At 42.8% G+C, this 72,089-nt stretch overlaps 1 pseudogene; it reads right to left on the bottom strand.

The window, feature by feature from the left end:
* Positions 1 to 13,328: 13,328 nt before the first annotated feature.
* On the bottom strand, positions 13,329 to 15,153 carry LOC122118068 (annotated as a pseudogene).
* Positions 15,154 to 72,089: the final 56,936 nt, after the last annotated feature.

The following is a 72,089-nucleotide window of genomic DNA, read 5'->3' on the forward strand; positions in this document are numbered from 1 at the left end:
TCTCTCCACTTCTCTTCAATCTAGTATTAGAATGCCTAGCTACAGCAATAAGACAAGATGCAGACATAAAGGGGATCCAAATAGGGAAAGAAGAAATAAAACTCTCCCTCTTTGCAGATGACATGATCTTGTATTTAAAGAATCCCATAGACTCCACTCCCAAATTACTCAAGCTGATTCAAAACTTTGGCAAAGTAGCAGGTTATAAAATTAACCCCCAAAAATCAATGGCTTTTCTATATGCCAACAATGAGAAAAGTGTGGCTGAAATTAGGAAAGCAACTCCATTTGTAATAGCCCCACAAAAAATAAAATACCTAGGAATTAACTTAACTAAAGAAGTGAAGGACCTCTATTTAGTCCATTTAATATAGTGGCTGTGGAAGTTGGTAGCAGATGTCTTGAATCCTATTGAAGGAACTATAAATATGAGCTTGTGGCACCTTGATCTTATACATGGGCCCAATTTGATTTCAGTTTATTTAATTAAAACTTGACAATGCTGCTAGCTACACTGCAGTAAGTATAGGAAACTTCTGACTTCAGCTTACAAAACTGCGACGGACCAGCTCTGCCGGAGCACTGGGACCAATGGAACAGGGATCTGGGGATAGGTGGGCAAGGAGTAGGCGAAGTGACAGACACAGACTCAAAAGAGTTGCATCTGAGTGTATCTTTATTGAGGAGAATTAACATTTTCATACAGTGTGTGATTGTGACATAGATTCTTTTTTATTTAAGCAAGTAATCAATTTTTAGGAAAAGAAAAACATTGATGGATTACATAAAAATTGATTACTATCCCACCAACTGTTTAAGCTAAATGGTGTGAAACAATGCATCATCTAGTCAGCCTTTTTATGTTTAATAATGAACAAACATAAGACAGGGCTGTACATATATTGCACTCTTTTTATTTTTTTCATATATTTTCAAGCCCTTTTGAAACCATCCTAAAAACCACTTTCAGGTTGAATCAGGCATTCTCCGTTTTCTATAATTTTAATCCCAATATTTGTTCACATAAATTTCTAATTATTATTTTAAACTATCTTGTTGTTTTGATAATAAACACCATAATGGTCCAGATCTACTTAATCTTTGCATAAAATCTAATGAGTTCCAAAATACCCTTTTTCCTTTTACATTAATCCATCTATTTTCATCTTTGTAAACTCCTGTATAAGGCAATGGTTCATGGGTCAGCTCAAGAAATGTGATGTCACTAACTTTATATTTTGTGGGAAATCACCATCTATTCCCTATAATGTAAGCTGGACTAAAAGTAGTCATAACTGTTGGGGAATTTTTCTTTTCCTTTAATTATCAGGGGTCCCTTTTTCTAGAACTCTCTGTGCTTTTGGGATAACTCCTTCTGGCTTAGTTTAATTCATTAATTCTGCCTGTTGTAACATATCTAGAGATTTTAAATTTCTATATTTACTATGAATGAGCCACAAAACTGCTTGTGAAATTGTAGGAGTTCCTGGAGGCAGTGTCACATCAAATGATAGATTGATTGTGGCATTGCCCACATTTAATCTTTTGTCTTTATTATTCAGAGAAGCCGTCTCCACTGGATTGGAAAGAAACAACATGCTCTATTCGTGGATCAATAGAAAAATAGCCAAAACAAGAATAAAGGCAATGAATGTACAGCCAAGAAGAATATAGTAAGAATAAAGGTAGAGGCTATAAAGGTGCAGCCAAGTGTATGGGAAACCTTGAACTAACACCCCCTTCCTGCAGGCATGCTTCCTTGAAGCTTATGCTTTATCTGGCATGATATCTCATGCAGACTCTGAAGGAGGTGGCATGGCACAAAACCTAGACCTTTCTACCTACACCTTCCTATTTCCTGCAGCTCAGATAGCACTGTCTCTTCCTAGTGGAGTTTTTGCTCATGAATATGGGTGCTTACTGATGTGTCCTGTGTAAAGAACTTGAGAAGATTGCAGTTAATAAAGCAGGGTACAGTACCTTGGAAGACCCAGAAACATTGAAGTGTGTTCAGAGTTAATTGGAAAAGAAGAGAACTGGAATGAACGCTGGAGTCAAGGTGGCTTCTACATGTGAGCTTTTAGTTGGACTGCAGCCCCAGTGTGAAATGGAAGACTTCTTTGCCTCCAGTGGACCAAGAGACCCTTGTGGTCAGGTCAGCAGGAGGATCCTGGAATGATTTGTTAATCCTGCCCTACAGGGGGAAGGGGGATTCTGCATATCCCCCGTGGGAATGGGCAATTGGCACCACAGTCATGGGAGATCGATTGTAAAATGAGCCCATTTTATTTTATTCACATAAAATATTATAGGCTTGTTTAAAACTTAATTCTCATCCTGAGTATGCAAAATACAAATTCCAAAAAAATGTTCAATTTTTTTACTTTGTACTTTGCAAATATACAAAATAGAAGTTTGGGTTAAATTTATATTACATATTTATTAAGGTGAAGAACTCTGTAACATGTTAGCTCTGCTTAAGGCATACTTAGGAATAAACGATTGTACAAATTATTGTGCCTTTGAAACCACATTGCATAACAGACTGTCTCCGTAAAAAATGTTAAAGAAGTAAACCAAGTATAACTTAGTCATACATATAGATCAGAAGACAAATATATAGTCCTTGTCAGGGCTGGGAAGGTGGCTCAGTGGTAGAGCGCTTGCCTTGCATTCCTGAGGCCCTGGGTTCGATTCCTCAGCACCACATAAGCAAAAAGAAAAAAGCTGGAAGTGGCACTGTGACTCAAGTGGTAGAATGCAAGCCTTGAGCTGAAGAGCTGAGGGTCAGTGCCCCGACCCAGAGTTCAGGCCCCATGACCAGACCCCCCCCAAACATATATATATATATATATATATATATATATATATATAGTCCTTGTCAAAGCATACAGCAGTTTGAGAACTTTGGCTTCCTCTTTTGTACCTTTAGAACCAAGACTCATCAAGCACCATCATTTAGGCTATTAGAACACATATTCTGTACTGAAATCTCTTCCTCTTCTTCTAACTAAATAATGGCTTTTAGAAGGCAAAGGGAATACAAAGTGTTCTTTATATTTATATTGCATCTGAGACAATCTGTGAGAAGCAGAGTGGGGGAGGGGTGTAGAGTGAGACTAACACCACCACAAGGCCACAAGAGGCAGGCCTCCTGGAGCGGAGCAGAGGCCAGGCCTGTGGAGAGGAAAGCCCTGTGGTATAGAGAGGTCTGCTGGAAAGAGAGAGAAACCTGCCACCTGGAGGCTGCAGCTGCTCTTAGTTCTGAGGTAGCCCAGGACAAGGCAGTTATAGACCAGCTAGTAAAACTCCTTTGTCACCTTTGGCCATGGATTTTCCCTCCTCTGAGATCATTACAAATTCAAGGGAATTCTGGTCTTCCCTCTCCCTCACCCCACCCCAACTGATGGATCTAATTTGCACCCCATTATCCACAGCTTCCAGTAATCCCCATGGTGGTGTCTTGTAAATCCAGGAATACTCAAGTTGATTTAGAATTGCAATGATAGCCGATACAATCTCAGACCCATCTGTTCAATTTTGTTCTTTTAATTTTGCCTTTGGATTCCTCCTTTCTCTTGATTATCCATTCACAAGAGATATTGGAAACTTTCCCATGGTTGTAGTGCTTTGCCAACATGAGCTCTCTCACATGGGAAGACAGTATGAAGGATTTTCTACTGGCAGTATGTGACTCTGTATCCACAGTCAGGGATTTAACAGTGTCTCTGTGCATCAGGCCAGGGGACACACCTGGACAAGGCTGTCTCTATGTATCAGGACAGGAGACTCATCTAGACAAGGCAATCTGTATGCATCAGGTGAGGAGACCCACCTGGACAAGGCCGTCTCTGTGTGTCAGGCCAGGAGACCCACCTGGACAAGGCAGTCTCTATGTGTCTGTCCAGGTGAGCCCACCTGGACAAGGCCGTCTCTGTGAGTCAAGCCAGGAGACTCACCTGGACAAGGCAGTCTCTATGTTTCAGGCCAGGGGACCTATCTGGATAAGACCCTCTCTATGGGTCAAGCCAGGAGACCAACCTGGACAAGGCTGTTGAACTTGTGGCACAGGAATGGCAGCACGACTAGTGTTGCCTGGTCAGTTCATCAGAATGGGCAAACTTCTACCCAAAGCCATCCCAGTCACAGTGGTAAGGTAAGGTGTCTCACCTGTATGGGTTCAGAAATGCACCTTGAGATGAGAGCTCCTTGGATAGGTTTGGCTGCAGCCCATGTGCTCACACGCATGGGTGGCCTTTGTGTGGCCATGACCTTCTTACTTCCTTCGGCTTTGGCTCCTCTGGCAGGTAGGAACCAGGTCACCTGCGCAGGCAGGCAGGGTGGGTAGTTGGGCCCTCGATGGGCATGGGATATAGGGGCTAGCAGTAGAGTTGGGTGACAGTCCCTATTGACCAGCAATTCCTCATGACAGGCTAAGATAGTCCTAATGGGGAGCTGTTGCCCCAAGGAGAATTCTTTTTTTTTTCACTTTTCCGCAAACTTTGTTACAAACATACAATTCTTTAAATATAGACTGTAAAACTCCATTTGCAAAAGTCTGCTATTGTAAGGAGTGCACACCAGCAGGAAGGATTCTTAACTTTTTCTATGAGTTTTCTGTCAGTTTTGCTAGTTAGTGGTAAATACGGGACCCGCTGTTTTACAGGCCTGTCCGAAGCTTGTGGCTGTATTCACATTGCTCTTTTGAAGCAGCCCTGCAAGTATCAAAATTGTTCAGAATCTGAGCTTCAACTAACAGGCAGTGAGATCAACAGCCCGTCTGGACTCTGCTTTTTGAACGGTTTTCAGGAAGTGTGATTTCTGGACTGGTACTGCACTTCACAGATTTGTTTGAATTGCCCATGCAGCTCTATGTTAAAGTGCATTCTTCTTTTCAAAAATAAGCAAGAGAAATAATCTTTTTACTTTTTAATTAACCAAGGTACTTAAAAAAATGAACTTTTTGGTCTCTCAGCAGATATTCTCAAATTGATCCTACTACTACAATTTCCATGTTCTATTTACAGCATTTATAGGATTCTGGATGGAGGGAACTTTATAAAATGAAAGGTGCAGCTTCACTTGAAGCAGAAATCAGCTCTACAAATTCATACATAGGCATACGCACTTGGCTTACAATGTATAAGCTTGTTGGTATTTACAGAGATCAAAGACAACCCTCTCCAAAAAAAAAAAGAACAAAAAACAACCTTTTAAAGTAATTGCCAACCTAAACTCTAATTGTACATTTAGATCAGGAAGTTGTCTCCTGCTATCAAGTTTTGGTTTTAATTGAAATAACTTTGTAGATTCTCTACTGGAAGGACATGAGTCCCCCGCTTTGGAGTGAAGAGCCAAGTCTAACAAAGCTACCAGTAGATAGAACTGTCTCTGAAGATTCCCACAGAACAAAAACATGCTATGTAGCACAGGTGATCTTAACAAATGATTTTAGAAAGACATCTGTATGAAAGTCCAAGAGGAAAACAAAATGCTTAATAATATAGATGTTCTAGGACTTCAGAAAAAAGTTCAGATACACTGATATAGTCTTGATACTGATGCCACTGAAAAATAATTCAAATACTACTTGCCTCCTATTGGAATGTGCGAAACGATAGACTGTAAAAAATGTGTCTACACTAACTGAAAGTCAGTTTCTAGACTTTTTCTCCAATCTATAGGGTTTTAAGAATCCAAGTTTTTTTTCCCCTAGGTAGAACTTTGGGTTTTGAACTCAAGGCCTTGTGTTTGCTTGGCAAATGCTCTACCACTTAAGCCACACGCCCAGTCCTATTATTGGTATTATTTTTTGCTTTATTTTTCAGATAGGGTCTTTTGTTTATAGCCCAGGGCTGGCCTTGGGCCACGATCTCCTATCTCTGTCTCCAAAATACCTGGAATTACAGGCATGTTCCAAAATGCCCAGCTCCAGAGAGCTTTTTTACACAGAAGAGTGACATTGTAGAAGAAAAGGATTTATGCTTATTATCAATTTAAAACAAAACCTCCAAATGTGATTAGGGATAAAATCCTGTTCTTTCATTTTCTTTGAGTCTCTTGTACTTTTTTCTCCCAAGAAGAAATGTTAAAAGGGAAGAAACAATCCACTTGCCCTTCTATTTTCAAGCACATATTTTTCTGACCAGCCTGATCCAGCAACACAAGACAAAACATTTTGCCTTTAAGAGATGGCCTCAGTGAGTCTTGAAAGAGTTAGCCATTGAAGAGATGCTGGAGGTAGGAAAAAAGAACAAACTCATGCCTTCTGCAAAATGCTAGTGGCCACTTAATGTATCTATCACTTTCTCTTCACAACTCTGGACCTTCATTTCACTGTGTGCCCTCTCTTTTTTTTTTTTGGGGGGGGGGTCCGGTCGTGGGGCCTGAACTCTGGGCCTGGGCGCTGTCCCTCTGCTCTTCAGCTCAAGGTTAGAGCTCTACCACTTGAGCTACAGTGCCACTTCCGGCGTTTTTCTTTTTGCTTATGTGGTGCTGAGGAATCGAACCCAGGGCCTCGAGCATGCAAGGCAAGCGCTCTGCCGCTGAGCCACCTTCCCAGCCCGACTGTGTGCCCTCTCTTATCTGTCAGTGGATAGCAGAAATAGCATGGGGAAAATAAAAATTGCTCCCGGATTCAAAAATCTATTAGAAAAGTTGAGTTAAAACTTTCACTATCATGCTAGCTTAGCTTCTAATAAAGTTGTGCTCTCCCTTTTACTAGTTTACTGTGGTAAAGCTAACAATATGGCATCTTCTCGTTTTAACATGGTTCTATCTGTCCCAATTGGAATGTCTAATTCCAAGAAGGCATGAGTTAGATTCTCAAATGAGAGTAAGACTGTGAACAGAAGTGGACAGCATATTCCATACTGCATTAGGAAATACAAAAGGCATTCACAAAGGCCTTGCTTGATTCAGGGGGACACATCGCAATTGGAAATCCCCAAGACAAGAAATCTTTACAATGCTGATGCAATTTTATTTTTCCATTTTCTGAATTTAACTTTCAGTACTGAAAAGTGGATTGCACATGTTCCAGTAATGAAACAAGGTTTTAAGAATAAGGTCTGAGGATGATTTACACAAGTCAGATATGGCAATGGAAATTGCTACTCAAGAGTCCAGTTATCTCAAGAAACTTCTGAAGCTAATATTAAAAATTAATATTAAAAATTAAATTAAATTTAATATTAAAAATTAAATTAAAGCAGAAGAAATGAGGCTGTAATTTGTCATTTCCACCTTGCATATGGAATTTCAAATGGGACATATGGACTTTTTTCTTGTCTGTATTTTAAGGTAAACATGGTTCTTATTTTCTTTTTTCTTTTCTACAAACTATCTCCCCCCACCCTGCCCTACCCCCACCCTTACACCCATTATCCAGTATACTGAATGGGAATTGTAACTCTTTCAGAAGACAGCTAATTGATTTACAGTACTCTAAAAACAACCCTGAAAACTGATCATCTCATTCATTTACTGTAACTTCAGTGCTGTTATTGACAGAAAAGAAAAAGTTACCTTAAGGCTTAAGGGAAAGTAACTTATTAAATTGTGAATGCAGCATTTTTTACTCTCCCATCCATTGGAAACTAGCAAAATTTATTCTGAATCAACAATACAAACTTTCTAACGTTAGCAAAGATTTCTACTCTCCTGACATAAAGTTAGAATAATATTCATAAACAGAATATCTAGGGGAGCCTGAGAAACCATGATCCACATCACACAAAGATCCTATGCATTTCATGATCAAAAAGTGCTTTATCTTTGAGAAATATGTCAGGGATAAAATGGAAATATACAATGCAAAAAACACTTGACACTTTTTCACAATTGTGGAAAAGGATCAAAAAGGTCTGCTCTCTGAACAGGCATTACTTATGCACAAGATTTTTAAGGTGTCCTAAATTAATATTGATTTAAAGAATTCATAATAGTGGGGATTTCACCCCACTATTAAAAAATAAACAGAGATTGGACATCAAAGCTGTCAACTTTGTTATTCATCAGAGCAATTCTGATACTTAGAAAACTCAATTGAATTAGCTCCAGGATCAAAACATTAACTTTCCCCAATCAAAAAGGATACAATCAAAAACATACCTAGAGTGTTATAGAACAACTCTCAGCAAACAAGTCATTTTCATATAAGCAAAAAGTCACTTCTTTCCTCTCCCTTCTCACTGATCAAGGCCACACGATTTTCAAATGAATATCTACTGAGAGATCAGTTGTGCATTGGACAAAAGAAAGAAGGATGGCCAATAGACACATGAAGAAATGTTCAACATCCCTAGCCATAAAAGTAATGCAAATCAAAACAACATTGAGATATCACCTCACTCCAGTTAGAACAGCAAAAATCAAGAACTCTAACAACAACAGATGCTGGAGGGGATGTGGACAGAAAGGAACCTTACTTCATTGTTGGTGGGAATGTAAACTTGTTCAACCACTTTGGAAAGCAGTATGGAGGTTCCTCAAAAGACTCCACATAGAGCTCCCCAATGACCCAGCAATCCCACTTTTGGGCATTTACCCAAATGATCACAAACAAGGCCACACTAAAGCTACCAGCACAACTATGTTTATTGCAGCATTATTTACCATAGCTAAGATATGGAACCAACCCAGATGCCCCTCAGTAGATGAATGGATCAAGAAGATGTGGTATATATACACAATGGAATTCTATGCCTCCATCAAAAAGAATGACATTTCCCCATTTGTTAGGAAATGGAAAAGCTTGGAAAAAATTATATTAAGTGAAGTAAGCCAGGCCCAAAGAAACATAGGTCCCATGGTTTCCCTTATTTGCAATATCTAGTATAGGTATGAGTCAAGCAGAAAAAGTCAGAGAATGTGATGTTAGGAAAACGAACCCTCAAATATGTATTTTAATGTTTTTGTTTCTTTCATGCATGTGTTTCTAACGCATTTATAAGATTATCTCTTTGTTGCTTTGTATGTCCCTCTCCCACAGTGTAACCCCCGCTTTCACTATATTTGATGTCAGTATAACATGTGGAGGAGACGGGGACAAACAAGTCGTTTAAGGATTCAGGTGGACCTGTTGCAACAATGAGAAGTACAAAATGTCATGTCAAAACCAGCTTTACAATGTCGGTGGGGGGGGGGAGGGGGGGTATGATTGGGAGGGGGGGAGGGGGGAGGTTGGGAAGGGAGGTGAAGGGTAAACAAAGGAGGAGGCTGCAATGCTTGGTAAGAAATGTATGCATTATCCTGCCCATGTAATTGTAACCCCTCTGTACAGTATGTTCTCAAATAAAATAAAATAAAATTTAAAAAAAATAAATAAAAATGAAAACAAAATTTTCATTGAAGAATACTTATGTGCATGGCTTACACACTCCAGCTTCTTAATTTTATCCACCTCAAGAGCAAGGTAGATGCACAGTCACCTTGTGTAGATTACATTCTACTCCCCTGTAAAGCCAGTCAAGGTCATATTTAAGCATCTTCAGCAACAACAGTGCCTGAAGTGTGCAGCCATTTACAGACCACTCAATATGAGGGCATTATTATAACCAGCCTCTTTTGCCCACAACCCTGCATTTTCAGATAAGACAAGATAATTGTTTTGTTTTGAGAAAACCGAAGCTTGAATCTCTTAAAAGACCTGCAATTTACTGCAAAGTGACCCAGAGGTAACAAAGGAAGCAGGAGGTTAATGGCTGCCTGCACCAAAAGTCTCTCAATCATTCTGCAGTAAATAATTATGGAAAGTGACATGACAAGTAGCCATATGTGTACCACAGCTACAGCCAGTTGTACCACCTATATGCCTCCAACAGTTCCATAGGGTATTTGGGGGTTTTTGGTTTACTTTTCAGTTTGATTTTTGGTGCTATACAGACTGACATTTTGTTTGGTGCAGCATATGCACTGAAAAATCTGCTCACCAGATTTACCATTTCACTTGCTGAAATGATGAGAAGGGACAATAGAAATCTAAAGAGTTACATCTCTTCACAGAGACCGACTCTTTTGACTGTTTGAAAAAAAAGGCTTATCTCTGTAGCTAGTTTGAAATAAAACTCAATTTTTTGAAAAGGAGTCTTAGTTCCCTATTTCTAAGGAATGTAACTATTTTCATTAGCTGGGATGTTTGCCTAATTTTAAAAACAACTTCTAAAGCGTTTGTAGTAAGCAGCTAAAAACAAAACAAAAAAGTTAGTTGCTTCCCAGAGTTTGTATAATGCCATTATCTATTTCCTTTAATAAGCTAGTATTAATGAATGAATCTCCATGCTCTGCAGATTTCTATTGTGCCTAGTCACAGGAATGAGGATCAGTGAAATGCTACAATTAATCTACATTCTTCTGCAATCTTCCTACAGTGGAAGAGAGGCGATGAAACACCCCTGCAGGAAAAATAAACCTCAGAGATTGGTTTAAGACTTAAAAACCCACCACTAGGACATTCACACTTAATCTTACACAGGCAGATCAAAATTTTAATATAAATTACTTTTGCCAACACATAGCTTACGCATTCTTTGCTCCTTTTTTTGGAGGATTCTCAAATTGATATCTAAAGACTTACATATGATATATAACTGTTATATGTTCTAATGACTAAGAAAATTTCTCTGGTAACCAAAGCTGATGCCATATATGGTAGTGTTCTTGGCATATACTCTATATGCCTCAGACCACTTCCACATTCTTTCTATTCAGCTAATTATAGCTTAGTAGCCACTGGTAAAGGATTGTGAAGACCCTGTCATTTCTACAGAATAGAAAGGCAAGGCTAGTTACTGCAATTCAGCCAAATAAAAAGAAAAGAAAAAAATTAATAAACCACTCCCTTGAAAAGGAGAGGTACTGCACCTTTGCAAAATTGAACTGGCTCACTGCAGCTGAGCAACAGAATCACCACCGAAGCAAGAAAATAAGTTGGTCTATACAGGAATTGTACATGATTTGAAAATGCAAAAGTTACAGCGATCAACTAATAGCTGCAACCTTAATTTCCATTGCTGCCTCAATGGAAACTTAAACAGTTTTTTCAAGCCTAATGCTAGCTTCTCATCTCCTTTACTAAAACTAGGAATTTGTTCTCCGCAGCAAAGAAACAAAACACTCAAAACACATAGGTAAATACAGCAGGACATTATTGAAAACAGCTGCCTTGTGGTACAAAATACAGTACAAGCATACGGATGTCATTAAAACATCAAAAATACTATTGCTCCCATACAATTTAGGAAACATTCTTGGCAACGGAGAAAAATTGAAAAGAAAAGCTTTAAAAAATGTTTAAAAATTCTACTATGAATGATGTGAGTAGAGAAATAGTCTGAAAAGGGCACCAATGTTTGTGGCTCTTCTATTTCTTTGAACCTAAGATCAACATTATTTTGAGTCATAGTCTAGTTTTTTAAAAAAGCCTAATTTTATATACACAAGTATCTCCCTCTCAGCCACAAATACATGAAAATGACCTTTTTGTATATTACTTATTTCCCAATAAATACAAAAAGATTGTATAGATTGAATACCAAAATAAGATAATAAAAAGGATACGCAATAAATTAAAAAGGCAGCTCAAATAAAGGACAGGCATGCAGTTAATAAAAATACTAAGATTGTGGAGATGGGGTTACTTGCCTCCTGGTTGAGAAGGTGTCACACAAAGAATACCTGAAAACTTTGGAAAGAACATTAGCTCCCATTCAATTCAAAGTTTCCTAGGCCTGTGACATTTCTAGAAATACCTTTTGATGGGGTGGGATTAACTTGATTAACAAAAATCATTTCTACTGAAAATCCATTTAAAATATAGAAGAGGTGATCCATGAAAACCCCAACTTTTATTCTTGAAAGACAGCTGGATAAACTGGCCAATGCCAGTATGTTGCAATTTCAAGATGGTATAAAAATGCTTCCAGGATATAGTCAGCATATTCACGTTCACATCAGTTCCATTCACAGATGGATTTCAGCTTCCACTGGGTGCACTGCTTGAATCATTCATCCATCATTTGCTAACTTTGATTGTGAGGTACTAATAAGATGGATCAAGTTCTTAAAAATTTGTTTTAAAGAATAATTGATGCTGGAATTCTGAACCTGAAGATCTTTAGTATTTGAACAAATCCACAGATTAAACTGAAGGTGAATTAAGACTTCAGTTTTAGTTATTTCCAACTTCTCTGTGAGGATGCATATTCCATTAAAGCTCAGGCTTGTAGCCATATTGTTCCTTTTGCAGAAAATCATCAAGTTTTACAGTTAAAAATGCAGCCAACCAGTGGCTGTAACAGCCAAATTAGCCACAATTCACTGGCTCATATAGTAGAGCCATGGGATCTGGCTCTCATTCACACCAATGCCACTTCTTGGTAATGACCTCTACCTTTAGAGATCAAGGGAAGAACTTTAGTGAGCAGCAACCCATCCACTCAACGAGTTTGCCTTGTGCTTTATGCCTGACTTATTGTGCCTACCTCAGCAACCCCCAATGTAAAACTGCTTTTATTTTTTGAAAAAAAAATTCCTTTTGCCCAACTTTTAAACTATTTTAGTAATGAATTCTCTAGTTCAAGCATTGGCTTTTGAATTTTCGCATCCCGGAAAACAATTCTGCAAAGAAAAGACATGGGGCCAGGTTCCATGCAAAACCATTAAAAAAAATCCAATTTGTTTTGATTCACTGATGGCTTCTTGAATTCTTTTTTGCCTTGTCCATGATTGTGTAAAGTTGCATTCCTTTTCATAAACCTGGACTCTCAGGACTGGGTAACTGCAAAGGTCTCTCTGTCTCAAGAATTTCTGTGAAGATCTCGATCCAAAAGGCTAATTACAATGAAGGTGAAGGATAGACACTGCAACGGCGGCTAGGCCTGGAGAGATACTTTAGATTTACCCAGGTACAACACAAATTCAACTGTTATACACAGATGGATCTGGGTAAGTCAGATGTGTTTAGGGGCCCAGACTCGAAATCTATCCCCTTCAGGATTATCTAGATGAGCTTAGGAACCTCGGGTGGGAAATAGAAGCTAAGACTCTTGCAGGTGAGGAGATGCTGTTGTCCTCTCTTTGCAAGTTGCTGTCAATTTCTGGAACTTTACTGCTTTACTCACTGTTCAAGACTGTTGTCTTATGGTTATTTCTCTTAACTATATTATTTTTTTTTAATTTTGTTGGGTTTTTTTTCTCCCTTGGTGGCCTCCCGGGCTCCCTCTCCACTAGCTCACAGGGGAATGAGCAAGAATGGGAACTAGCCACGGGGATGGGGGATGGGGGTGAGGGTAACAGGGTGGGGGAGGCCAGGGGGGAAAGCTGCCATTTCAATCCTCATCCACCTCCTCGCCTTAGGACTCCTCACCCTCCCCCCCAGCACGACGCTCATAAAGCTTATTCCTCTGCTGCTCCTGGATTTCTTTCATCTCATCCGCATACCGGCAGAAGACGCCACCAAACTTGCCCCAGGCCTTGAAGGGCACGGTGATGGCATTGCAGTAGGACGGCTTCACCTCACTCACACGTAGAAAAACTCCGTACTTGTTGCAGCCCACATCGAAGAAGAAACGTTTGGAGACCACAGTAATAGAGGTGCCCTCCGGGAGTTCCCCGCACAACCCCCCCCCCCCACACCCCGCCCCCGGGGCTGCCGGCACCCCCTCTTGGGCCTCCGGCCAGCTCGTCTTCCTCGCCTCCCTAGTCGTTGATGAGCTTGGTGAGCATGTCGGAATTCGATGAGACCTTGCGCAGGCAGCACTGGAGACCTTGCGCAGCTCTGGAGGCCGCCAGGCCCGGGGCCTGCGCCAAAGCCGCGGCTGCCGCGGTTGAGGGTCTGGCGGATGCGCAGGAAGCGGCAGCGCTGGTTCTCCTTGAGATCCAGGTAGTATTTGCAGTTCTCGCGCACCAGGAACTCGCTCTTTTTTTTTAATTTAATTTTATTTTATTTGAGAACATACTGTACAGAGGGGTTACAATTACATGGGCAGGATAATGCATACATTTCTTACCAAGCATTGCAGCCTCCTCCTTTGTTTACCCTTCACCTCCCTTCCCAACCTCCCCCCTCCCCCCCACCCAATGCTTCCCCCCCACCCCCCCACACCGACATTGTAAAGCTCGTTTTTGACATGACATTTTGTACTTTTCATGGTTGCAACAGGTCCACCTGAATCCTTAAACGACTTGTTTGTCCCCATCTCCTCCACGACTTATACTGACATCAAATATAGTGAAAGCGGGGGTTACACTGTGGGGGAGGGACATACAAAGCAACAAAGAAATAATCTTATAAATGCGTTAGAAACACATGCATGAAAGAAAAAAATACATTAAAATACATATTTAAGGGTTCGTTTTCCTAACAACACATTATCTGACCTTTTCCGCTTGACTCATACATATACTAGATATTGCAAATAAGGGAAAACATGGGACCTATGTTTCTTTGGGCCTGGCTTACTTCACTTAATGTAATTTTTTCCAAGCCTTTCCATTTCCTAACAAATGGGGAAATGTCATTCTTTTTGATGGAGGCATAGAATTCCATTGTGTATATATACCACATTTTCTTGATCCATTCATCTACTGAGGGGCATCTGGGTTGGTTCCATATCTTAGCTATGGTAAATAATGCTGCAATAAACATAGTTGTGCTGGTAGCTTTAGTGTGGTCTTGTTTATAAACATTTGGGTAAATGCCCAAAAGTGAGATTGCTGGGTCATAGGGGAGTTCTATGTGAAGTCTTTTGAGGAACCTCCATACTGCTTTCCAAAGTGGTTGAACTGAGGAGCGCCGGGCCCGCCGCCCTCCTCTGTGCCCACTGCCAGCTGCTGGAGACTGCTGGGGCCCAGCTGTCCGTAGTGCTCGATGAAGTCGCCCAGCCAGTCGGAAGTTGGCCGCCACCAAAATGGACAGCTTGTGAGGCGGCTCTTGGAGCCGCCCGCGCCCACCTCGGCGATCTTCAGGAAGCGGCCCTTGGCGTTCTGCTTCACGTCCAGGTCGAAGCGCTTGTTCTGGATGTCCAGCCGCTTCGAGGGCAGCTCCTGTGTCTCCTGCTCGCCGCCACCACGGGGTGCGGGCTAGAAGCCTCCCTGCCAGCTGCCGCCGCCGCCACTGCCGCCGCGCTCGCTGCCGCTGTCGTTGTCCACCATCTTCTCTGCTGCCGCCTCGCTGCCGCCCGCTGTGCTCCAGCCCCCACCCTCCGCCCTGCGGCTCGCACTCCTGGGCCCCCCAGCCTTGTCGGCCTGCTCCTCACGCGCTCCCGCCGCTCATCGCCAGCCGCCGCCGCCGTCCCCCATCCCCCAAGGAGAATTCTTGTGTGCTGGGCCAGTGGCTGTTGCTGAGCTGGGGTACTATACCCAAGTGGGCTTCCAGGTGCTGGCCAATGGTGGCAAGACTGTGGCCTGTCATCATAGGGCACCACCACCATTGGGTGGCCACCTTCCAGGCTGCCTTTGCTGACCGTGATGACCGAAAGGCCGCCATACTTGCTGCCAGTGGTGAATAAGCCCATTTTATAGAGAGGAATTACTATTCTTAAGTGCAAAGCCTGGCATTGGTTGAAGGTCACTCGGCTGGAATGTATGGATTTGTACTCTGCTCATGCGACTTTAAATTGAGTCTCAGACTTGAGCACCATCCACTGCAGGGCTGGTTGGAGCAACAGCTGGTCGGGTTTCTCCCTCAGGATCTCTGACTCAGTGTGTGTCTGTAAAACCCACTCTTACCTTTCACCTTCTACCTTGGGTAGCTTACATCAGGGTCTTTGGTTGAGTGCCAGGCTGTGCCTGCTGCCTGCTGCCTGTTTGCAGGTTGGCCTGCTCTGCAGCCAGCAAAAGCTGAAAGTGTTTCATGTACCATGCACACCAGAGACTCTAATGCATCTATGCCAACATCCTGAGGGCCACTGCCCAGCAGAGAGCACAGCTGAGCCTCAGAGACCTAGAAAACCTCTCTTGGAATGCTGGCTCTGTTCCCTCTTCCTTTTTGTCACACTGTCAAAAAACCTATGTGTGCTAGACCAAGGAGTGGGTGGCTAGGCCAGTCCCTAATGGGACTTTGTTGCTGTACCCTCATGCACTTCTACCTGCCACATCCTGGGCTCGCAACCCACTGGTATAAGTGCTAGATAATCAGGCCACCACTTCACACTTCAGGACAAAAGAAGCTCACCTGAGGTCTTGGTGCAAAGTCTACATGTCCAGGGCTTGTGTTACTAACCACATCCTCACTAGGGGATCAATAGTGTACTCTCTGGGACTTCTTCCTCTCTGGGAATGACCAGGCCTTGCTTTATTCACAGGAGTGGCATCTTAGGCAGATCCAGGAGATGCGCAGCATGGATGTGTGCCTGACTTTCATGTAGAGACTTAGATGACTGAGCCAGGCATGGATGGACAGGGAAATGCTTCTGCATCCAAGTTGCCTTGATGAATTCTTACTTAGAAGATGACCTGGCTCTAAGCAGATCTCAAGGGGAAAACAAGAGTAGATGGGCTGGGCCACATCTGTAATTCTAGCACTTAGGTGGAAGAGATAGGTAGAGAGCAGCTGGAGGCCAGACTTTAACTTCATAGTGAGATTGTCTCAAAAGAAAGCCAACGACTGAGGAGGTAGATCAGTGGTTAAAGCAGTTTTCTACTGTGTGAAAGTGTCTGAGTTCAATTCCCAGCATTCTGAGGACAGCATAGACACAAGCTCTGTTTCCTGACCTCCTTTCAGAGGTAAAGGACCTAGCCACTTGATCAAGGTGCTTTACAATGAGAAAGACGCCAATAGTACCTCAGTCCTGCACTGCCATTGAGCCTTCCCAATCTGTCTGTCCACTGATATGGACCAAGTCATCACTTCTGCTTCCCCACCACTAGGCCAGGGGACCCTTCCCTGTCTGTTCCTTCTCAGAAGGAACACAAGCCATGCTTCTCAGGTAGAACCAGAGTATTTTTGGCAGTTCCTTGGACCTGTTAGTCAGTCCATGGACCTCAAGGAATCTGCTGTTCAGATGTGGATGTGTAGGGACTGACAAAGCCACAGCTGAGGACAGAGATGGGGCCAGGGTCGCAAGGCTCCTTCCCCATTTGCACTTATCTCTGGATTACACCCAGCCATGTCCTCTGCTGCTCCGATACTGGAGATCGCTAGCACTAGGGGATCACACTGTGCATCTGTGGATTCTGATCTATGCCAAAGCATAGCCATTGGGAGTTGGTAAGGATTGCTGAAGAATGTCCTCTGGGGTTGTGGGGGGGCTTTCATGATGTGGTGTGTGTTGGCACAGGCATGGGCAGTTCATAGGGAGTGCTGCCAAATCCCTCTTGAGGACCTCCTGCTTACCTGTGATCCTGGCCATGGTTACAGCTGGACTTGAGGTGGTTAGGTTGTGAGCTGACAGATCAGAGACCTTCTCTAAACAGAGCCCTGACTTATCTGGAGGGACGAATTGGCCCTGTCTGATGGCCTGGTAGCTGCTACCCAGCTCTGGCTCTTTTGGCTTAGTGGGTGTGGAGGCCATGGTGCAGGTGAGGAAGGTCCTTTCCTTCTGGCAGCCCAAGGAGGAGATTTGGTTTGTCCCTACCTCTGGGCTTTGCATTTTTGTCTTATAAGCTTAAATGTCTTTGGTCCTGGAGGAGCTCGGAGTCTAGAAGCAGAGAAATGACACAGTAAGTCCTGACAAACTTGCTTGTCACTAGTGGCAAAAGGTAGCCCAAGGTGTAGGCTGTCAGGCATTCTGGACCTCAGACATGCAATTATTCTAGTCCAATGCCATCAAGACCTGCCCTGCAGGCAGAACACTTATGTCATGGGATGATATGGTGTAGTAAACGCCAGGTGGCTTTGCCATGGAGATGCTCTCCAGGGTCAGACTCTTGAGTGGGGGTGGGCAACTTCACCTACCCCTACCAAAGGCTGAAGGGCATTCTTTCCACTAGGAAATAGCATTTTGTCATTAGTGGGGAGGGAGTTTGGGGGACAGATTGCGTAAGCAGGGTACAAGCAAGATAGCTGGTAGCGAGTGGTGAAAGCTGCACTGCAGAATGATTAACAGGAGGCTGTAAACAGTTTACAAGGAGCCTTGAGTAGGTTGAGGTTTAAGGGAGCTCAGTGGGTGAGACCACAGGCAGAGAGATTAGTGTTCAAGGCTAGGACTGAAAGGGTTTTGGAGAATCGTGAGGGAACTGAGTTTGAGGTAGCAGAGGTAGGATTGGGCTTGGCTGTATGGGCTTGTGGATGCAGGAGCATTAGGGTTGGGACGTGAGGGAGTGGTGGCATTCTGGCCTATGCACATGGCATAAGTGAAGAGGGAAGGTACAGGGAAAGGACGTCTGAGGGCTCACTGGAGTCTGGGGCTAGGCCCTTGTATTGGGCCACTGAACCAGATGTGCTCGTAGTCTCTGAGTGATGCCTCCACCCTTGGGAAGCAGACACACAGATGAGCCTTTTCCAGGTTGCACCTACATACATTCAAGCATTTGATCTGTGTAGAGATCTGTGGTCCCATTGTGTGTGGTCAGGTTGAATTGGCCCAGGTCACTGGACAGGAATATAGACATCCTTTGCCCATAGGTCAGCTCTGAGGACCAGCAGAGTGGCAGAAGCACAACTGGAAGCTCGGTCCATGGAAAATCTGCACTATCCTTATCCTCCTTTTCCAAAGCCTGAGGTATCAGACCCAGCAGGACAAGGCACTGCTGTCAAGGTACATGGGATATGATCCCTCAGTGGTTGCTTTTGAGGGTGTGAAATTGAGGTAAGCTGGGCAGTAATCCTTATCGACCAGACTCAAGTTTTCATTTTAGACACAGTACAGGAGGCATTAGCTGGTGAGTTACTGCTCCCATCGCTCAGCTCCTTGGAAATTTGTACTGACCAGCCCAGTACTGTGAGGCCCATACAGGCCCATCATCCTTCCCCCTCTGGGACAGGTGGGAGGCCTCACAGGGACAGACAGCAAAGGACAGGGTCCTTGCTGTCCCAGAGCCTTCATTTGGATTAGCTTGTCACTTGACACTGGGAGGCAATTCTGGCCTCACTGTCATCTCTCATCCCACATGCCCACAAGCATGCCATGCCAACCTACCATCAACAATACAAGTCTTTGGGCTCTGTTCCTGTCAGGGAAGGTGCCAGGCCCATTTGCATCCACGGGGCCACAAACAGCCCCAACAGCAGCCACCCCATTCCCCTCCCTCCCACCCTCATTCTTCTTACTGCCCACATGCCACCCCGGTCTTTTCAGACTTGTGCACAGGAGATGATCCCAGCTGGCAAACATCAGCTGACCCTCCACCTGCCTCAGTGTGACCACTAGGCACCTGCGTTGGTCACTCACTTGGGTGAGTGTGTGTGCACACTTGTTCCCACACAACACACTAAAACTGGGTCAGGCTTAGACACAGTCACACAGAGCTTTCTCTGCAATTACCACAATGCCCTAAGCTCCTTCCTTCCCCAGACATCCTTGAAAATGAGATCACTGAAAAGGGCCCTGTGCCAATGTAATCCTGGCCCTGTCTCCATGCCCACTATCCAACACTCCCCCAGTTTAGACACTCATCACAGGTGAAAGAAGCTCGCTACCGACATGTGAAATGAGGTATCACAAGAGCTGCATCTACTCAACTGCATTTCACTTGGCATGCTTTGGCTGAATTCTGACATGTCCCCTCCTAGCCAGTCCCGGGCCCAATACTGCCTCTCAGCTCTGCTGCCAGGGGCCTAACACCTTCCTCACCTTTTGTAGGCTTTCACACGTGTGTATGTGTGTGTGTGTGTGTGTGTGTGTGTGTGTGTGTGTGTGTGTGTGTTAATCCCATGATCCTCCTCAGTTCCCCTTTCTAAAAGTGGTAGAGTTTTTCTGAGCTCCTGCCAGAAAGCCTCCAGGGGAATGGGTCTTACTTTGCCAAGAGATTCTGCCCATACCTGGAGAGAAAATGGGATGATGGTTCTCATGATTGTGGAGGACATGTACACCATATGGACAGTAACAAAGGGTACTTGTTGCAGATGCCCAGGGGGTATCCACAACCCTTTTGGCCCCATGGAGGCACGGTGCTCCAGCAAACAGGCCCTGTGAGTGACTAGGTGATCCTTGTCCTGCAAGGCTCTCACTGATGTGGCCAGCTGGAGCACACCCAGGTCTCACCCAAGTGGACATGTAGGTCTTTGCAGAACCAGCTTTCACTCCTCTTCATCCCTTCACTGGCCTCTTTGTCATCTCTCCTCTTACAAGCCCCCAGGTGCACCCACTCACTCAACTTCCAGCCATCAACCCTGCAAGTCTGTGGGACTTGAAGCTGCCTGGGAAGGTGCCAGGCCCACAAACTACCATATAACCACAAATAGCCTCAACAGTTACCACACAGCATTCTCCATCCCCTCCCAACCAATGCTTCTTTCTGGCCTTATGCCACTCCCTGTCTTTTCAGACCTAGCAGTTATATAAACACATGCTAGAAAGGGCTGGCTGCATCTGCCTGTATGAGGCTCTCCCATGGAGTTCCTAGTCTCTGTCCTCCCATTTCAGTGGAAACATCTGGAGGTGAGGCTGCAGGTGAAGGCGACTGGCTTGGTGCTGTTCCTTCCAAAGAAGGGATATCCAGCCTTAGGTACAAACACACACACACACACACACACACACACACACAGGTGAAAGCCATTCAGGGGCAGAATACTGTGTGTTGTGTATGGCGGAGACACCAGAAGGAGAATGTGTGTGTGTGTGTGGAGGGAGGCAGCATCGTGGAAGGCCTGATGTGGATCCTTTGGGGACTGATCTCCTGAGCTCTGCCGGCACTGCTCTTAGCACTGGCTTGCGCCATCTTCCAGCTCCACTGACATCAGAGCAACAGCCATCACCACAAATGCACTGACCACAAGCTTCTGCATGCAGGGAATCTTGCCTAAGGGCTCTTCAGACAGCTCCAGAACTAAGCCCCACGTTGCACCAGCCCCTGCCACACACCTGCCTGCCCTCTTACTCATTAATCCTCTGCCTTCTTTCCCTACTGTTTCCTTTGTTTCTACTGTTCTTATTGTTAATTTCAAGAAAAAAAAAACTGGCACACAATGACATCTCTCTGGTGGAAAAAAGTTCCAATCCGTGGCCCCAAATCATTTTCGAGTTGGTGCAGCCCCTGGCACTGTCTACTAGGGAACACAATCCTTGAACAGTTACCCTTCAGAGGACCTCCCCACTCGTTGCCTCCTTGTTTTTGGCAGTCAAGAAGCTATCCAACCTTCCTTATTCTGGATTCCTTACCTTTTTGCTGGTAGCCTGTTATCTGCCCATATTAGTAGGAGTAGTACCTCTGATTTAGGTCACAGGCCTCTGTGTCCCAACAGTAAATGGAACTCAGAACCAAACTCACAGGGCATCTTCCTAAGGTGGCAGGGAATTTTGGAGGACAGGAGTGCAAAGGAAAACACGGAGGGAATGGCATACTCCAGTTGTTGCCCAGTCCAATGCAAGGAGAACTACTCTGGAGGGTACATGTTGGGGAGACATTCCTGGAGCCCAAAGTTCACATAAAGTCCTATCAGCAGTTCTGTCACACAGGGATTCATGAGGGGGAAAGAGGAAGGGAGAGCCTGTTTGTCTAAAGACATGACCAGCCCATGTCTTATCTTCTGCTGATGACCTCACATGAACAGTTGGAACTAACACACACAAGCCCTTACAAAACAACTAGCATGTGTGCAAACCAATGCACACAGTCTTCAGATAGCATTTCTGGCCAGCATCCTGGCAGGTAGGTTGGAAGGAGCTGCTGGCTAGCACTGAAGAGAATGTAGAATGGCATAGGCGGACGACTGGGAGAACTCTCCCTAGATGAATCTGTGCTAGCTTGGAGAACCCATCCAAGCTCTGAAGAAATAGGTCACTTGAATTAATAACAGCACCAATGCTGGGGTTTCCTGCCACAGGGACTTTTGCACAATTCATCAGGATATCTTGGCAAGACTACTTACTCCTAACAGCACTGGGAAGACCAAGGGGTTAGAAGGCTCTAGAATGTCCTCGCAGACAGCACCAATGGATATTTCCAGTCCAGGGCTAGCAGGAAATAGTGTGTGAGGGAGAGGGACAGTAGATTTAGGAAGGGAGGTGAGGGGGAAGCGGTTGGACAGTCCCAATCTCTGTCAGAGAGACTGCAAGAACCCTAGCAAAATCTTTCCTTTTCCTCAACAAAACAGGTATGGATATCTCATTGTGGAAAGCACTGCATCTGGCTTAGACATTCACCTGTGAGCAGAAACAGAGAAAGGAACCTCTGGCACCACCAGACATAGACCTCCTGACCTCCCTGACTGAACCTGACTAACCTGACTGGTTCTCCTGTGGCATGAATTCTGCCAGCCATTGTTTTGCTCACCAATGGATGCCATCCTGCAATGTGCTCCTCATGGGCCTGCTTTCCTAGAGGAAGGTTCATCACATGCCATGTTTACCCTCTGCATTCTCAGTGAAAGATAGGTGGCTTCCTTCAGGGCACTGAAGCAAAGACAAGGTCTTTAATTAGAAAAAAGAAAGAATTTCACAGGAATAAGAGCAGGGGGATATTCAGAGCGACTTTAGTAAGGAGCCATAAATGTCTGTTCCACACCTATATATGCTCCACTCCCATACTGAGTTTTATCACAACACCTAATTCTATCACATGCAATGTGACAGAGGCGTCCCAGGAAGGAAAGTCCTTCAGAGTATTACCACCAATTAAACATAAAAAACCCAGAAGAAATGACATGGCTCAAGAGCTAGTCAGTGTCACCCTTCAGGACAAAACCTCCGTGACAGTTTCCTGGCCTTGAGTTTAAGCTCTACAACTGGCACTGAAATAATAATAGTAATAATTCTACAGAGATACAACAGATTTGTGGCATTGGATAAGATGTCCACTCAAATCAGGTGATTGAGATAGTTAATATCTCTGAAAATATTTTTTTGTGGAGTCCTACTTTTCTTATCTTTGGGGCCAGGTGATCCTTGCTCTAAGTTTAGCAGTTGCATTACTACGTTGGTTTCCATTCTGTGGTTGCTGGTGGCAACTTCAGTCTGAAAGAATTACAGCCCTGCATGCCCCTGTGGAAAGCATTGGAGACCACACGAAGCCTTTACCAGCTTGTTACCATCAGACAAAGTGTTGGCACAATCATCATCTCATGCTGAACCAGACAGTCATGACGCAGAGAAGCCATGCTGCTGAAAGGAAAACCTCCCACTCCTACTGCTTTAACTCATGCCAACGTGCACTTACTTTTCATAATGTCACCCATTCAGTACTGCCATACACATGCAATCACACTGTGCATGACTGTGAGGGACAGCACTGCAGGAACTGCTGATTTCACTGTATCTTGTTCCTTCGTTTTTCCTAGTACTACCCCAGCAAGGGGTAGTAAAACAACCACTGGGCCAAAGAGAAGCTGCACTTATAGGCTATTTTTCTAGAGTGGGTGTACCATTTGCACTCTGCTGCCATTGGATGAATGTCTGAATCTCTCTGATCTTAACTAATATCACTATAACAAACATTGCTAGTGCAAATTTTTGTGAGGTCTGAGGTTACACCTCCAGTGTGCTTCAAATAGGTAATGGCATCCAAAACCCTGCCATGTGTTTGTCATCTATATTTGATGGTGGTCAAAGCTGACCGTACAAGTCTTTTGCTCACATTGCAGTTAGGTTGTATTTCTGTGTTCTGACCATGGAGTTGTGAGCCATGTTCCAGAACATTTTATTGGACTGTGCGAGGTGACAAAATCAGAAAAAGCTGAAGGTTGCTCAAAGTCTAAATTTTTCAAGGACAAAGCTGAGATTCAAACATGGGCAGTGCGTGCTTAGACACCATCGTGAGCAGTTGCTCACCACAATCATCACTGTGGGCACAGATGGACAGCCATTCAGAGGCACAGGTACCTCCTAGCATTATTAATTATGCGTACCTGTGACTAGTCTAGCTGATCTGAGGACAGCTAAGGATTGCTTTAACTCACACACTAATGGGCTAATAAAAGTGACAAGGTTTCATTATACTACAAGGTATTTTATACTCTGGATTCAATACTTTGGACAAGGAGCACTAAATTGTGACTGTATCACTTTTTGGGAGGCAGCAGGGGAAGCAAGTGAACAGTCTCTGAAATGTGAAAGGTCATGAGCTACCACCTCCTATCCACATCCTAAGGCCCCTTTGCTAGACAAGAATGCATCTCCTCCCTAAAAGCATCCCCAGAAGAATGGCCCAGTATGGACCTAAGGAGGTTCTGTAAGCATCCAAAGAAAACCAGGTTTCAAGTGACTCAGTGGCAACAATAGATTTGCCAACCAACTGCCACCATTAGGAGGTCAGAGTGAGTTTACTTTGTGGCTTGGGTAGTAGCAATTGGAGGCTGACTTGATGGGTCTTCTGAAGAACCCAGCAGGGTTAAATAAAGTGGCCAAGCAGATTGACACGCCACAGTACCTGTGCCCACATCACTCAGTACCTTATCACTAGGTGGTTCTACAGACTACCTGACAGTGCACAGAGGAAGGCTGCATAGCCAAGTGCTCAGGATACACTGACCAAAGGTCCTTGCTGAGGAACAGAAATGAGCAGAAAAAGCTCAGCTCCTCAGTAACCTGGACTCTCCCATTGGGTGAAGCACAAAAACTCTGAAGACATACAGGCCTGTGTTCAAGTCCTATTTCTAATACATTGGAGCAGATTAAGCCAGAGCTCAAGTTCTGGTACAAAGCTGTGATAATATCCATGTCTGTTAGGGAGAATTCACATGTTGCTTGTTATACTCCAAGCTCAGTGCTAAAGGAAGCACATGTCCACAGACACAGATAGCTCTCATTCACTCATTGCCAATCTGGACACAGGTGACAATGCTGAACCCCAGAACCCAGACTGTTCATAAGAGGCCCTAATCCTTTCACCAACTTGGCAAAGTGAGACCTGTATTTCCAGCAAAGCAGAGGAACCGCAAATTGCAGAGTCTCTGGAATTCCAGCACAAGCTTCTTAATCCTGATTCTTCACAATCTCTATAAGCTTAGTGCCCATCCCTCATGGTCACTATGTTGACTGACTGTGGCTGAAGGCTCAGCCAATGCCAGAGGTAAAGGCAGCTTTCGGTGGTATGCACAGGGTGCCTAGTGCCTGGGCCTCCAAACATTAGTGAGAACTAAGAGCAGAAAGTCTGTGGTCAGGCCTTCTGAGCCCCATGCAGGACAGCAGCCGAACAACTGCCTTATCTTCAGCCACAGAACCAGGGGGACTGTTATCAGACTCAGCCAAAACACACAGGCTCAGAGTTGCAAAAGAACCAAGTTTCTGAACACTATAATCAAATTCCACTCAGAAGTGAACCGGATGGAGACACATTCATCTACAAATACTGATAGATGGTAACCTGCCTCTATAAAACCTTAAACGAATCAAAAGATGGGGAAGATAAGGAGTAACAGCCTTCCCTGATAATCCTATAATGGAAATGCATGCAAATACATGCTCCTTCTGAATAACTTCCTACTGACACTCTGCAAGCTCTTTGCTTGTCATGGAAAAAGTTACCCTGCTGCCTAACCAGCCAAGACCTTCTTATCCATCCACTAAGGCTCAGTGGTAGAGTGCTCAGAGTGCAGAAGGCACTGGGTCCAAGCCCCAGCATTTTTCACACACAGGAACACCACCACTATATTGTGACACATGATCCTGATCAAGGGCTGTCAAAAACCAGATCCACAATCCTACAAACAGCCCTAAAGAAAACATTCTGTTTGTTCTGAGATAAGGACATTTAGTTGAATATTAATATGGCCCATCCCCTCTCCTGCCATTGAGAATGACTCAGGAAGTTTGCTGTCTCTAGGACACCAGCCCAAGCAGAAGCAGCACAAGCTTCATCAGCAGGTCCAACCTGTAGCTCCACAGAACCAAGAACATTATGCAAGACAGTCAATTCAGTCAACACTACTTCAAGATGTGTTTCATCGGTAACACAGGTCAAGCCATAGAGATCACAATGGCAGAAAACTCAACAACATCCACTTCTGGCTGTTGGTAATGCTCTGGTAAAAGAACTACTCTTCCGAAAGACTTAATGGCCTTTGGATGAGGCTCCATCAATGCTTGATACAGGATGCATGGTGTACTTCCCCTCCCTTGTTCACCCACAGCTCAGTGTGTGTAGTGCAGTGACTACATAAAGACAAGTGGGAGCCCAGATTACACAGGCACCATACAAATTCTAGGGAAGAGACCTTTCAGGACCCACACCCACTGCATCTGGGACAGACACCAAGTCACTGAGTCAGCAAGCCCAGCAAGCAGCAGGCATTCAGCAAACTGGGTCTCAAAGAAGGAAAATGGTAACATCTGAAAGAGTGTGCCCCAAGACCACTGATATTCTATGGGACCAGAGTACAATGGGCAGGAGGCAACATTTGTCTTCCAAACATCAACTTCCTAAAATCTGCAGGATACTGCCTTCACCCCTCCCCTCTATGCTGAGGGATCAGTGTGCTAAGATTGTGCTGCAAATCTTCTTGTAGCCCTGATTAAAACTGAAAAATACTGAAGAGTAAGAAGAGGAACAGCCAGCAGGTGGCATGTGAACTACAGGGTAGCCAAGAAAGAATAGCAGAGGCCAATTTACAATGACATGAGAACAAACAATGAAATGAGAAGGCAAAATCAACAGCTTATCAGGAGCAGGAGAAAAAGACACCCAAGTGGCAGGAGTCAGGCAGCTGGCCCACACTGCCATAGAACCATAATCTGCTCCCACAGGAAAACCCTTTGCAGCTGCCAGCACTGCCTGCCAGCCAGCCTGACACCATGCTCTGCATTCTACCATTCGGCCTCTAATCCATTTCACCCAAATTTCTGCTCAGATGTCCTTATAAGATCCCTAGGCTGGGTGCTGATGGCTCACACCTGTAATCCTAGCTATTTAGGAGGGTAAGATTTGAGGATCACAGTTCAAAGCCAGCCTGGGCAGGAAAGTCCGTGAGACTCCTATCTCCAATTAGCTACTAGAAAACTAGAAGTGGCACAATGGCACAAATGATAGATCACTCGCCTTGAGCTGAAGAGTACAGGGACAGGCATAGTACCAAAGTTCAAGCCCCATGACCGACAATAATAAGCAAATAAATAAATAAGTATATAAATAAATAAATAAGATCCCTAGGAACATAGCTCTTTGGCCTTACCAGGTCTCCTAGCCCCATGAATGGGATACTGACCTGCCACCCAAGACCAGCACAGCCAACCCAGGACACTAGGGCCAAGAGCAATGTAATGACTCCAACTACTAAGAGTAAGGCTCCTCATCCTGGATGCCTGGCTAGTTCCACTTCAGTGTCTGACAGCTGCTGGGTACCCCATGCTCATTGGTCACCCTACCTGTCACAGAGTCCATGTGCACCAGGAGCAACACAGAGCAATGAGCCACAGCCATGTGAAGTTAGAACATAAATGACCAGCACACAGAGTATAAAACAAAACCAACCTTGGAAAAACACACAGAATCAGGCAGGGGAGGTACTGGGGACCTCACTTTAGACACCGGAGATGCCAGTGAATATAGCCCATGGTGACTGCTTGCCCACAGAGAGTAAAACATTGGGTATGTCCACAGGACACACTGAGCTCACGTTTCCTCCCAGGGTGGTTGCATCAAATCTGGGAGCCCAGGAGTCCTGAGACAGGGCAGAGAAAATGAGTGACAGGGACAAGCCTGCTGCTGGAGCCTTTATTCCCCAACTTCTCCCTAAAGAAAAAGCATGAGCTATTGAATCCACACTTGTGACCCCGCAGAGGCTATACAACCATGCATATCATGCAGAGCTCTGGTCCACGGGGATCTCTGGGCAGACAGCGATCTGTTACTTGTCACAGCAGTTAGTACAGAAAGTACCTCACTTTAAGCACACACTTTTCCTTTCTCTTGGTAGTGCATTCTGTTTCATACAGTAAAATGAAGAGCAACGCCAGGTTCTACTACCAAATCACTTCTCATGCCATTCCATCCAACAGTATGTTGAAAGTGAAAAAAGGAATCTTTGTCATTTTTTAAAGCAAACTGATGTAATTATGTCCAACATAACCAGCTAATTCTTTTTTTTTCTGAGGGGTCCAGTCGTAGGGACTGAACTCTGGGCCTGGGCGCTGTCCCTCAGCTCTTCAGCTCAAGGCTAGTGCTCTACCACTTGAGCCACAGCGCCATTTCCAGCTTTTTTTCTTTCTGTTTAAGTGGTGCTGAGAAATAGAACCCAGGGCCTCAGGCATGCAAGGCAAGCGCTCTACCACTGAGCCACCTTCCCAGACCCAAACCAGCTAATCCTTTAGCTTATTTTTTATAATTATCTTTAAGTAGTTGTACAAAGAAGTTCCCATTCTACAAAATAGTATATGAGTACAAAGTGTCTGACAACATTGTCACTCTCTTAACCCATCCCTTCTCTCACTTTTTTTATTTAATTGAGATTAGGTGATTACATAAATTTCACATATTTACAGTATTGTGAAATAGTGATACTTAGAGTCACAATCACATTTTAACTTTCACAAGGCAAATTGTCATTATCATGGTCTATATAGTTTGTGAATTCTATGAGCTTTGTCAATACAAGTTATTTTTTCCACATCTGGTGATGTTTACATTTCTTTCTTTTTGCTTATTGTAGGATGTTTCCACTTATTCTGTTCCTCTTCCTGGCTTCCCTCTGTGTGTGTGTATATCTATCATATATATAGTCAAGAAAATGGAGTCATTTAGCAATGACATAACAAAATGGGTGGCTGTCCTTTGTTTCTTGAGTCCTGTTACTTTGCCATATCTTCTTGCATTTGGCTTTATCATCAACATATCAGGGAGACCATGTACCATTTCTCTCTTTGTTCTTGGCTTACTTTGCTCAAAATAATCTGCTCTAGTTCCATCCATTTCCCTGCAAATGTCATTATTTTGTCCTTTCTAATGACTGCATAATATTCCATTGTATGTAAGTACCACAATTTTTGGGTGCACTTATCAGTATTGGGGAATCTGAGTTGTTTCCAAATCTTGGCTATTGTGAACAGTGCTGCAATAAACATGGAGGTCCATGTGTCTTTGTATACTGGTTCCTGTTGCTCAGGGTAGATGCCTAGGAGTGGTATGGCTGGGTTATAGGGGAGATCTATATTTAGCTTTCTGAGGTATCTCCAGACTACTTTCCAAAGTGGTTGTATTAGTATACATTCCAACCAGCAATGCAGTAGGGTTCCTCTTTCTTCCACATCCCCTCCAGCATTTGTCATTGGCTGACATTAGGATGTGAGCCATTCTGACTGGGGTAAGGTGGTGTCTCAGTGTTGTTTTTATTTGCATTTCCTTTACAGCCAGGGATGATCAATATTTCCTCATAACCAGCTAATTCTAAGAGCCAAGTGATATAAGAGAGCAAAGGAAAGTGTAACACCGTCAAAAAAGAAATGATTCCCTGATTTCTGTAAGTATAAGCCCTCTGAACATCACCTTTATATACTTTTTTTTTAATGTTATTCATGGGGCTTGAAATCAGGGCCTGACCACTGTCCAGGAGCTTTGTTCCTGAATGCAAGTGGCTCTACGACTTTGAACCACTGTGCCACTTCCAGTTTGCTGGTGGTTAGTTGAAGATAAGAGTCTCACAGACTTTCTTGCCTGAGATGGCTTTGAAACATAATTCACTCTCAGCCTGCTGAGCAGCTAGGATGACAGGCATAGCCACTGTCATGCGGCTCAATTTTTAAGTCTTTAATACTTAAAACCAAGAAATGTACTCATTACTTGACTTAAGAAACAGTAACCTCTCTGTGTATCACCTTTGTCATAACAACAACAAATAATAATAAAATAAATTATTAAACCACTATCTTCACATGAGAAAGAGCCCGTGGCCTGACAAGCAATGGCAAGCAGGGTGGGTCTGAGCTCTCTTCACAGACCTGCCTGTCCACAGGTCGGTCTGTGCAGGGCTCCCCTCCTCACCGTGGTCAGGCAGCATTTACCCTATGGCTCTGAAGGAGCCTGATCATACAGAGTGATCCTCCACACCAGGTCCTTCAAGGAGTCAGGAATAAATGTGAGGCACTCCATGAGTGTCAAAGGTTAAAACGTAGTATTGGCAAAGACACCAAGCACTTGCTGTAGAGAAAAAAAAAGAGGCTGAATGCTCAGAGCAAGCAGGGACACAAGAACCAGGAAGCCAACAAGCAGGTATTAGAGATGAAACTCTCCGGAGCCCTCAAGTGCCACTTACCATTTATGATGGAAACATGGGTAATTTCCACCAAACTCCAGCCCCCAACCACTGGCTCAGACGAGAGCCAGTGAAGCACAGCCATCCCCCAAGTCTTGCAAGTGTTATCACTGTACACACGCATAAGGAGGTGAGACTAGACAGGCCCTAAGGTCCAAAAGAGTAATATTTCCAAAGGACTGAGTTGGATCTCAGACCCTTTCACTAGTTCTTGCAAGAGCTAATATGGATGACCGGCCTCTTTCCTCCTCTAGCTTCCTGTGAGGTGGGGTGATATCTCTGCCCACATGAGGTTCTTTCCAATGCCAGGAAGTCCCCAACATAGCTAAGGTGATTTCAGCAACAGGCTCTTTTTATCTCCAGAACTGTTAGCTAAAGCAAGCTCTTCTTTAAGAAGTACCCAGCCTCTAATACCTTATCCTGTTAATGAGATACTAAGAGATCCTGAGGGTTACACACAGTTTCCTCCCAATGGCCCAATGAGTCCCCATGGATGCCCTGAGTGAACATCTACCTGGTAGTGATATCACAGGGCCCGTGTGCTCCCTCAGTGACAGCTCCCATGGCTGAAGCTCCACCACAAATCCACAAAGGTCTTCTGGAGTCCTGAGAGAAGAAGAAGACTGAACACAGTCCCATGTGCCCCTGGAAATGGACTTAATCCTGCACCCAATATACAGGGTAGAAGTCATACCAGCCACTGACTACTCAAGAGACCAGGACAAGTCACACATCGAGCTTTTACACCAGTAGGGTCAAAACACAGCCTCCACAAGCTACAGACTGGTTCCAACCCAGTTCCTCAACTACACAAGGTTACTTTCATGAAGTCAGTTTATCCACCTGGAAAACCAAGAGACAGCACATAGCAAATAGTATCACTTGCCCAAAAACATGCCTTTCATGAGGCAGTACTGGGCAGAACTTAGCTCCTTCCTAGACTCAACAAAACATTCTGTGCAATAGCACAGGGAGGAATAGTGCAAAGAAGCCTGTGAAATGAGCTGCTCCATGAAAACCACTCACATCTTCCTCATTATTTCCATCCGGCTATGAGGAAACTGGGGCTTCAAGATATGTTTGGTGATGTAACATCCCCTCCATCCATGAATGTAAGCACACTCAGTGCCGACCTCACCTTCTGACTACTGCTGCAGGAAGACATGTACCCAGAGCATCGTACATTGAAGAGTGGTGCGAGTGTCCCAGACACACCTGTGGGCTTGTGGCATGGTACTGGTGGGTGGCACACAAGTTTGAGGCTGAGGATGAATTCTGCTTTCATCATCACCTGTCACAGCAGTGAGCACAGGGCACACAAAAGGAATGTGCAGGCAGAGCTATGTAGTGTGAGCTGCCCACAGCCTCAGCCCTGTCCCTGTTAAGGCCCCCATGACCTCACTGACTGGGTGGAAGCAAGCTTTGCACTTGTCACTCTGCAAGGAGAGTCCTACATCACACTATAGGACTGCACTGAGGCCATCCTCCTAATCCTCCTACCTGCCTGTGGACTCTGCTGCTGTCTTCAGGATGACAGCAAGCACCCCAGGATGATCTTAGGTAGGCAGTACTAGCATACGACTGAAAGACCATTCATTTTTCTAAGGAGCTCTAGGTTCCCATGGGCAGGGCCCTTGCCAGTACTGATACAAAGGAGCCACCTCAACCCACTGTCAGATTCATGCTGCTGTGGAGCCACTCTGGCCTCTTCTAATTCCTATGCGGAAGCACTAACTCTGTAGGAGGGTTTTGGAGGTGAGTAGGGTAGGTGTGAGGCCAGGAAGGTAATGTGCCCTTTGGAAAGTTAATGCACTCACCACACACTTCTCAGGCCAGCACAAATCTGGACAGCAGGACACAAGGAACGGGGCATATAGAAAAGGAATAGGGGGTAAAGTTCAAGAAGCCCTGGTAGTCATAAATTAGGTTCAGCTCTGCCAAAGAGAGCACAACACTCAGATTTCAGTGGTCCATCCTAAACACTGAGCTCTGCTAGAGAACAGGGGATTCCTTAGTTGCTGATAATCCTGGAAGATGAATATACAATCATAACCCAAACCACAATGCAAACCAAAGACCTGGGTCCAGCATTCCTTCAAAAGGGAAGAAGAGGGTTTACTTTCTCAAAGCCTACTGACCTGAGTGTGGGTAAAGCTACTCAGAGATGCTTATCCAGGACACTGCAGGGTTTAGACAGAGTAATACCAAGTGCCATTACAGACTACAAATATTAGCAGTGTCCACCTTGAAACTAGCACTTCACAAGTACAAAATAGAAGTAGTTGGGCTTCAAAACCCTTGAGCACAAACACAAATGACAAAAAACAAACACAAACACATATCATTATGGGGAAGGGCAAATGATTGGTATCGCATCTACGTTATACTGAGGACTGCTAAAATTCATCATCACCAAGCTATTCACAATATGAGGAGTTGAAGGAAAGTGAGACTAAGAGAAATGACTCCTACTTCAGAAATTTGTCTTACGGAATGCAGCTTCACACAGACGTCAGGGCACTGCAGCTTCCCAGGGTGGAACCTACCTGAAAATTTATGTTAGGGTCCCCTATCTTATTATGAACACACTATACTTTAAATCCTCCTCTGGGCCAGCTATGAGACACAATGATTAATTCTCACCAATTAATAAGACTTGGTATATCTTAGCAATGGTAAATAATGCTGCAATAAACATAGTTGTGCTGGTAGCTTTACTATGGTCTTGCTTTTGATCATTTTGGTAAATGCCCAAGAGTGGGATTGCTGGGTCATAGGGGAGCTCTATGTGGAGTCTTTTGAGGAACCTCCATACTACTTTCCAAAGTGGTTGAACAAGTTTACACTCTCACCAACAATGGAGTAAGGTTCCCTTTTGTCCCTCCAGCATCTTGCTTCTAGCCATTCTAACTGGGGTGAGATGGTATGTCAATGTTGTGATGATTTGCATTTCTTTTATGGCTAGTGAGGTTGAGCATTTCTTCATGTGTCTATTGGCCATCCTTCTTTGTTGTTGCTTTCTATGTCCCTCCTCCATGGTATAACCCCTGCTTTCACTGTATTTGATGTTGTTATAATTTGTGGAGGGGAAGGAAAAGAACAAAAATTTTTAATAGGAATACAGGGGGATCCATTACAACAATGAGATGTACAAGATGTTATGTCGAAAAACAAACTTTACAACTTTGACTGGGGTTGGTGGTGGTGGTAGTGGTGATGATGGTGTGGAGAGGGGCCGGTGGGAGGAGAGAGAAAGGGATGGGAAGGGAACACAAAGGAGGAAGCAACAATGCTTGATAAGAAATGTACTCATTATCTTGCCCATGTAATTGTAACCCCACTGTATGGTATTCTCACAATAAAAAATAACACTTGGCAGCTGTGACCAAGGAAACACAACCTGCAAAGCCAGCCCATTGAAAATTACGAAGGATTCCTGAAAAAATACTGAAATGATGGTAGAGAGTGCATTGTCAGGAACTGGAAGGTTTATGGTTAAAATGACAATTATCCCCAAACTGACCTATAAATTGAATATAATTCCAGTAAACATCACAAAGCATTTTGTAGATATCAATGACCTATTTCTAAAATATATTTTAAAAAGCAAAGGAATCTTTAACAGCAGGACAATCTTAAAAAAATATTTAGGACACTGCCACTACTACCATTTTTAAAGTCAATGTAGTGTTAGGGGATGTGTCTCAAGTGGTAATATGCCTGCCTATCAGGATGGGGATAAGTTAAAACCCCAGTTACACACACACACACACACACACACACACACACACACACACACAAAATTGCATCTATACCAGTTAGCACCAAAAGAATATGGAAGACTAGCGCAAAGCTAGTTATTTAAAAACAGAAAAAGAAACAGACCAATATGTATACACCAGATTTATTTGACAAAAGCGACAAACATATTTAAGCTATTCAAAGGATTGAACTTTGCAAGAATACTAACACAACAAATTTGGGGGGACAAGATGGTCCTTCATCCTACCCTCATGAAACAGGTATGATGGATCATAAATCTGTACATAAGAAGTAAAATTACGAAGCTTCAGAAAGAAAATACACTTGCAACCTCAAAAATAATTGTTTCTCTTTTTGCCGTAATAAGGTTAGAAATCACACTTTCTAATCAGGTACTCTTCAACTGGTGGCACCCTTCCTGTCCAAACAGACGCTTGTTTTGTGCTCATTCTGACATCATGTCTCTTCTGGTCCAAGATAAAAGCCACCGGGAAAATAGAAAGTCCGCCCTATCCCCAGTTTTCATAAAAATCATATGCCAGGGGCCAGTTAGGTCCCATGAACATCCCTGAAACAGTTGTGATCCATAACCCAGACCTTCTCCACATCCGACTCCAACAGGGTAAATTCCTTCTAAGTCTACAGGGGACCACCATTCTTAATTATACCCAATTCCAATATACCAATCATTGACATAAAATGAACTATTATTTTCATATAGACCACATATATTCTCCTATATGCTTTAAAACATCTGTAGTTTACATATACCAAACATTATTTTGTAAGGGATCATAACAACAACAACAAAAAAGGTCTGTACATATCAGCACAGTTGCAAGCAACTTTTTTGAATAACTCTGAATTGCATTCTTTGGACCCAGAGATACAGAACTTAATAAGACAAAAGAACAATCATATGAAATTAAAAGTTCCATTTATAATTTGATGGTGTTAATTCAGCGCAGTAATAAGCAATAAGTCAGGTCTGGGATTATAGTTAAATAATAGGCCCGAGCTAGCATATGAAGCCCTGGATTCAAGAGGGAGCATAAGAAAAAAGGAAGGCAAGGCCAGACAAGGGCAAGGGCATGGGCAAGGACAAGGGCAAGGCCAATGCCAAGGCAAATACAAGGACAAGGTAAGGGCAAGGACAAGGGCAAGGGCAAGGATAAGGACAAGGGCAAGGGCAAGGGCAAGGACAGGGACAAGGACAAGGAAAAGTACAAGGGCAAGGGCAAGGACGAGGGCAAGAACAAGGCCAAGGCCAAGGGCAAGGGCAAGGGAAAGTGCAAGGGCAAGGACCAGGTAAGGACAAGGGCAAGGAAAAGAGCAAGTACAAGAGCAAGGGCAAGGACAAGGGCAAGGTCAAGGCAAGGGCAAGGACAAGAACAGGGACAGGGACAAGGACAAGGGCCAGGACAAGGACAAGGGCAAGGACAAGGACAACGGCAAGGGCAAGGAGAGTGCAAGGACAAGGATAAGGGCAAGGACAAGGACAAGGACAAAGACAAGAACAAGGACAAGGACAGGGACAAGGAGAAGGACAAGGGCAAGGACAAGGACAAGGGTAAGGGCAAGCATGGGCGAGGACTAAGGCAAGCACAAGGGAAAACAAGGGCAAGGACATGGACAGTGACAAGGACAGGGACAGGAACAAGGACAAGGGCAAAGACAAGGACAGGGACAAGGACCAAGACAAGGGCAAGGGCAAGGACAAGGACAAGGGCAAGGACAAGGACAAGGACAGGGACAAGGAGAAGGACAAGGGCAAGGACAAGGATAGGGACAAGCACAAGTATAAGGGCAAGGACAAGGGCAAGGACAAGGGCAAGGACAAGGACAAGGATAAGGGCAAGCATGGGCGAGGACTAAGGCAAGCACAAGGGAAAACAAGGGCAAGGACATGGACAGTGACAAGGACAGGGACAGGAACAAGGACAAGGGCAAAGACAAGGACAGGGACAAGGACCAAGACAAGGGCAAGGGCAAGGACAAGGACAAGGGCAAGGACAAAGACAATAACAAGGACAAGGACAGAGACAAGGAGAAGGACAAGGGCAAGGACAAGGACAGGGACAAGGACAAAGACAAGGGCAAGGGCAAGGACAAGGACAAGGATAAGGGCAAGCATGGGCGAGGACTAAGGCAAGCACAAGGGAAAACAAGGGCAAGGACATGGACAGTGACAAGGACAGGGACAGGGACATGGACAAGGGCAAAGACAAGGACAGGGACAAGGACAAAGACAAGGGCAAGGGCAAGGACAAGGACAAGGGCAAGGACAAGAACAAGACTCAGAGTTTGGAGTGCCTATATACCAAGAGTAATGCCCTGGGTTCAAACCCCAGTACTGCCAAAAAATAAATTTAAAATAAGTGATCAGGGCACCCCATAATCCAATCCCTAGGGAAAATGAGTGGCTGAAGGCCAGCTGGCCAATTCTCACAGAATCCCTGGCCAAGTGGCTATGATGCAGATCGGGTTTCTGGGCAGCCCAGGGCAAGGGTTCAGTTGGGCTGACCTCAGGCCAGCCCAATGCAATTTGATATCATTGAGTGCTCCTCTCCCCCGCCTGCCCTCTCCCATTTCCCCCACCCCCTACCCTCTCCCTCTGGCCTACTTGTCCCCCTCCAGCCCCCTGCCATCCTCCTCTATCCCCTCATGTCCTCGTCCTCTTCACGCCCTGTCCCCCCATCCCCCACTTGTCCCCTTCCTGTCCCCCTGTTCCCCTCTGCCTCCCTACCTTTCCCCCTACACTCCCCCTCGTCTCCCCTCCTGTCCCCCTCCTGTCCCCCTACAGTCCCCCTAGCGTCCCACCTGCCCCCCTCCCCTTCCTTCATCCCCCTCCCTGGCACCCCCTGACGCTTCTTCCCTTGGCCGTCCCATCCACCCTGCTCCATCAAAGGTCGCCGTGGATCTCTGGCCTTGCTGCCAGCTTGCTGGCCAGCTGAGGTCTGGAGGGAGCAGGACTTGAACAGAAGGAAGCACCCGGTGCTGGCCAGCCTGGCTTGATCCAGAGAACCTGAGGCGCCCCCAGATGGGACTCGAAGCATTAGAGTGTTAGAAGCAGACTGGGTCCAGGAACAAGTCAGAACCAGGGCCAAGGTCAGACTAGGGGCTGAGTCTGTCCGGGGTCTCAGAGCAGCCTAGGACCAAGGGCTGGGATCCAGACTGGGATCAGGCCAGAGACCGCCTGGGGCAGTGCTTGGGCTGGCCCCTGGCACCTCCTGGCAGGGCTCACCATGGCTGCCCCAGGGCTGGCGCCTCCCTCCCTGGCCTCTCTGGGCACTGCCCCTCCCGTCAAAGCTCACCTCTGAGGCCACTCCTGGCTTGGCACCTCTGGAAAGAGCTCACCTCCGTGGCTGCTCCCAGATGGGGGCTCTCAGGCTCATGGCTCCCTGCAGCCCTCACCTCAGAGGCCACTCCCTGGCCGGGCTCCCTGCTCCCGGCTCTGGGCAGTGCTCACCTCAGCAGCCACTCTGGGCTCCAGGATTCTGGCCGGGCTCACCTCAGTACTTGTGGATACATGGGGCCACAACCACGGGTCTCAGGATTCACTCTTGTGCCCGAGACTCAAACAAATGGCCAGAAAAGATGGATTCTCTGTTCCACAGTAGTATGGCAAAGCCTCTCCAGCCACCAGCTGAACGAGGTCTGGCGGGGTGGGCCCACGAACCAAAGACAAACCCTGGGCCCTGAGGCCCTGCCTTGGGTGCTCCCGCCAGCTGCTCTGGAGAGGCAAGGAGAAAGGATGGGCAGAGGGTAGCCAGGGCCCGGGGCTGGTAGGAGGTTGGAGCCACCTGGGGCCCTGGGGACCAGAGCAGGTTGGAGGGTTTGAAGGATGTGAACAGTCACCAGCCAAGGAGCCATTAGGCAGCTTCCGGTTTCTTTGACTGTGGTGGACAATGTTCTACCGACATGGGTGTGTCTACCCCTGCCTTCACCTGTTGGCATACACTGGGATCTAGCAGTGCACACCATCTCCCCACACTGCAACTCTGCAAACTTCAGGGACATGCTAAGCACATCACTTCTTAGAACCTAGCACAATCAGCCCTGTTTGTTTTTGTCACTTTAATAACTAGTGATTTTGATCCACAGTTCCCTAATTTCTGGTATTGGGCATCTTCTCCCTGTACCTCTCATGATACCCACAGGGCCTTTTGTGACCTGTCAGAATGCATTTTGCCCAATTTTTATCATGGTTGTTATTGTTACTTTCAAATAGTTTTAGAGAAGAGTTTTGACTTAACAAGTTCATTTATGTGCACAGCAGATCTTGTACAATCATTTCCCTTCCTCCACCTATCCCAGTTGGGTTAGGTATGAGTATATTGAGATTCCATGGCATAACCCCATCAAAAAGCTAACAGCTGAATAAAAGTTAGTATCTGGAAACTGAAATTTGTCTTGACTAGAGGATGTGGATGCTAATGGGAGGGGAAGTGAATGGAGATAAGAATGGTGGGAAAATGTACACATCAGCCTTGCCTCCATTTTCAGCTTCATAGGGATCCACTGCCCAGTCCTCTGTGTGTCATCTGGGCCTCAGGTGGAAACTAAATGGACCATCATGTATTTCAGAAGAGATGTATGCATAATGGATAGGAAGAGCTAGATAAAACATTTCTTAGTATCTTTTGACCTCCATGCTCCATGTTTTGTACACTTTTCCTTTACCCAGGAAATTTCTGGCACCTGAGTGTGTTTTTCCCTGCTGAGCACCAAAGCATCCCTTCAGGAAAAGATTTGCTAAAATTCTTTGCACTTTAGTGTGACTGGCTTCTGCTACCTCTGAGGACAGTACACCAAGATGAGTTCTAACTTGTACCAAAAGTTTTCTTCTGGAGAGACATTTCTAAACTTGAAACTGAATTGGAAATGATCTTTAAGGGACAGGAAAAACTTTCTTTTTTAATCTTCCTAGTATCCAGATTATCAGTGATGAGTCAAAGCTAAGAAAATGCATTTTCTTAAGAGTATAGGGTTTGATGCATCATAGGCCCAAGTAAATATAGTGAGGACTTTTTCCACACAAAAGTAAGATCCCAAAAGAAAGATAAACCTCATAAGGATATATGTCATTATCTTTAAAATGTGATACCTAGGCAGTACTCAGAGGCAAGTTTATAGCTCTGAGCTCCTACATCAACAAATTGGAGAGATCTGAAACCAACAATTTAATGACACATCTAAACGTCCTTGAAAAAGAGCAGCAACATAAACTCCAATCCAGTAGATGGAAAGATATAATTAAAATTAAATCAGAATTAAATTAATTAGAATCCAAAAAATACTATAGAAAGAATCAACAAAACAAAGAGTTGGTTCTTCAAAAAAATTAACAAAATTGACAGACCCTTAGCAAATCCTATCAGAAAAAGAAGAGAACACACCCAAATTAATAAACTCAGAGATGAGAATGGAAACATCCCCACGGAAACAACCAAGATTCAGAACATTATAAGGGAATACTTCTCAAAACTTTATGAGAATAAGTTTGAGAACTTGACAGAAATGGATCTTTTCCTAGCAAATATTGACATGCCAAAACTAAACCAAGATGAGTTAAACCAGCTTAACAGGCCCATATCAAGCTTTGAAATAGAAATAGCAAGAAGAGACCTCTAAGCTAAGAAAAGTCGAGGACCAGATGGTTTTACAGAGGGATTCTACAAGGCCTTCAAAGCAGAGCTCACACCAATACTCCTCCAACTCTTCAATGAAATCACAAGGGAAAGTTCATTACCGAACACATTCTATGAAGCCATCATAACCCTCATCCCAAAACCAGGCAGGGACTCATCAAAGAAAGAGAACTATAGACCCATTTCTTTGATGAACATTGATGCAAAACTTTCAACAAAATTTTTGCCAATAGACTTCAACAATTCATCCAAAAAATCATACACCACGATCAAACAGGATTCATTTCAGGGATGCAAAGCTGGTTCAATATACGTAAATCAATTAATATTATTCATCACATCAACAGGAGCAAGGATAAGAACCACATGGTTATCTCAATGCACAAAAAGCATTCGACAAGATCCAACACCCCTTCATGATGAAGGTTTTGGAAAAATTAGGAATCCATGGAACATTCCTCAATACAATAAAGGCTGAATATGACAAACCTACAGCCAGCATTATACTTAATTGTGAAAAACTAAAGCCATTTCCTCTTAACTCAGGAACAAGACAAGGGTGTCCACTCTCGCCACTTCTCTTCAATCTAGTATTAGAATGCATAGCTACAGAAATAAGACAAGATGCAAACATAAAGGGGATCCAAATAGGGAAAGAAGAAATAAAACTCTCCCTCTTTGCAGATGACATGATCTTGTATTTAAACAATCCCATAGACTCCACTCCCAAATTACTCAAGCTGATTCAAAACTTTGGCAAAGTAGCAGGTTATAAAATTAACCCCCCAAAATCAATGGCTTTTCTGTATGCCAACAATGAGAAAAGTATGGCTGAAATTGGAAAGTAACTCCATTTGTAATAGCCCCACAAAAAATAAAATACCTCGGAATTAACTTAACTAAAGAAGTGAAGGACCTCTATGATGAAAACTTTAAAATCTTGAAAAAGGAAATCAAAACAGAACTTCGAAAATGGCAAAACTCCCATGCTCATGGATTGGAAAGATTAACATCGTGAAAATGGCAATACTTCCCAAGGCTATCTACAAATGCAATGTTATACTTATCAACATTCCAACCTCATTCTTCAAGGAAATAGAAGAGGCAATCCAAAAATTCATATGGAACAATAAAAGACCCCGAATAGCAAAAACACTCCTCAACGGAAAGAACACTGCTGGAGGAATATCAATACCAAATTTCAAACTCTACTATAAAGCCATAGTAATCAAAACAGCTTGGTATTGGCACAAGAACAGACCTCAGGAACAATGGAATAGAATTGAAAACCCAGAAACGAACCTACAGACCTATAGCCAACTAATCTTCAATAAGGGAGCTAAAAAAATAGAATGGAAGAAAGACAGCCTCTTCAGTAAATGGTGCTGGCAAAATTGGTTAACTACTTTTAGAAAACAAAAACTAGATCCTTATATATCACCCTGCACCAGAATCAACTCCAAATAGATCAAAGACCTCAGAGTCAAAGCAGACACTCTGAACACATTACAGGATGGAATAGGAGAAACCCTAGGCCTCCTTGGCTCAGGCCGAAATTTTCTTAATAGAGACCAGGAAACACAACAAATAAAAGAAAGGTTGGACAAATGGGATTGCATAAGGTTGCAGAGGTTCTGCAGGGTAAATGACATAGCTAGCAAGATCAATAGAAAGCCCACAGAATGGGAGAAGATCTTTACTAGCCATACACTGGACAAGGGTCTCATATCTAAAATGTACATGGAACTCAAAAAATTAAATCCCCCAACAGTAAATCCTCAAAGAAAGAACTGCCCAATAAATAAGTGGACTAAAGTCTTGAAGAGAAACTTCTCTGAAGAAGAAATAAGGATGTCCAATAGACACATGAAGAAATGCTCAACCTCCCTAGCCATAAAAGAAATGCAAATCAAAACAACATTGAGATACCACCTCACCCCTGTTAGAATGGCTATAATTAAGAATTCTAACAGCAACAGATGCTGGAGGGGATGTGGACAGAAGGGAACCTTACTTCACTGTTGGTGGGAATGTAAACTTGTTCAACCACTTTGGAAAGCAGTATGGAGGTTCCTCAAAAGACTTCACATAGAACTCCCCTATGACCCAGCAATCCCACTTTTGGGCATTTACCCAAATGTTTACAAAGAAAACCACACTAAAGCTACCAGCACAACTATTTTTATTGCAGCATTATTTACCATAGCTAAGATCTTGAACCAACCCAGATGCCCCTCAGTAGATGAATGGATCAAGAAAATGTGGTATATATACACAATGGAATTCTATGCCTCCATCAGAAAGAATGACATTTCCCCATTTGTTAGGAAATGGAAAGGCTTGGAAAAAATTATATTAAGTGAAGTAAGCCAAGCCCAAAGAAACAAAGGTCCCATGGTTTCCCTTATTTGCAATATCTAGTATATGTATGAGTCAAGCAGGAAAGGTCAGATAATTTAATGTTAGGAAAATGAACCCTTAGATATGTATTTAAATGTTTTTTTTCTTTCATGCATTTGTGTCTAACTCATTTATAAGATTATTTCTTTGTAGCTTTGCATATCCCTCCCCCACAGTATAACCCTGCTTTCACTATATTTGATGTCGGTATAATTTGTGAAGGATATGGGGTGGACCTGATGTAACTATCAGAAGTACAAGTTGTCATGTCAAAAACAAACTTTACAATTTTGGTGTGTGTGTGTGGGGGGAGGGATTGGGTGGGGGGGCGGGGGGAGGCTCGGAAGGGATGTGAAGGGTAAACAAAGGAGGAGGCTGCAATGCTTGATAAGAAATGTACTCATTATCTTGCCCATGTAATTGTAACCCCTCTGTACAGTATGTTCACAAAAAATAACAATTAAAATTAAAAAAAATAAAATAAAGTATGATACCTGATGTAGTGGCATATATCTGTATTACCCAGCAATATAGCAATTAAGGTAGGAGAAATGAAAGTTTAAGGCTAGCCTGAGATGTATAGTAAGAACTCAAAGGCAAACAAACAGCCCTCTTAGAAAATTAAGAGGGTTTTAGTTAAAGGGCACACTGTGTATTTGTGATAGAATCACAGGAAAATACCTATGAAAAAGCAAAGAGGCTGAGTAAACATGGAGGCCAAAAAAGGAGTGAGCAATGTAGAGACACTGATGTGCTTGTGTGATCATATTTTGAATCGATTGCCTTCCATTAGGACTTCCTGCAATGATGGAAGTGTTTTCAGGTTCAGATTCCAGTATGGCCATCCTCAGCCACACTTGGCCTACTGGGCACAGAAAATCTGGCTAGTGTGACTAAGCAAGTGGATTTTAATCTTGAGGGATGTCAACTTATTTTAAATAGCTGGGAGGCTGGGAAGGGAGGTGAAGGGTAAACAAAGGAGGAGGCTGCAATGCTTGGTAAGAAATGTATGCATTATCCTGCCCATGTAATTGTAACCCCTCTGTACACTATGTTCTCAAATAAAATAAAATTAAATTAAAAAAAAAATAGCTACCCAGAACTAGTAGTTTACACATTGTAAACTGTAGTTATAACACCATTGCTTTTGCCAACTGCAATTCTAAAAATATTTTGTTAATAAACACTCTTGATAGAGAAATGATAGAACTACCAATATATCACAGCTTTCAAGATGCAAACAGCTTATTTATTGAAAAGATGATTTCTTTTTTTTCTTCTTTTGTGAAAATATTGTACAGAGGGGTTACAATTACATGGACAAGATAATGACTACATTTCTTATCAAGCATTGTAGCCTCCTCCTTTGTTTCCCCTTCCCATCCCATCCTCTCCCCACAACCAACCCTCATGCCCCAGCAAAGTTGTAAAGTTCGTTTTCGACAAAACGACTTGTATGTCTCATTGTTGCAATAAGTCCACCTGTATCCCCATTTAAACGATTTGTTTTATCCATTCCCCTCCACAAATTATAACATCATCAAGTACAGTGAAAGCATGGGTTATACCGTTTGAGAGGAACATACAAAGCAACAAAGAAATAATCTTATAAATGTGTTAGAAACAATCGCATGAAAGTAAAAACATTTGAATACATATCTTAGGGTTCATTTCCCTAACATCAACTTATCTGAACTTTTCTATTTGACTCAGACATATACTAGTTCCTGCAAATAAGGGAAACCATGGGACCTATGTTTCTTTGGTCCTGGCTTACTTCACTTAATATAATTTTTCCAAGTCTTTCCATTTCCTAACAAATGGGGCAATGTCATTCTTTCTGATGGAGGCATAGAATTCCATTGTGTATATATACCATATTTTCTTGATCCATTCATCTACTGAGGGGCATCTGGGTTGGTTTCATATCTTAGCTATATGGTAAATAAGGCTGCAATAAACCAAGTCGTGCTGGTAGCTTTAGTGTGGTCATGTTTGTGAACATTTGGGTAAATGCCCAAAAGTGGGATTGCTGGGTCATAGGGGAGCTACATGTGAAGTCTTTTGAGGAACCTCCTTACTGCTTTCCAAAGTGGTTGAACAAGTTCACACTCCCACCAACCACTTCTGTCCACATCCCCTCCAGCATCTGTTGTTATTAGAGTTCTTGATTATAGCCGTTCTAACTAGGTTGAGGTGGTATCTCAATGTTGTTTTGATTTGCGTGACTTTTATGGCTAGAGAGATTGAGCATTTCTTCGTGTGTCTATTGGCCATCCTTCTTTCCTCTTCAGAGAAGTTTCTCTTTAAGTCTTTAGCCCACTTATTTATTGGGCAGTTGTTTCTTTGAAGATTTGTTGTTGGCGGATTTAATTTTTTGAGTTCCACGTATATTTTAGATATGAGACCCTTGTCTGTTGTATGGCTAGTGAAGATCTTCTCCCAATCCTTGGGCTTTCTATTGATCTTGCTAGCTATGTCCTTTGCCATGCTGAAAACATGATTTCTGACTGACTCATCTCCTGCTCCAACCCATTAACCAGCTTTCATAGCCTTGGTGCCTTTCACTGGTTTCTGGAATGAGCCTTCAATACTGGATTTTTGAAAGAAGTGGCTGGACTTACCTCTCCAGGATATCATTTTCTGCCTGCTCAATGAGAGGACAAACAGTGGCGTCAAGGCACCCATGCTATTAATGAGCTGCTTTTCCAGGGGTGACAACTGTGTCTCTGAGTGGTGTTGACTCTTAGGAGCATTATTTGATCTTGCATGAAGATCTATTTCCAAACATGCAAGAGATGTGGTTTTCTTCAGTATGCTTGGACTCATACCATTGCTTAGAGAAAAAGAAAATACAAGCTGTTAGGTGTCAGAATGCCACACAGGGTAAAATAAAGGGTGAGTGTATGAAAGGTGTCTTAGAGTGACAAAATCCTGAAGAGGAGAAAAAAGTGTAACAAAAGTTCTTATCTTATCACCCCATTGTTTCCTAGACCAGTGTGATCCTGTCAATCCTTCTTCGAAGTTGGTGAGGGCACAAGAGGGCTTACTGATCTCATAGTGGCTAAACTGGACTATATGACACACTTGTAATACTGAATATCAACAGGGAAGTCATCAGGCATAAAATTCTGTCTTTAGGGAAGGTGACATTGATGGATTCCACCCACACTTGAAGACAATCTATCAGAATGAAGTTGCCATCCTTGATCTGCATGGGTTTGTTGGAACTAGGGGAGATCTCTTTCAGGTCATCTGTAACTGATGACCTAGGATCACAGATTGGGGGGGCAGCTCACTATGGACTTATACAGAATGATGTCATTGTTCAAATCTGTGTACATACTCATCCTGAAAGAATTTGGCTGCATGGAATGTAACTCTTACACAGAGACTCACAACTAGAAAGAAGTGATTCCTACTCGGAGCTTGTGGTCCTTTCTGTAGAAAAATTTGTACCTTCTCAATATCAAAATAAAACCTGAACAGACAACTCTTGGGCTCTCTCATTCCGTGTTTCAGCTCTTTGTCAAGAGCCGTGCCTTTGGCTGTGTAGTGCTTCAGTCTTAGGGCTGCAGACAGAAGGGTCACTGTGGGAAGGTCCTGGGGAGAGCGGTGGACATTCGGTGCACTTTCTGATTATGCATGAGAATGGACGAAAAATGCTTTGAAGTTCTTTATACTGTATCCAGACCCTTTTCCTGTTTTGTTGTTGCCATACACTACAAATGATCAGGAAAATGCCTGCCAAATGAGATGACACAGATGAGTGTATCATACTCCATCCTGGCACGTGCCTTCAAGTGTCCATTTTTATGTTTTACAATAGTCACACTGCCTGTTTTTACCACTCACCCCCCACCTGCTTTGTTTCCTGCTGGCTGTGGAGCTTAAACCCAGGGCCTGGGAACTGTCCCTGAGCTTTTCTGCTCCAGGTGAGCACTCTACCTTTTGATCCACAGCGCCACTGGAGATTTTCTGGAGCTTCATGAGAGGCGGGAGATGTCATGGCTACTGCGTGGCAGCAGCAGAGGTTGGAGGGGAGCGGTCTGAGCCTGGTCCCACCCCCCAACAGCCGGGCCAATGGGCTGGAGCCCTGGAGCATCTTGGGATCCCTGGAGCACCCCTGGAGCATCCTGGGGACCCCTGGAGTATTTCGGGGAGGACTGGGACTGCCCTGCAGGGATGGGCACCGTTGCTGCTGCCTCTTTTGGCCTCCACACCCTCAGAACTTGGAAGCCCGCTGGCCTCTGTGCCCCTGAATCCTGGATGTAGCCTGGCCTCAGCACAGAGCTAGTCTGTCCTGGATGCCTTCACCCTGGGCCCCAAGGCCATTCAGAAAGGGGTCAGGTCCCGAGGCCTCATCTAAGGCTTGTCTAGGTCGTTACACTGGCCATTCAGGCCACAGACCCTGGTCCTGCGCTGCCCTGGGACCCGGCCCCAGTTGGCCCGGCCCCTCTGCCTGGTGGACCCCGAGACTGTTATAACCCATGGGCCCTGATAGTCAGCAGGGGCCTGATAGTCAGCGCAACCCCTGGTCAAGCCTGCTGGAGGGGGCAGGCATCAAGAGGCAAGCATCAGTGCTCTACAGACTGGGGCCTCACAGACTGATCTTTGCACACCCGCGCTTGGCACACCTGGCCACTGGACAGAGCTGGACATGGAGACTCTGACGTCACTGCCCCACCTGGTGCTGCAGGAGGGACATGCATCTGAAAGGCGCATGTCAGGCCACCTAAAGAGGGTGTGGAAGCTCACATGGCGAGCTGCCTATTGGGATTGGACAGGAGGCAGCTTGGGGGACCAGCATGAATGGTGGCTTGAAACCATTAGTGGGGGAAGGCAGCAGCCTATTTGGGTATATATAGGCTGAGTGCTCTGAGGTCATGGGAACTTAGGGGGTAAACAGTCCACAGGGAGGAGACCAGGAGTTCTGGGGGAGGGGAGTCCAGTGCAGACAGAGACTTGACGATACCAGGAGTACTGAGGAGAGCAGTCCAGAGCAGATTGGGAGTCCCAAGGGGAGGAGTCTGGAGCAGACCTGGAGTCCTGAGGGGAGGAGTGTAAGGGAAAACACTGAGTTTTGAAGGGAGTAGAGGAGGGAGTAGGGAAAAGCTTGTTGCAACACAGCAAGGCGGGCCTGTGGAGGCCATTTGGGGCCTCCTCTGGAGGTCATTTGGGGCCTCCTTGAGGGGCCATTTGGGACCTCCTCTGGAGGTCATTCGGGGCCTCCTCTGAAGGTCATTTAGGGCCTTTTCTGGAGGCCATTTGGGACCTCACTCTAGAGAGGCTTGTGGAAAGGCACCTTCTAGAGCAGAGCAGGGCAGGCCTATGGAGAATGGAGAGGCCTGCAGTGGAGGAGGAAGGGAAAAGCCTTCCCCTTTGGAGGTTCAGAGGTTTGGAGCTTTGGAGGTCTGAGGTTTGGAGGTTTGCAGACTTACTAATTGGTGTTTTGCAGAGCAACTAATAAAGGTCGGAGGGTTGGGGCTGCCCACTGGAGGCTTGGAGGTTTGGTGGTTGAGGCGGCTCTTGGTTCTGGGTATCTAGCCGAGGACAAGGTAGACTCAGGACCCCTTTCTGGTGTAAATAGTGTAAACTAACTTCTTTTGTTCAACTTTCACTGTGCCTCTATGGATTGTCTTGCTCTCAGGACATCATAAGTAGACCTGTTCTGGCTCACAGCTTCTGGCTTTGTGCTTCTCTGAGGATCTTTCAGGACCTTGGTCCCTTGCCTGGACTTGTCTAGGTACTAGGATCATCTACACTGTTTCCACACTCCATTTTGCTAAGGTTCACCTGAAGTGGACAGAGATGCAACTCTGCCTCTAAGGCGTCTGTCCCACTGGGACATCCAGAGAAGCCCTTCTGCAGGTAGACTTACTAGGGGACTAGCACAGCTGGATTGTCATTGGAGGGCATGCTTCCTGGACAGGGTGTATGTTTCTCCTGCAAAAGGCATTTTATTTGTCTCATTTCTTAAATGAATTGTCGGTTCTCGGTGCTCTGCATACTTTTATTGAGTTGTTATCTTTATTGGTGTTGATTTTTCCACTATCTTCCTTTCAGAGACAAGTCTTTCATTAAGAAATTTCTAATGGCAACAATGCCAGCCAGTCTGTGGTTTGCCTTTTCATTTTCTTGAGTGTTACTATTGAAATGTAATTTATCTTCTATGAAATGAATAGTTTCAATATGTATGCTTTAGCAGCATTCAGTGTATCCGGAAGATTGTACACAGGGACTGTTAACCAGGTTAGGCAGGTTAACCATGAAAGGCATTCATCATTCCTTTTCCCCTCAGCCCCTTGTAGCCACTGCTCTGCTTTCTGTCTCTGTGACTTGCTCCTCCATCTTAAATGGGTATAAACATATAGCAGTATGGCTCTTTCACTTGGCATGGAGTTTTCAAGCTTGTTCTTGAATTTTTGAGATAAGGCATTACCATCCACTGTATTGCCCAGGTTTGCTTTTAATTCATAGTGCTCCTATTTGCTGAGGTTATAGGTTTGTGCCACCACTCCTGGCTTTTTTATTCTTATTTTTAAGTCATATCAGACATTTTACTTGAGATGAAATAAACAGCTTATAGAAGTGAACTCGAAGAAGTAGAAACAAGAAGCTCTTTATTTTACTTTTTGCAATTCTTGTGTTTTTCTGGTTCCCCCCACACCTTTGCCTCTGTTTTTGATATCTGTACATTTTGTCTTGTATGAAAGTTTTTCTGATTGGTGGAGGGGAAGGGGAACTACAGAAACGATGAGAGAAAGGGTGAACTAATTCAGCAGTGATACTCATTAGATGTTGGAAATGCCTTTATTGAGATTAAGTGATTTCATATATTTCACAAATTTCACAGTATTGTGAAATAGTGATAATTAAAGTCACAAACACATTTTAAACTTCACAAGGCAAATGGTCGTTATCATGGTCTATAATGATTGAATTCTATGAGTTTTGACAATACAACTATTTCTTCCACATTGAGTGATATGTACATTTCTTTCTTTTTGCTTAGTGTAAGCTGTTCCCTCTTTCTTTCTCCTTCGCTCCCTCCCATGGCTGCCCTTAAGTTGCTTAGTTTATTTTCATCAATGTCCATTGCAGCTGATGGGCCCCTCTGCTGTATATTTTCCTGTTTCACTCTGATTTTGTGTCTTCCTCCTAGCTACCCTCAGATTTGCATATATATATATACATATATATATATATGTATGTATATATATGGTCAAGAACATGGAGTCATTTAGAAATGATACGACGAATTGAGCGAAGATCCTTTGTTTCTTGAGACCTGTTTACTTGGTCATATCTGCTTGCATTTTGTATTTAACTGCTTTCAACCATGCATTCTTCTTGGTTAGAGGGAAGGTTCTGTTGCAGGTGTTGTTCTCTGGAAGGGAAGGAGGATGTCTTTTGTGGAGTACTCATGCTTTCCCTACTAAAAATAAACTGAAATGAATTAGATTACCTGAACAATAAAATCAGAGTTTGCTCCCAAGAAAGGTATCATCAGACCTCTATGTTCTGCCTGTTCAATGCCACTGGACAGCTGTTGAATAATTGATCCAGGCTGATACCACATCCTGTACATCATAGAGGTTGCCTCATTTCCCAGACTTTGTGTTAGAACAGCTTCTTGAGTTGTTCATTCCTGTTCAGGGATCTAACTTGCCATGTCACTGCTGTTCACTCATCTATTTTGCAACTTCTGAAGGCTTTTGATGTGAGCTCCTTTTTATATTTTGTCTTCAGGGGTAAACCTCAGAGATCAGGAAAGCCTTTACTCCTGCCTTATTGCTACTACGAATATTTGGTCCTGGAGCCACTGTCTTGAGCTAAAGTCTCTGTTTTTCCCTTTTCTATAGTGTGTGTGTGTGTGTGTGTGTGTGTGTGTGTGTGTGTGTGTGTGTGTGTTGTATGTGTGTTATTTTGTTTTGTTTGCCAGTCCTGGGGCTTGATATCAGGGCCTGGGCACTATCCCTGAGCCTTTTTTCTCAAGGCTGGTGCTCTATCACTTGAGCCACAGTGCCACTTCTGGCCTTTTATATGGTACTAAGGAATAGAACCTAAGGCTTCATTCATGCTTGGCAAGCCTATACCACTAAACCACATTCCAGCACTTTCCTGTTTTATACAAGTCAAAATCACTTTATTTGCAGTCTGTTTTTCTATTTTATATTGTAGATTTCATATTTTCAAATACTACATAAATGTTTGCCTCCCTTCTTCCTTCCCCTCTTCTACACTTCTCTGCCCTCTTGTCTCAATTTCTGCCCTCTTGTCTCAATTTCTGCCCTCTGTGTCCTTTTCTTCCCTTTGTGCTAGGAATCAAACCTAGGAAGTTATGCATATGATACCAACTGCTTGCTTCAGTAGTAGCAGTTTTAGGTGTGACTAGTAAAACGGTGCTAAGTTTATTTCCTCCACTGTAGACCAGACCCACAAAGTGCACTAAGTTCTATAGGCATCCTTAGAAGGTTTAATCCTCCCTACTTTTTGAGATTGGTTTCCATGAAGCAGAGTAAGTCCATTTTAAGCTGTTTTCTTTTCTTATTTTGCAGGCAGGGGCAATCCTGGGGGGTTGAACCTAGTGTCTTGCACTAGGTAGGTAATTAGGTGCCTTACTTATGGAGGTAGGGCCTCCCAACCCTTTTGCTTTATTTTCTGAATAGGGTTGTAGGGTTATTCTTGGACCTCTGTACTCTTGTTTATACATCCTCCATAACTGGAACAACAGGCATGTGCCACCACACCAGTTTTTCTTGAGGTTAGGGCTTGTGAATTTTTGACTGGCCTTGAATTACTGTCCTTTTGATCTCCACCTTCTGAATAGGAAGGATTCCAGGTGTGGTCTACTGCCCCTGTGTCCACTGAGGTTTAATGACTGAATCAAGGCTGGGGCAAAGCTATCGTCCATCTAGGAGCAAGTCAGAATATATGAAGATCTTTAACGTATTTCTGGTTTTTGTTTTTCAATTTTTAGGTTTGGTTTGTTGTGTCGTTGCTTTGTTGCTCTGTGATTTGAATTCAGAGCACTGTGTTGGTAGGCATTTTCTGAGTCAGGTACTTTAGTCTTGGGTCTAATGTTGCTTCAGTTTGTTTTGAGATAGGATCTTGTGTTTTTGTGGAGGCTGGCCTGGCCTACAGTCTTCTTTATGATCCCCACATATCTGCATGACAGACATGGACCTCCCTTCTAAGCTTTTACTGTGAGAAATGAAGACTCACGAACATTTTACTCTGGCTGGCCTTGAAGTGTAATGCTCCTGATCTCTGCCTGCCAAGTAGCTGAGATTACAGCTTACGCTACTACACTTAGCTATTTTTGGGATTTTCAAACAATGATAAAGCCAATTAAAACAATATCTTCCTGTTACCTTCACCATGAGTCTGCAGAGTTGTAAAGAACAGGAGTAATCAGACTCTTCTCCCACCTTCACCCTTCAGTGTACAGGTGTGTACTCTGGCAGACAATCATGAGTCTTACCTGCCCAATTTTGAGGCAACGCGAGGTTTATGTAGGATCCTTCTCTACTCATGGACTTTCTCCCTGACCCTGAAATCCGGTCCTGTCCTTTTTCCCAGGATCCTTAGATTAGGAGAAGCTGTGTTCACTGGAAAGGCAGGATATATGATCTTCAATAATTTAGTGCATTAACCAAGCCTTCTTCTGATAACCTGTTCATAGAGCTGACTTCTCTGTTTAGCCTGTGTGGCATATCATAAGCAAGGTCAGTCTAATCTTTGATAGCCTTGAATGCACTTCTCAATCAAATTCCCAAATTATGGACTATTATGAAAGAGAGGGGAGGGGGCTGAGATGATTAGGACCAAATGAAGTTACCAGTGTATGTGTCTTGAGAGTATAAAAGTTTTGCACAAGAAGGTGACACACTTTCAAATAAGTGCGCATAATACTTGTTTCATGCACCTGTCTATTGAGACTTGTTTAGAATCTTGCATATTAATGTATGTATTAGATTAAAGTTATCATGTGCATTTTTCTCATTTATTTTGATAAAATCTTTTTTCTAACAGTCCTCTTGCATTACCACCTTTGAGCAGACCATGCTATGGAAAACCACAAACCTGGAGTACCAGTCAGCACTCCAGAAGATTTGGTAAGGTAAGGTGATAGGTGTTTTTGGACACTTGTAATTTTGAATGTTGTAAATTAGATTTGTGCTGTCTTCTTGGGAGGGATTGGAGTGATTTTTTTTGACAAGACAAGATTACCCCAATCTAGTTTTAGATCATTGGTACTGTTTCTTTAAGTAATCTTTACCATTAGTCTCTGATAGGGATATCAGCTATCTTCATTTCATAGAGAAAGAGATTGACACCTACAAATGTTTTAAAACAGCAACTACAGTTAAACCTTAGGTAGGATGTGATAAGAAAGATTTTGTATTTGGAACCAGAAGCTTTTTATACAGTGGATACACAGGCACACAATCAATACAGACTGCAGTGTTTGGAGAGATAAATGGTTAATCTTCATGTTCCCATGAAAAATTAATTGTAACGTGTAGGCATTTAAGACAATCTGAAAATGGGAGTCAACCTAAGTTCTCAATGTGGGCTTTTACAGAAATCCAGTTGGAATTAAAAGAAAGCTTAAAGACTGATTGGAAAAGTCCATCCTGTTGACTCTGATAATCAGAAGAGTCAGGTTACAAAAGAGATACTATTCTGAATTGTTAAAGACAAGCAGAAGATTGAGAACCACAAATTATGTAGCATGATGGCAGAAAAGCCTTGAGAAATCAAGTTTCAAGAAAGCTGATCTGAAAAGTGAGATGCATGTTGTGCAAGTTTTGATGTGAGAGCAGAAGTAAATTGATGTCAGAGCTCCAGTACACAGGCAGAATAAAAGGAATTTCTCCTTTCCTCAATCTTCTTTAAAAAATTCTGTTGTGTAGGAACTAGATGATATTCATTCACATTAGGAATGGCCAACTTCTTAATTGAGTCCACTCATTTTGATGATCATCTCATTTGTTATCATCTGGCCAGATGCAGCCAAATATAATGCTCAACCAAGTAAAGGGCACCCTATGGTTCAATTGCATTTACTCGTATCATTATCTGTCAGAACATGGATGCATGGTGGATCTTTTTATTAGCTCGGAAGCTTTCATCTTATCAATATTATGACACCTCCTTTTCTCTTTCCCTTCCACTTCCCCTTTCCCTTTCCTCTTTCCCCTGTTTCTTTTCCCCTTCCCCTTCCACCTCCCCCTTTTCCCTTCTCTTCCCTTCTTTTCCTTTTCTTTTCCTTTTCCTTCTCCCTTTCCTAGTCCTAGCCTTTCTGTCCTTTGCCTTGCCTATGCCTTGAATTTCCTTTTGAGTTTGCTTTTATTCTTGGCACTGCTCCCACCTTTTCCTTTCCCCTTCCCTTGCCTTTGTCTTGCCTTTTTCTTTCTTATGTTCAATCTCAAACCCAGGACCTCATATATGCTAGCTAGTGGACTATCATTGAACTACTTCCCCAGCCCTAACTTAAATTTATTATTAGACCAAATTATCCCTTCAAATTACTTTCATTTTCATACAATTTTTCTTTTGTCTTAGTGGCTTCCATATCACTGGGTTCAAAAAATGTAGTTCAAAATTATTCAGAAAAGATACTTGCAACTTTGCTGGCATTTTCAAACCTTTTTTCTTGCATGATCCCTTTAAATAATACTGTATAAGGCATTTAACATAATGCTTACATTATATTAGGTACAAGTAACCTACAGATCATTTAAAGCACATAAGAGAATGTATATAGGCTATAGGAAAATAGGCTGTTTTAAGTAAATGACTGTGAATATCATTTGATTTTGATATTATTAAGAATGTTACACCCTTGTAGACGCTGAAGGAATTTACCTTGTTCTAGATGAATGTGGGGCAATTTCTGGATTATGGATTATGTTTCAGGGATGTTCATGTGGCTTATCTGGTCTTAGGCATGTGATTGTTAGGAATTCTAGGGGGGAATGCCTCCCCAATCCCACCGGCTTCTGTCTTAGACTAGAAGAGACCTTATGAGGAAATGAGATAACATGAGGAAAAGAAAATCTAGAGACCATGACTAAGAAGCTTCATTTCCTGTGTTTTGTGGAAAAACCTAGGCCCATAAACACAGAATTGAGCTGTGAATTGAGGTGAATCAAGTGTGTGGTGCTGCGGTTTAGTTGTATGCTACCCTTATGAATGGTCATCAGCTTCTCTTGGTCAATCAATCATTTTTCCAAAATGCAGATCTAGATATGATTTTTCATCTGTTTATGAATAGGTATGCTTTCTTAGCTGGTTATGAAAATGTTGGCTCCAACATCCAACAAAAGCCCTGAAACCAACAGCAAAACACACAAACAAAAACAAGGCAAAACAAAACAAAAACCTTGGCTTTAAACTGCTCTCCCCTACAATCATCAGTGTTTAGTTGTAGAACATTAGTGTTTTTAATGTTTATTTCTCGATATAAAACCCAGGCCTCACACATGTTAGGCATTTTCTCTAACATGTCTCCAGCTTTTTTTCACTTTTTTGATTTTTCAGATAGGGTTTTTCATTTTTGCCTAGGTTTAGCTTTGTCTTATAGTATTTTTACCTACACCTTCCATGCCACTGGGTTTACAAGTATGGATCAGCAGGCTTAACTTGTTTACGATGGAGTGTCACTTTTTCATGGCTGTCATCAAATTTCTGTATTTGCAATCTCTGTCTCCTGATAAGCTGGGGTTATAGATATGCATCAGCATGGCTGAATGGAGACTTTTAAGTGTTCAAATTATTTTTAAGTTTTAAAATGATGGGTACTGCATTTTGAAGGTGAAGGACATAGGTTAGTGGCTAGACTAGGGAATGGAAAAATGCCAAATCACACAAAGGTAAAAAAATGGGACTTTGATCAATGTCAACATGAAAAATTGGCAATTTGGGCATGTGCTGGAACGATAGAGTAAATGTAACTTTGCTTTATGTCATTTGGATGAACATTTCTGCTGATAAGTACTAGAGAATGGCAAGTAAACAGGATTAATGGTAAAGGATCCTAACATAGTATGAAGAGATGAAAATGTTCGTCATACATCCATGCATAATCAGAATTGTACACTGAATTTCCACTGTTCTTCCCCAGAAGCTCCCCACAGTCTGCATTCTTTCTGCATCTCTAATATGGAAACACCATAGTCTCTAAGGCATAAACTTGGACAAAGAGATGGAAACATGTAGTAAAGGTCATCATAACTGTCTTCTGTTCAGATTTATTTGCTTATGAATATATTTATTTTTATTTACTTTTTGGTTGGTCATATGGCTTGAACCTAGGCCTGAGTGCTGTCCCTCACCTCTTCAGCTCAAGGGTAGCTCTCTACCACTTGAGCCACAGCACCACTTCCGGTTTTCTGGTGGTTTATTGGAGTTAAAAGTTTCATGGCCTTTCCTGCCCGGGCTGGCTTTGAACTGGGATCCTCAGATCTCAGCCTCCTGAGTAGCTAGGATTACAGGTGTGAGCCACCAGTGCAGGGCCAGATTTATTTGTTTTTTCCAGTCCTGGGGCATGAACTCAAGACCTGAGTACTGTCCACTTGAGCCACAGAGCCACTTCTGGTATTTTCTGTTTATTTAATGCTGAGAAATGGAACCCAAGGGCTTCATGCATGCTAGGAAAGCACTCTACCACTAAGCCACCTTCTCGGCCCCATGTTCAGATTCATTTTGATGCTAAGAAGGCACAATGTTTTTTTTTTTTTTTTCTAGAAAATGTATAAGTGCACTGTAGGAAACACTTAGTTTACAGACTATCCCAGTATAAGAGGTTACATTCTATGTACCCAACTTCTTTTGTCATGTGTATATGCACAGATTTGAACAGTGAAAATATTCTGTACAAGACCCTAGTAAGTTCTCTAAAATCTGTAACTTTATTGGGATGTGTATATGAGGACTCATTTTTGGATCATGCGGATGACCTAAAAGTGATCCACTCTAGCTCTACCAAGCTTAGATCAAGGATGACAACTTCATCCTGACAGGTGAACATGTACACACTAGATACATCGTCCTCAAGTATGGATGGAAGACTTTCCCTAAAGACAGGAATTTCGTGCCTGATGACTTCCCTGTAGTTGTTCAATGCTCAGAGAGTCTCATATATAGTACAGTTCAGTCACTATGAGATCATTAAGCCCTCTAGCACTCTCATCAACCTTTAAGAAAGGCTGGAGGATCATACTGATCTGAGAAGAATGTGCCCATGGTACTCAGATTTTTGTTACAAGGTTGTTTTCCTTACTTCATGATTGTCACTCTGAGACATCTTTCACACAGTCACCTTTATCTTACCCTGTGTGGCATTCTGACACTGAACAGCCTGAATTTTCTTTTCATTTTCTAAACAATGTTATTTGGTCTAAGCATAGTGAAGAAATATCCAGGGGGGGGGGGACACATCTCTTGGGTTGCTAGCAGTAGGGAGATATCTACGGCAAGATCAAAGAATGCTCCTAAAACAAATGATCCCTTAGGAGTACCACCTCCTCTTTTTGACTCTACCTACCACCTGGAGCAACGCCATCAAACACTCCCCGACAGAGTCATTACCTGTTACTGCCCAGTTGTGTTAAGAAATGGTTTTTCTTTCTTGCTATTGTTTCTAACATATTTATAAGATGATTTCTTTGTTGCTTTGTATGTCCCTTGCCCATGGCATAACCCCTGTTTTCATTGTATTTGATGTTGGTATAATTTGGGTAGGGAAAGGAAAAAAACAAATTGTTTAAATAGAGATACAGATGGACCCATTGTACAAGACGTTATGTCGAAAATCGAACTTTACAACTTTGGCACTGGGTGGTGTGGGGGGGCGGGGATAAGGGAAGGGATGGTAAGGGGAAACAAAGGAGGAGGCAACAATGCTTGTTAAGAAGTTTACTTATTACCTTGATCATGTAAGTGTAACCCCTATGTATGGTATTTTCACATTAAAATATATTGAAAGGGAAACAGAACAAAAAAGAAAGGAGTAAACCAGTGGGTTCACAAAACTTATCAACCTTTGGTCCTCAGTACAGAGAAAGATTTCTCTACCACTTATAGGACAGGAACAATTAATAGATGGAAGAATTACAGCATAGCCTGTCATGCAGTTGGCAATATGCTAAGGTTGGATCCATCTTCTCCACCTTTACTGGTAGAGAAAGAGGATTCAAGTGTAGGGCCATCTATACCTTATAGAGACAATAGGGGCAGTCAGGAAAAGCTAACCTCATTTTATTTTCTCCTAAACACTAGCCATAGATAACCCTAATCCCATACCAACAAAACAGTATGTAAAAGACGGAACTGCTATAAGGGCATTTATTGGAGATGAGAACAAGGTAATGTATTGGAGGTTTATTAGGGGGGAAATTATGAATTATTTTGAGGGAGGAAACTGTTGTCCCTGCTAATGATGGAGGAAAAGTTTCCCTTTCAAAAGGGAACCACTCCCAACACACTGCCGTTAGGAATGGTAGGGGTAGCCAGAGGCACTTGAGGCACTTGCTGTCTGCAGGTGGGTCTGCTGTGGAGCCCTGGTTCCCTGTATTACATGGCTGTGAGATGCCTTCGCTCAGGAGTTAGCACACTCTTTGTTGGCTCTTTCTGCCAGCCTGTGCCCTGCCTGTTCTTCTCAAGGTAACTCTCTGTCTAAGACTAGCAGCTTCTTGTGTGTAGGACTTGACACATGTCACTTTAGAGCAGGAAGCTTTGTGGGGTGCTTGCCCTGGCTACATTCTGTCTGTGTCTGAAGTTCTGCTTTGGTTGAGATTTCCCAGACTTCATGGGAGATACAAGGGATTCCTGGGGGCATGTGACACCTACTCCATGCCTTTGCCCTTATTTTGCCACTGGGACTATACTAGTGTCTCTGGTGACTTTCTGATTTTTAGTGTTCCCAGAAAAAGAAGCTTTCCCTTTACCTAGGCTACTGGCTTGAGTGGATGATCATGGAGAACTGCCCTTTCCCAGATAGCTTTCTTGTCATTTGCCATTTTTACCTGTACTAAGCCACTGAGAAAACTGTTTCATGTGGTTTCTGAAATGGTTTTCAGGAGGAGGCTGTCCCTTCTGTAACATAATATAGGATGTCCCCGCAGGTGTCTCCTTTAATGTTTTATTTTGAGGATGGCAGCTCCTCTTCTGAGTTGTGATGTCCCAAGCCATGTATCTCCTCCACCAGACTCGTCTGATTTAGTGTTGGAGGACTCGTGTCATTGTTACTTTGTGGAAAATTTTTACCTTGGCCCTTGTGGAGGTCACTATGGTGCAACGCTTCTGGCCTTGCCCTCTGCTGATCGTTGTCTTGTCCAGTTGTTCATGCAGTTCATGGGAAGCTGCCATGTCCACACTGGTGACACTAGATTTTAAAGTAAGTAAAGTCACATTTTTCAAGTTATCTGATTCCAGAGGCTGGTCATCCTGAAGACTCTGGGCCTTTCCTGTGCTCTCCAGTTTCAGTTTTAATTCATTGAAAAGTCCATTTTTTAAAGTCTGATAACTCAGACCTTGGGAAACCAATGTATCCATTGGGATCTTTTTAGTGGTCAGGATACCCTGTGCTTTGCTTTGATTGATAGGTATCACTACGGAAGCTTTGCTCTCGTTGGTGATGTTGCTTTTAGCTTCTAATGGAAGATTACAGAATTCCTTTGTCTTGAATGTCTCTTTAGAGATATTATATAGGGAAATTTTCTTTGAACGTATCCCCTTTTCATCAGTCCTTTGAATGCTTTGTCTAAAAATTTGTTTCTTATCGTCTGTATCAGGTGCAGCCACTGCTGTCCTCGGGAACACATTTGGACTGCATATATTGTCTGCTATGGATTGTGTCACACTGGCTTTTTCTAGGACACCACGTGTTGGGTGCAGAAAAGGCCATCTGCCCTCCTTTATTCTATGTAGGTTCTCAATGTACTCGTTGTTGGTATCAGAGAGTAATTGTCTCTGAAACCACTGTTCTTTCTTGCTCACAGGTGAGGCTGAATTTGTTGTTCCCATCTTCTTTGGCTATTAGCAAAAGACTTTTGTCCAAGGGGCTGGGAAACCCCAAGTTTAGAATATACTCCAGAAATAGAGGTGGATGGGGAGGAAAGTTTAGAGTTGGAGCAAACCAAGATGGACCTTCTTTCACATAAGTGGTTTCTATTGATTCCTGGGCCTTCTGGGGAAGACATTGCATTGTCTTCATTTGAAAAAAAATGTAATTCTGTCTGCCACGATATTTGACTTGCTGGAATCAGGGAAAGAAATATCATGGGGTGTGGCCAGACTTCTATCCTTCCCTACGAGTGGTGCCAAATCTCTCTGTTTCTTTTGGCTAGGGGATTTTTCACACAAGGACAAGTGCATGCTGTTGGAATGACAGTCCCAGGAACCTGATACTCTTTGATTTCTGTAAATTACTTGTTCCAATGTACTTCCAGGCATCCTGGAATTGTTTCTGATGCAGAATTACCAGTCAGGTACTAAAATCATTACCTGACACAATCCCTGTGAAACATTCAGAATTTGACTCAGACTGAGACTGTGAACTATTATGTGGAGCCCCCACTGAGGCATTGGACAGATGGTCTTTGGGGCCAGTCTCTGCACTGTGTCCTTGTTTCTTCCCTACTTCCTCATCTACCAGAGGTATCTCTATGCTCTTCTCATTAAAGCTTTCAAGTTAGCTAGATTCAAAGTTTGGATGTTTGCACTTCTGATGTTTAAAGGAGGAAATCCATGAGAGACTCTGACTGCTGTTAGACTCAGAGCTTTGCGGAATTTCTATCCTACGACTTACCAGTAACAGAGACTCCTGGATCTTGTGGGGCAGGCCCCAGTTTTGCTGGATGAGCCTCTTTCTGATGCTCTAGTTCTTGCTGCAGGTCACTGGTGAGGGGGAAATTACTAGGAAGGATGGAGACCATAACTTTAGCTTTAGAATACTGTCTGACCAATGGAAGTTTTGGAGCTGGAGAACAAAAGTATTCCTGAAATCTCTGGACCACAGAGGGTAAATCCCACACATTCTCTTGCTTTTTCTGCAATATATTATGTTCTGGGTGATAAATTTCAGATGGTGTAAGGAGATGTGCCTCACTCTGCAGTCCATGAAAACAGACTCCACAGGCCCTAACCGGAGGTTCAGGAGATGGCAGGCCATGGAGCAGAAAGTGAAGCTGGGCCTGTGCGTGGGTTCCTAGAAGATGTTGATGCAAAGCCTCAGGCAAGACTTGAGATTGGATCTCAGGCAATGGCAGAAATTTAGGGTCAGAGATTACTGGCGATTTGTGGTCTGTGAAGACGTTGGAGATTATATTGAAGGAGACAAATTTCAAAGAATAGTCACCTAAGCCATGGATAGTGGAGCTTAACACTCACTGTACAAAGATGGAAGATCCCAAAAGAGTTGGATAGACTTTTGCTGAGAATGGCCTTCATAGGGATTTGGACATGAGACCTGCATGTACTTGTGCAGCTCCCCTTGCTTGATGTTGGAGCTCCCAAATGGAAGGGAAATTGCCAATTCCTGCTTCTCAGCAACTGACGCTAACACTTTCCCTACAGAATTCAATTGGCATCGTAGCTTATCTTGTTGGGAATAAGAATCAGTTTTTCTTTCCCTTTCTTTCCACATCAAGAAGCCACCTCTCTTCTTGATTTGGATCTCCAAGAATGCTAGAATGCCAAGTCTGACAATTGCATGGTTATCAGGCTCGATGTGGTAGGATGCAGCAATACCTTCAGAAGAGTCCTTGGAAGAATGGAGGGCAAGTGATTCCCGCTTGGCTTCGCATTATACTAACTCACAAGGGGGCGGGCTTTTCACACCCAGCTCTCTGTAGGACAATTCTCTGGTTAGTGGGTAATGAGTGGGCAAGTCAGAAGGTTTGCCAGTCATTCCACAAGTGGAAGCATGTTGGAGAACATCTCCTATTCCCCAAGTATGATGTTCTATGGGAGGAAGATTTGAGGCGAGTTGTTGGGATGGTAATGGAGCTGCTTGAAACTTAGTTTCCAAAGGAAACATAGTCTCTAGTGACAGAGCATGATCTGGTGGTAAGATCACCTGCTTGGGAGAGTCTGTGGAGGGTAGAGTTAGAGAAGGCTCGGGTGTTGTAGCTGGAATTACATTTTCTGATAGGTTTTCTGAGAGAGGAGTGTTCAGTGATGCAGATGACTTTTTCACAAGAGTTTTGGAAACTAATGGAGACCCTGAAGAGTCAGCGACTTTCCCAGATGCTTGAGATAGCAAGTGACTGGCCTCCACCACTGTCTTGCTACACACCTGACAGAGGGGGTCTGGACATAGCAGTTTCCAAAAGTGAGTAGTGTTGGGATGCTTGTTCAATAGGCTACAGATAATAAAATGTACAAACTTGTAACTAGGACCAGTCCTGTGAATAGAGGGTCTGCTAGTCTGTAGTAGGATGGGGCAGGGAGAAGGGTGGAAAGAAAGGACTCTGTTTTTGTTGGTCGTGGACCTTGAACTCTGGGCATGAGCACTGTCCCTCAGCTCTTCAATTCAAGGCTAGCACTCTACCAATTGAGCTATAATGCCACTTCCAGAGAAGGGTCTTTTGAATCTAGCTACAGTCTTCATAATTTTCTACATCTACTCCCTATCCTGTCCTCATAACGGTAGCCATTACTTTATCCCTCTCATGACTCAGGCTAGCTGTACTGAATCCCATGTATGCAAAGAATAATAGTGACCAGTCACCTTGACACCACAGAAAGCAGCTTCTGTTCCTCCTCAGCTTCTTTACTCAGAGGTCTTCGTCTTGTAAAATCAGGATGTAGTTATACGTGATAAAAGTCAGAACACAGAGATGTTACAGGAGAGCACCTCTTAGTATAAGGCTCTGCTTTAAATAAAGGTCTAAAGCTCCAAGAATTAATAGACAAAGTCAAAAGTGCAAAAGTAATGTTAAGATTATTCATTTGTTTATGTGGCGTCATTTTCACAGCATCTGCATGTCAACCTGTACAGTACAATACAATATCAAACTCCCATGTGAAGCACAGAAGTGACTGGACCCCTCAGACATGAAGACGGAGAAAGCACTTTGCACAATGTCAGGACACAGGTATTGTGACTCAAAGCATCTTCTAGTCCTTTCTCCAGATCTTACCTGGCCAGCAGCACCCACTCCAGCACCCACCCAGATCCTTCATGTTGGCAGAGCTGGGACTTTGAGAGGCTTCTCAGTCCTGTCTGTAAGCCTCTCCTCTGATCGTCATTTTCTGGTATTCTGTGCCTAGCAACGATTGTTCTCATGGGCCTGTTATATCCAGAAAAGAAAAGGGGAATTCAGTTCTGGCAAGCTTAGATCAAGGAAGAAGAAACATACCTCTAAATTCTCCTCTTTTTTTCTGTACAATATTGTTGGTCTCTGAAAAGGTTACAAAATATTTGGAGATTAAATTTGGAAATTATAAAGTATATAAACCATTTCTACAGATATCATTTTTATTTAATTATCATTTTCTCAGTTAATTAAAAGTGCTTTATAAGTATAATTTTAATTGCCATCTTGGCTGTTTGGACAAACACCTATGGGACTTGAATGACTTATTTCCCCTGATGGAATCTATGACCTGAGAAAGGAAGTTGGCACCATTAAACCATCCTGTAAGAAGAATGGCAGCCTGTGTCTACACAGAACACGCTGGTTTTAATTATACGGTCATTTTATTCCTCCTTCTTTGGCCCATCTGTTTACACTGTGGGAGTTGGTTTCTACAGTGATGGTGTCAGGGTATTTGCTTCACCTGCTGTCTTAGTAACTAAATCTCCTTCTAATCACTTCTTGTTCTGAAGCATTTCTAATGAATGCTCCCTGTTTTCATCTCCCAGAAGCTAAATGTGTATCCTGAATTTCAGGAGACAAGGTCCTGGTCCAGGCAGACTAGTTGATAGTAGTAGATAAGTTGCTATGGGGCCACAGATGTGGGCTTCGTGGCTCTTATTCAAGGTACCTCATCAAAGTTTATCTGTCTTTTCCCCATTGTAGTTGCATATAGTAATTTAAGTTTCTTAAGTTTACTTACACAGATATATTGCATATTTCTTGCAATTTCTTTCCCTCACTTTACAGGCATCATGAGGAAATGACTCTCAGAGAATGGTTTCTTTTACCAATTTCCTCTATTGCTTGGTTTGCATGTATCATTTGGGGATTTTTAAAAATAGGTTTTTAATTGTTACAGCAGAAATAATTTTCTTAAGCAAAAAAATAATTGGTTATTTTATGGAAACTCTAAGGAAATACTATTTAAAACCAATAACCAATAGATGTATATGAACCAAAAGATCAATAGTCTCCCCTTTGCTTCCCTTCCCTCTTTCCCTTCCTTCTGATCATTCTGACCAAATATTCCCACCAAGATTTCACAGTGCTGTATTTGGAGGATGGTTTCGTGACACAGATAGATATGTCATACTGATCTTGTTTCTGAAGGGTGTTTTAATCTTATTAATTAAGCAACCTTTACTGCTGTTCAGTAAAGCTCTCTTGAGAGTGAAGGGTCTTTGATTAGTGAAATTTCCTAATTGGATCAGACTCTCATCAGAAAGTATCACAACATGCTTTACCTCACCCTTAGGATCCCATTGTTTAGCATAAAACTACTTCAACAAGAATTCGATCAACCTGTGTCAATATTAGCCTGCAGATATTTGGAACTAGAGAAAAGATCAAGTCACTTAAGCAATCCCGGAATTTAAGGAAAAGGGATGGAGTTTTCATTCATAATAGTATAAATACATATCGTATATGAATTTGGGTTTCTATATAGTTACTCTCCTACACTGATTGCAAATTTTAATACTTCTTTTTCCTGTGCATCTCACCTTGGTTTTAAAGGGTTTAGTATGTGAATACTGTATTCATGCACAGACAAAAGTATTGCAAAGTGTTTTTTGTTTGTTTGTTTGATTGATTGATTTTGCCGGTCCTGGGGCTTGAATTCTGGACCTGGCCACTGTCCTAAGCTTCTTTTTGCTCAAGGCTATTGCTCTAACATTTGAGCCGTAGCACTGCTTGTGGTGGCTTCTTCTTCCTCCTCCTCCCCCTCCTCCTCCTCCTCCTCCTCCTCCTCCTCCTTTTCTTCCTCTTTGCCCCACCTCCTCCTTCTCCTCCTCCACCTCCTCCTCCTCCACCTCCTCCTCCAACTCCTCCTCCTCCACCTCCTCCTCTTCCTTGTCCTCCTCTTCCTCCTCCTCCTCCTTTTTGAGTCGTTTATTGGAGATAAGAGTATTACAGAGTCTCCTGCCCTGGCTGGCTTGGAACTCTGATCCTCAGAGCTCAGCCTCTTGGGTATGGAGGATTACAGGTGTGAGCCACCGGTTCCCAGCTGTAGTTTTAATGGATTCATCTTCAAGTCTTAGTTATTATTACTAATTCTATTTTGTGTCATCAGTGCCTTTAGCTTTTTTGTTTGTTTTTTGGGATAATTTAAAGCAAAACTCACCTATAAACACTTCAGTTAATCTTAAGAAATGAAAAGAACTAAAGTAAGTACTAACACATTGAAGTACTAATGTATAATATTTTATTAGGTTATCATAAAAGTTTGTTAATTATCTGCTCACGATTGAGCAGTTTTTTTTAAAGAAAAAGTTGTGTTTCAATGACTACTCCATAGTGGCAAGTGATTTCTACAACTTCATTATGCTATATGTATGACCATATCAAGTGAAAATCTATGTCCTTGGGTACTATACTTTAGTTACTAGCAGAAGCTCTCTTCTTTAGTTTTGTCCTCTCTGTAGTCCAATTAAAAGAAGTTGAAGGTGGCCAGAAGGAAGTGGTCACTATAGATGTATAGTGATCACTTTTCATGGGGCTTGAACTCTGGGCCTAGGTGCTGTTCCTCAGCTCTTCAGCTCAAGGCAAGCACTCTACCACTTGAGCCACAGCGCCACTTCTGGCTATCTGGTGGTTTATTGAGATAAGAGTCTCACAGACATTCCTTCCTGGGCTGGCTTTGAACTGTGATCCTCAGATCTCAGCTTCCTGAGAAACTAGCATGACAGGTGAGAGCCACTGGTGCCTGGCTCAAAGACAACTTTTTATTCTGACGTTTTGGTACTTGGGACCTTGTTGATCTGGAGAGAATATCCTTTCCAGGGATTACCAGACTTTATGCCACTACCCATCTGCTGGGGAATGGTCTGAAATGTGAGGACTAGATAAAAGACTTACCACAGCTAGTCGGGGCCTATGCTGTAGAGGCTGTTAGATTTATTCAAATTAACACATTCTAAATCTTCTTTTGTGCCTCAGTGGTTCCTTCCATAAAATTCACTCTGTTGGGTCTTGCCTGTGTTTTCCCTAGTCTCTTACTACCTCCTGACCAAACTTTGTGCTCCCTGTATGTGTTCCCAGCGTGGTAAGCATTAGTAACTAGCCCTTCAACTAATGAATAAACAAAATGGAGCATATCCATACAATAATATATTTAACCATAAAAAGGAATGAAGTGCAGGTCTATGCTACACATGGATGAATCTTGAAAATAATTATGGTAAATTAACATTGTGCTAAGAAAAGATCACACTATTGTAGGACTCCAGTCATACAACATGCATAGAAGACAGAGAAATGAAGGAATTAATTTTGTTCAGGAGCTGAGGGGGAAGATGGAATGGAAAGTAAATAGCTAATGTGTGCAGGGCAGAATTTTCAAAATACTCTGGAATTAGTCATGACAGTTTCACAAATTTGTAAATATCAATGTATTATATACTTTATTTTTAGCTCTTGATGTTTTATTTTTCTCATGCCAGCATATATTAATGTACACAAGAATGGGTTACATGACATATCATGCATGTGCATAGTATACTTTGACCATATTCACCACCATCATCATTTCTTGGCCTTCTCACACAGATCCTCTTTCTCTTCCAAAACCATACTCTTTCTACTTCCAATTTTTCTCTTAAAATCTAGTTTTTTCCTATGAGAGAAAAATATGCTTTTTTCCACGTCTGACTTATTTTTTATCACCATAATTATATTCAGGTCCACCTACTTTCCTGCGAATAACATTTTCTGTTCTTTATTATTGTGAATAAATCTCCTTGTGTTTAACATAAATACACAAGGAGACATACACACACACATAAACACATACACACAGCACATACATACAAACATTTCCTGTACATCCCCCACCCACATTAAGAGGGTATTTTTTTTTTTTTTGCATCGAGTATCTGCTGCTATTTGTGGATATTTTTTCCCTTCTGATAACAGTTGTTTTGACTGAGATGACATGGAATCTCAATGTAGATTTGATGACTAAAGATGCTGGACTTTAAAATGTATTTGTTGGCTATTTGTACTTTTTTATTTACCAATCCTAGGACTTGAACTCAGAGCCTGAGCACTGTCCGTGAGCTTCTTTTGCTCAAGGCTAGCACTCTACCACTTGAGCCACAGCAACACTTCCGGATTTTTCTGTGTTTGTGGTACTAAGGAATCGAACCCAGGACTTCATGCATGGTAGGCAAGCACTCTAACACTAAGCCACATTCCCAGCCCCCCATTGGTACTTTTGAGAACTGTCTCATTCATTTGGCCATTTATTGATGGGATTTTTTGCTGTTTAATTTTTTATTTTGTTTATATTATAGATATGAATTCCCTGCAGATCAATTAAACTACCTGAGCATTTTCACTCATTTACTACAGATATATACCTTGATATTTGTAGATCACTGGTCCTGCAAATTTCTATTTAATTTGTAAATCAGACATATTTCCATTTCCATTTTCTACACTACGATGTCACTCTTCCTTTTCTTTTTGCTTTTTTCCAAGTGTCAGGATTTGAAATCAGAGCCTAGCACTCAGCTAGTATTCTACCACTTCTGTCAGCCTTCCAGAATAATTATTTTGCTAAACATTTTTGGGAATGGAGTCTCATATCCCTTTCTACTTGGGATGGCTTCAAAGTAGGATCCCTGAATCTCAGCCTCCTGAATAGCTAGAATTATAAATGTAAGCCACTGGCTCCCAGCTCATCCTTCTTTCTAATTATGATGCTATCCATTATTCCTTTTATGATTTATGCAGCTGTTTATAGCGGGTAAATTTGCAGTTGATAGAAGGTACATTTGTCAGAGTACAATAGATTTGTTAAACAATTGTTATGAAGAAAGGGCCTATCATTTCATAAGTTAACCAATGAGTACATTTCCTATCTTTGGGGAATATCATCCTCAGTCCAATAGATTTTTATATAAGAAAGATAGTCAAAACAAGTTCCAAGGAAGATGCAGTAAGTTTACTTCATTGCTACCTGAGTCTAATTTTAATTTGGATCTAACTTGTGTCTAGATCCTATTACAGATGGCAATTGCCTTCTGTTTTTGTCTGTCTTAGTGATTGCCTGTTTTGCTTGTTGCTACTGGCTTTACTGTTCTCTAGTTTTAAATTTTAGACAGGGTCTTTCTTTGTAGCTCAGCTTGGCCTCAAACTTGAGAGCATCTTGTGTCTGACTCTTGAGTGCCAGAGTTGCTGAGGTACACCTGCTGTTCATCTGCTAATAATCTATATAAAGATGAGCATTATGATCCCTTTGATGTGCTTACTATATATATTTGAGCTTCCCCTTTAAGCCTAGCTGAACTGTAATGGAGAGTGAATACAGAGTGTGCTGTGACAGGCTATAAGGCCCTGTGAAATGCGAACTTCAAATTGTGTCCTTTGAGACAAGAGCAGCGAACTCCCCATACTGACATGGAACTACAGAAATGTGTTACTCATTTGGAACCAGAGTTTTCTCTGGGTAGCCATGGCAGTGGGCTTCTGTGAATGATTGATAAGTTTGTTCCATTTTCCACTTAGGAAATTACCTTCATTTTCAAGATGGGCTGTGCTACATAACTGGCAAAACTTTCTAAGAATTAAACACTGCCAACTGTTAGGAAGAAGATACTTTTCTCCATTCAGGCTTCCTTCCTAAAGCCAAGATCACAATAATTAAGGTACAGAGGACAGAATGCCTCCAGTGTTATGAGTTTATTGGGTCACATTTTCAATATCTTCCTGATAATGACAGTCCCAGCTCTGTTTCCTGGTAACCATGGCAACATTCCCATTTCATTGATCCTCTTGGCACTCTCACAGGATTATCTAGTGGACGCTTCCATTTATATTTTACTTCCCTGCCTTGAATAAAACATTCAGTTGACTCAAATGTAAATTAATTCAGTTACAGGACAGTTTTTAAGGCACCCAAGCCAGTACTTCAGTAGTTCAGTTTATGGAGAGTTGATTAATAGGTAAATATTTGATAGACAATCATGTGTTTCATTGTTTTACTACAACTCTTGAAATTACAGGTGTCCCTGAGTAGGGTTGCCTAGTTAGCAAGACCTACTCTATTACGACAGGAAAGAAGTTTCTATTCTAATAATGATGGGAAGTTCCACTGCTGGCTAACTTATTCTGAGAGAAACGCATTAAATAAACCTGAAACCTGCCCTCATGTGATCTTCCCCACATGAATGGATATGTTTCCTTAAAGTAATCCTTGTGCTTCCAAAACCACCCAATAGAAATAAGTGTCAGCGTTTTGTGGTGCAACCACAAGCATTTTTGTCAAGATTTAGAGTGAGCCAGAACTGAATAGGTACAGTGAGACAAAATCGGAGTCCTGTTTACTCATTTGCTAACAGACTGCTACTAATGAGAATCACAAGACATTCTCTGTGTGAAGCAATAAGACTTCTAACTAATAAAGCACTCAGGGTGGTGGGGGGAAACATTTTATGTTTACATACATGCATAGGAATCGCTTTCATTTAATTTGAGAGGAAGAATTGAGGTGGACTATGGAGTACAATTCTCAGGTCCAAACTACAGCTCTTTTATTAGCTGTGTGACCTTGGTTAAGTTATCTAAACTCCTCTGTGTTTCTGTTTCCTCATCAATAACAAAAGGAAAACACCAACACCAGGGCCAGAAAGGGGATGAACTGGGGTAATATAGGAAAGGATTTAGGAGGTGAGCAGATTGAAGCACACTGCTCAGGCTACTTATTTGCTCATATTACTATTAAATTTTTCTTTAATCCAAGACTTAGTTATTACAAACAAACTCCTGTTACTGATTTAAGAAAAAATGCGTCTCTGTTCAATAATATTTTGAGAGAAGAAATATCAGGATTACTGAATTTAAATCTATTTTGAAGATTTCAGAATTTCCATAATTGTGAAATTGTTAGGAAAGAAGACATTTTCAAAATTGATTCATTTGAATAATCATTGCAACCCAATGTTATACCAAGCTGAGTGCCAGTAGCTTATGCCTAAAATCCTAGCTACTGAGAAGGCTGAGGTCTGAGGATCTCAGTTTGAAGTTAACACAATGGCATACCAGATTTCGGTATTTATGGGGCCAAATGGAGAGTACTGTGAAATGTATAGCTCCCCTATAAATTCCATATTATTAATGTATAATTAGAGGGAAGCACAAAATGAGTTTTATATTTTTAGAATATTTCTGGACATTGAGAGGTTAGGCTTCAAGGTACTTGTACCCTCAGCAGAGAAGTGAGGATCCCAGTATAAAGCCAGGACAGGCAAACACATTCATGAGACTTTTACCTCCAGCAAACCTGCAAAAGAAGTGGAGCTGTGGCTTAGGTGGTAGTGTGTCATCTTTGAGTGGAAAAGCAGACTAAGAGTACTTGGCCCTGAGTTCAAGCTATAGTACTTCATTTCACTATTTTACAGAAGTTTTCAATTTTTCTGCTTGAAGTTTAATTTTTTGAGACTGGGACTTGAACTCAGTACAGGATACTTTCACTCACTGACAAGCGTTCTACCCACTGACCCATGCCTCCACCTCAACAGGACTGGCCATTTCAATTACTTTTTGTCCAGTGTAGATTAGCTTTTAACTATTTGTTTGTGCAATCTTTTAAAGGTTTTTAAGTTTGTGTGACATCTTTGAAGATGATTTCCTGCCATCAGATTTCTCTACTCTTTCTTTTCTATACTGATACTAGGGCTTGAACTTAGGGTCTGGGGCTATCCCTCAACTTTTTCACTGCCATTTGAGCCACAGGTCTCTACAGCTTTTTGGTGGTTAATTGAAGACAAAAGTGTTTCATAGATTTTCGGGCTGAAACTAGCTTTGAACCACAACCCACCGAACTCAGCCTTCTGAGTAGCTAGAATTACAAGCATAAACTAGGATTACTGGCTTAGCAGTAGATTTTTAAATCATTATGTCACAGATGAATTTAGTATGTGACTAAGGTTATGTTCCAATGTGCACTGGAGCACAAATTTTCAAGAAATGGTTTGAAGAAGCAGCAATTTATGACTAAGGCAACTTCAAAGCTGATGTAGTTCAAAGGATCCGTGGAGGAAATACAAGGGAAGATTTCTTTTAATCAGTTCCCTATGTGCTCTGTACGAGCTGTGTGTCCAGTTTTTAACTTAAGATTATATGATAATTAGTTTTCATAGGTACTACATGTCATAGTTTGCTATCAGCTTTCCTCAGCATTTTTAAACTTTATCCTGTCTCCTTTTTCCTCTTCTTCAAGAAAGCAAATTTACATTTGGATATCAGTATTATGTCACTGAAAACAGATCACCCCAAGAGTCACAGCTCAAAACAAGTCACATTTATTGTCTCACAGTCCTCTAAGTCAAGGAACAGGTTAACTGGGTCCTTGGATCAGGGTCTCAGAAGGTTAGAATCAAGGCCTTATTTCTAGCTGGGGCTGTGTTCTCATTTGATACCCAGAGTCCTCTTCCAAGCTCATTCTGGTGGTTGGCCATATTCAATCCTTCTCGGTTTTAGGACAAAGGCATCCTTCCTTGCTGGCTGTGAGTATGGTCATCCTCAGCTCCTAGAGGCCTTCCTCAGATATCTTCTAAGCTTCTTAAACGGTTGCTCAGGACCTAGCTGCCCAGCCTTCTCATGATATGATAGCTCCTCTCTTCACAGCCAGTAGGGGAAGAGAGTTTCATTTCATCTAAAGTTATCACAGCCTTGATTTCTCATCATGTTCTTGGGTCCTGTTCCCTGTAGTGTTCAGAGCTTGAACACTAAAGGGAGGGAATTTGGGAGCTCTTGTAGAATCATATTTTAAACAGTTAGCTGTTTTGGATAACCAAAATTAAACTGAGAGACATTTTTGTTTTTGCTCCACATACTATAAATGATAAAGTTTTGTTTCAACTGAGAGGAGCAAGATGTTCAAGAACCATATTGTGCACATGTGGGAAAATGTGGGAAAATGACACAGGCGTCTTGTTCCGTCATTACAGAAGAGATCAAAAGTTTTGAACGCAGCATTCCTCCCTCAGTTCCAGGAACGAATGTCAGCAACAATCTGGTTTGACTTGTAAAATAGTGTTTGATTCACTTTGGAGCACAATAATGATGTCTGGTGTTTAATGATAAAAAGTTCATCCAAGCCTAATATCTGCTAATACAGCACATAGATAATGTTGTAGATGAGTTCCAGAAAAATACAATGAAGTGAAAAGTTCAACTCAATCTCTAATGCTTTATTTGAAAAATAAAACAGATCAGAGTTAAATATGCTATAGTATTCCCATTGTATGCTACTCTGTAAGAGTATATGAGTATTATTTTATTTTCTTCCTTTTATATGCATTACATAAGTAAGTAAATATGTATGCTGACTCATCTGTGCTAGGAAATTCTTTAATATTTTTCTTTTCACTTTCTTTGAAATAGTAAGCTATGTGTATGTAGTTAGTTGCTTATGAGAAAAGACTCCAGCACCCCAGCTCTTTCAGTGGTGCATAAGTTACAGAGAACTCTCAAACCTACCCATCACTTCCTTTAGTGGTATTCCATTACTTGGCTATCTAGGTCTATATTAAATTGAATATCAGATCTTTCTAAGGCAGAGTAACTTCAGGAGTAAAACAGTTACTGAGGATGCTCTTATGCAATAAGGAAATTATA

This window comes from Dipodomys spectabilis, unplaced genomic scaffold (assembly GCF_019054845.1).
Source record: "Dipodomys spectabilis isolate Male_0828 unplaced genomic scaffold, ASM1905484v1 ptg000147l, whole genome shotgun sequence".
Lineage (NCBI taxonomy): Eukaryota > Metazoa > Chordata > Mammalia > Rodentia > Heteromyidae > Dipodomys > Dipodomys spectabilis.